Source organism: Chaetodon auriga, chromosome 20 (assembly GCF_051107435.1).
Source record: "Chaetodon auriga isolate fChaAug3 chromosome 20, fChaAug3.hap1, whole genome shotgun sequence".
Classification (NCBI taxonomy): Eukaryota; Metazoa; Chordata; class Actinopteri; order Chaetodontiformes; family Chaetodontidae; genus Chaetodon; species Chaetodon auriga.
The window spans coordinates 7152524-7213471 of NC_135093.1; the positions used below are offsets into that span (position 1 = coordinate 7152524).

Here is a 60948-nt window from a genome sequence, read left to right on the forward strand (position 1 = left end):
ATCTAGTGACATATAACTATAAAGCAGGCAGCTTCTATCACACTGAAAGGCTTTTGAGCTCAAGCATTGTTCGTTCTCCGTGTAAACCAGCTTGATATAGCGTCTTGTTTTCTGTGCCCTTGATTGACTGGAACCAGAAGGAGATATGAATTCTTGCTTCAGAGCAATTACGGAGGAAGATTTAGATCTCTGCCTATTTCCAAGCTTAATGAGCTGAGAGGCAATAGTAAATACTGATGATCCTCAAGCAGATGGAAACCTCATCCTGGCTCATTGTTCATCTCTTCTCTACTTGGGCATTTCCTGTAATTGAATAGACAGAAACTAAATACAGGAATGCCTCGACAGCAAAGTAAAGCAGCAACTGATGCATTCGGCTGCAGAATAATAACAACATTAATAATCCTATTATCAGTGAACATGCTGATCAGATTAAGATGATATTTCTGAGGGAAATCATATCCTTGTTGCTCCCCACTGTGGTTCACGTCCCAGCTAATGAAGTTTTGGTTGTAACTGTACACTCCCCTGGCTGGTGGAGTCATCCATGTGGGAGATAATGCCCCTTCAGTAATTTAGTCTCTGCTACAAGCTTCCCGCTCACCCACTCACCCACCTTTTGTGCCAAATGCCAAACTGCACTGTTGGTCTTTCAAAATGCCAAAAGGTGCAGAGAAGAACTACCGCCGTGGGTGTTAAAATTTACAATAAACTCCCAGTGGTATCAGGGTTTAATGACATTCTGCAGGTACTCGATGTGTGTTTGTTTAAGGGTTTTGTGGACTAAAGCATGGAAACAAATCCCACCATCTTTTTTTCATTCTCCTGTGCATGTTCTAACTGAATGCATTTATATCGAAAGGCTTCTTTAATATTTACTGCACGCTCTGTCCTTCACACAAGGTGATTTTGTAATTTTATTAGATTTTTAGGGGGCCTTTAAACATCTAGACAGGGACAATCGATGACTATTAGCATTCTAGGCTACATTTGACTCATTTACAGCTGAAGGCACTGTCCATGAGAGGCACACTAAATAAATGAATGCATGAGCTACAATCAACTGACATTCACTCTGCAGAGAAATCCTGTTCTTTATTCACCATCTGGTTGATCCCTTTTGCCTCAGTAGATCTTCAGTGGTAACAGGGAAAAGGAGATCCCGGTCAGGAACATCTTCCCCGCGCCTGTGGTCGCCCGATACATTCGAGTCAACCCTCGCTCTTGGTTCAACAGCGGCAATATCTGCATGAGAGTGGAGATCCTTGGCTGTCCTATGCCAGGTGACGGGTTTGTATGGACAGAGCCGACACATGAATGATTCCTGCCACTGGAGGGTAGAAATATTAGAGTGATACGCGTCCTTGTTCAGACTGACATTAGCCTTGCGTGAAGAAATGCATCACCTATTTGTCCGAATGAGGCCATCACACTGACACAGTGGATCAACATTTTTAGAAGTGCAGTTTATTCTGCAACACAAAAAGGCCTTTGTGACAGTTATCTCATGATTCTTGTGACAAAAATTAAAAATATTAGGGTTAGAGGATTGTTGTGTCCACCATGAGCCTTTGTTGCTCCATAACAGCATCAAAGTATTTCCTCATTTGATCCAGATGGGCAAGACTTTACTGAGCCTCAAAACTCACAGATCTGTGATTCAAACTGCAATGTCAGGATTTCAATGTCTCACCTTTTTGACACAACAGGGTTGTTTTCAGTCTCAACACCCACTGAGTCGTGTGACCAATTTAAAAATCATATATTTTTATATTGACTTGATCTCAATGTGCAGAGTGTTGATTATAGGAAAAGTCCACTAAGTCCAAACCTGGCCTACTTACCTCAGCTGGTATCCAGCCATGCAGATTGTGGTTTTATGTGCTGAGGATCATTTCCTACACAAAAAAATGTCCCAATGGAAACTTTGCACAGCGATATTATCCACAGTAACTGGATCATTGTTTCTGGAAAAACAGGTTGCTGTTGAGTAATTAATGTGTAACTGCTGAGTGCCGGGAGCACAACAAATTGAATTAAATTTCTCTTCCTTCGTTTTGGGGTGGCAGAAACCTCAGAGGCAGATATCTTAAAATCTTGGCACCAAATACCCAAACTTGCTGCATGGTGTGATACCAGAGAAAGTCTTTGTAACTTGGCTGAACTTCACCCAAACTGGAGGAAAGAGGGCAGGTGCTCTGCATTTTTTTGTCTTGAAACACACGGCAGGACTGATCATTCCTTTCCTTTGGTATCATTGTGAATAAAAGTAGCTAAACCACCTCCTTCTCTGAATGTCAATGACTATATGCTTTTTCAATTCCCAACAGATCCAAATAATTATTATCACAGGCGGAATGAGGTCATAACAACAGACAAGCTGGACTTCAGACACCACAGCTACAAAGAAATGAGGCAGGTGAGTCACAGCGAAAGCAACACATATCAGTCGATTTACAGGGCCGCAGCTCTAATTTCTTATTCAGCAAAGACACCAGAGTATGGAGCAATAAAACATCTTGTGTGACTGTGAGCCAATACAGGACAAGTTGTGTCCTTCGCAAGAACAAAGTGTGCAACAGTAACAAATGAAGCGAGTGCTGCCAGCCACATGAAAATGCATAAAGCATCTCCTGGGCTGTGTCATTACTTATTCATATAGTTGTCATGAACAGTAGCCTGTTTGTACTGAGAAGGACGACAGCTGTATTTGTCACCGCTTACATGCTGACAGAGTGGTTGTGAAGGTACAAGTGCCGTGAATCGTAATCGTCCCTAATGTAGCAGCTCCCCTGTGCCAAACAGGCGACTCCAGGTGTCCTAAACTGCTGTTATGACCCACAATGACATGAAGTACAATTAATGCTCTGAACGTATGGCTCATTGCAAAACAGCAGCTTTTTTCTGGCGGGACAGCCTGAAATGCTACTCCAACAACATCAAAATGAATTAAATGGACTGTTTTCTCCTCTCTCTTTCTTTACCTTTGAGGCTAATGTGTGTCACGCAGGGTGTCCAGCCTCAATACGCCTTCACAAAGGAAGGAAAGACTATTTTTGAAACTCAGCGTCTAAAGCCTTTTCACTCTTGACATTTCTTTTCTCTGTGCAGGTACCTGGTACCGTATCTCCTTATCCGTATCACAGCGGTTTAAATAGTGTAGTGCCAGAACCTCAAAGAGGAAATAGCCCATTGGGGCTTCTGAAATAACGTACATGCCCCATGAGAGTGAAAAAGATATCTGTAGCATTGCTGAAGGACTTTCCTTCTCTTAGATCACAACTGATTGTAACGTAGCAGCTCAGGGAATACTGACTTTATGAAAGGGTGGCCAACTGAAAGACATAGCTGAATTTGAATTTTCTGAATTTGATGCCATTTCAAACAAGTTGGGATAGGAGCAACTAAAGACTGGGAAAGATGTGGAACACTCCAAAAACACCTGTTTGGAACATTCCACAGGTAAATGGGTTCATTGGTAACAGGTGATAATATCATGATTGGGTATGAAAGGGGCATCCTGGAAAGGTTCAGTGGGCCATAAACGAGGATGGAGCGAGGTTCACCACTTTGTGAGACACATGATATGACATCATAGGTGGAAAGAACATTTTACACATCCTTCAAAGAGGGAGACGACACATTACCTTGACATTACATGCCGGCCAAGAAACTTGCCTTTAATGATATCATTAACCTAAGAGGACAGTTACTGAAAGTAGATCAAAACACAGTCTGTCCTGTTCAGTTTTATTATGTTTCTATGAGAAGAAATAAACACACCTGAGTGGCAGTGTATTAAAAGACTGGATTTATGACAGCACGGTCCACACTGATCAGGTGTATTTATCGAGGGAATGCTGTGCTTTATTACACTGCGAGGAGGATTTTGACTTGTAATCATTTGTTTTAGGAACAAAAGCAGATTTTTGTTTAATGACTTATTGGTTGAAAAAGTCAAGATGCAACCCAGACTTAATTAAAACCCCATCACTCCTGACTGGTTAATGACCTCTGCAGCAGCTGGTACAGCACAGATTTCTGACATTACTGCTTTACTTCACAGCTTGTTAGTCCTTTTCTGGCTGCGCTTCCTCTTTGTGTCTCCACTTATGTCCATATGGGTAAATGATAATTGTTTCTATTTTAATCAGCTCCTCTACAAGCCTGTCTTCATAATTACTGTGACTGGTTTTCACACAGAAACCCTCCTCGCTCACTGACTCGAGTGTTATTAAATAAAAGTCTCCACCACAGAACTGGTTATATTGTTTTTGAAATTTCCAATAACTTGGAGATTATTTTGTACTCTTTTGAGGTATTTATCTCTAAAATCTAATATTCCTGACTTATGAGCCACAATCAAACTTAAAAAAAAAAACATCTTTGTGTTTAAAGCCAAAAACATTTTCCCAAGAGGCTCATTGAGACAATACGTTTTCATGTCCTTTGAGTAAAAGACATTCATAATTGTACATGAGGGAAAGTGCCTGTTTGAATGCACTGGCAGCAAAATGTTCTCAAATCTGTCAAAGCATTTCTCTGTAACATTAAATATTTCTCACTAAATGTATAACAGTTAAAGTTAAAGTGCAAATAATTGTAATTCTTGTGAACATGATTTAGCCTCTGGGCGCCTTCTTAGGATTTGAGTAAATCTATATTTTGTTCTTCTCTACTTCTCTACTAACCATGTGAATGCTGCAGTAGGTTGATTTCAGACATTTTTTGAGTCGTGCTTTATTATTTACCTTCCACAGCTTATGAAGGTGGTGAATGAAATGTGTCCCAACGTCACCCGGATCTATAACATAGGAAAGAGCCACAATGGCCTCAAGCTGTATGCCATAGAGATTTCTGACAACCCAGGAGAGCATGAGGTCGGTGAGTATATTCAAGGCAACAGTGTGCTCTAATGCGCCAGGACGTGATTGCTCAGTTTAATGCACAATAATAACAACATCAGCGACGTCACGCTGTGTTCTTCGCAGTGTTTTTCTCGGTGTGGCTGTACATGTAGTAGCAGCGACTGCATATTTAATCACCGTCGATCTTTCGGCCCCATCTCTCCCTTCATGTGAACCTGTTGACCAGGTGAGCCGGAGTTTCGTTACACAGCGGGTTCCCATGGTAATGAGGTGCTGGGACGGGAGCTGCTCCTCCTGCTGATGCAGTTCATGTGTCAGGAGTATCTGTCCGGCAACCAGCGGATACGTCACCTGGTGGAAGAGACCAGGATCCATCTAGTGCCATCTGTCAACCCCGATGGGTACGAGAAAGCCTTTGAAGTGGTAGGTCTGCACGACGGCCATTAGTGACCTCATATCACTCGCTGGCCTCTGGTGAAAACAGCACCATATCTGCAGGTACATGCCGGAAAATTGGTTAGAAAGATCCGGAGGAATATATATAAAATGAACAATGTATGTGCAGTATGAGTGAAAATGAGTGGACATGAGCTCCCTGTTCAGCTGTGAAATAACAGTGAAACACATGTTGTTGGGCATGCTCTGAAATCAGCTGCAGCTCTGCTAGATTAAAGGCACAATATTAATGAAACACAAACCGACGAAAACAAGTAAGGGAGGTCAAAAGGAAGTCTGAAAGCGTTTGGCTGCGGTACATCAATGACATCATGTCATTTGGTGGCCTGATGTGTGAGTGCAGTGAACATACTGCAACACTCTGTTTCTCATAAGCTAATAATGTGCCTAACAACTAATTTCCTGAACTGAAATTTGCATGTGCATGCACAGTGAAAAGTGATGAACCTATTCAACCCATCGAGTCCTGTAAGAGAGCAGCAGACAGGCCAGTTTTATCATGGCTGAAGCTTCATCAATCTATAATGTAAAAGGGTCAGTAGTAATGCTGCACCCAGATCTGCATCTCTACATACTTTAGCAGCTTTTAGCCTGTCTTGGATCATTGTTTTGCTTTTCTGGCTGCACATGGACTTTAAGGTTATGCCAGTAAAACCATGGCCAGTTATTTCCAGCAAACGATCTCAAAGAAGAGTAGGTGCTACCTGTGTGTTTGTTTTGGAGTTTTTCTCCCCCTACTGATCCAAAAGTACTTAATGCAGCTTAAAGTGCTTTTTGGTTGCCAGTGTTGACCTTCCTTCACTCTACAGCATGTTCATGGTTGACCAGCTGTGTGGACGGCTGAGCTTTGTGATCATTGGGAGGTCAGCAGTGTTAGGATTTGTTCAGATGTTGCTGTTGTGAGTTGTGATGACAGGAGGCCAAAGTTGCTGATGGAGCTGCTGTACCCTTGGCACCTGTCTTTGACCTGATACCACTGTTATCCTCTTTAAGGATGAAGACAACTCCACACTTCCCGCCACGTCATCTGAACCATGTTACAGCTCCATCTGCGACCGTAAAACCAGTGATAACTCCCATTGTCTCTGAATTTCCCTCATATTGCACCTGTTTCTTTTTCTTTTACCCAGGGTTCAGAGCTCAGCGGCTGGTCTCTGGGTCGATGGAGCAATGATGGAATAGACATTCACCACAACTTCCCTGATCTCAACTCCATACTGTGGGAAGCTGAAGTCAAGAAGTGGATCCCTCGCAAAATGTTCAACCACCATGTGCCCATCCCAGAGTGGTACCAGTCTAGAAACGCCTCAGTGAGTCTGACTGACTCTGTTAGATAGACTGTATCATACTCTAAACTCATTTAATGTGTCAGTTTCAGCATCCCTACATGAATGCATGCGATTTTCAAATTAGGGGTTTCCAGGCTGCAGTTTGTGAGAGATTTTTGTTTTAGAATTTTAGAAAAGGTGACAGCTTTTATTGTTTATAATCTGAAGAAAAAAAAAAGCCAGCATCACAGTTAATTTTCCATTGACTTCACCTACAGGTGACAAATTCTGACCGTTTGCACGTGTCCTGCGCCTCCTCCTGTTTAACAAAAACATCCCACAGTGAAAACAATCCTTCGCTTGGAAAGGGTAAAACAGCCACGTGGGCATGTCAGCGCCGTCTATTCTGGGAGAAGCGGATGCGTTTGCTATTTGTGACGAAGAGGCTGTGAGCTAAAATATACCCAGCGATCTATTTAAAGCTCATCCTCACGAGTGTTTTGACGTTACTGAGAACCACGAGTGAGTCACACAGCGCCTCCAGAATAGCTGCTGCAGCTGCAGAGCTGGGATCCCCATCTGTGCTCAGGAAGCTGTGAAAACTGTCCCCGCTCGCCTCACTGACCGGCCCAACCGGTGCTTAGAGATAGCGGGGCTGGTTTAATTAGATGAGCCCAAACAGCAGGGGCAATTTTATCAATATCCTGATTGGAACATGCAAATACAAGCCACTGGGTGCTAGACGCCCTGCTGCCTCTTGATGAGAATTTGTTCACTTTTCAGAATAAATATTAGTGGAAGTAGTTTACAGCATGGGAGTGTGTGAAGAGCCGTTTCCATAGTGTCATCACTCCCTCTTGAGAGCACATTGCAGTGAAATTGTTTTCAGCATGAGGGAGTTAATTTAGCAAACACAGTACTGAGATGATTGCACAAATTACATTATCCTCGCCTCTCCTGTGTCCCCGCTGTAGGTTGCTGTGGAGACACGAGCTCTGATAGCGTGGATGGAGAAGATGCCCTTTGTGCTGGGCGGTAACCTCCAGGGAGGGGAGCTGGTGGTGACCTTCCCCTATGACAAAACCCGCTCCCAAGGGGTGACCAGGGAGCAGACGCCTACCCCGGATGACCACGTCTTCCGCTGGCTGGCCTTCTCCTACGCGTCCACCCACCGCCTGATGACTGACGCCAACCAAAGGGTCTGCCACACGGAGGCTTTTGCCAAGGAGGACGGCACCATCAACGGAGCGTCCTGGCACACCGCGGCAGGCAGTTAGTGTCCATTGCTGTTTTCTCACTGATCCTGACACTGTGTTATGCAGGATTTCTCTGCTCGGCTCTGAGCCTTTGAGCTGTAGCTTTGTTTAGCACCATGTGCACATCTGCATATTCAGCACCGAAGCCCTTTGGCTGTTTCAAAGCTTCTCGAAGCTTAAGCTTGTTTAAGCTTGAAGCATCGTGTAACAATTCAAAGGCAGACAAACAAAGAAAGAGTGAGACTGATTCAGATCCATTTCACTCTTAATTATTGCCACGAACTCTGGCCAATAACGGGACAACATGCCGACCTAAGTTGATGCTGGCCTTCAGATATGTTTCTCTTTTCTTGGCAGGTATGAATGATTTCAGCTATTTGCACACCAACTGCTTTGAGTTGTCGATGTACGTGGGTTGTGACAAATTCCCACATGAGAGCGAACTGCCTGAAGAGTGGGAGAACAATCGCGAGTCTCTTCTTGTCTTCATGGAGCAGGTGCAGAGGCAAAGCAGCCTCCTCAACTCACACATACACAAAAGAAAACCAGAGTGCATGCAAAGGAGCCACATAAACACATGCTTTTTAGTATTTTGGAGTTATTTTAGGAATATGGTAGTCTGTATTTCACTACTGATTTATTTCTGTTCCTCTCACTTTAGCACTCATTCAACAGGGCTGTATCAATACCTCATGAGCTGATCACATACAGTACTGAGTACTGAGCTGGAAACTGATGCCCTTTCTGAAATCTAATCACTGTTCTCGTTACCAGGTCGTCAAATAACGATTTTTGTCTTGCCCTTTGGTGTCCCTTTAGCATTTGCATGACACATAACAGACTTTCCAACTCCAACGTAGACCCATTTGTGGCAATGTTAGACACTCAGAGCGAGGTGACGTAGTATAAAGAGCAAAAAAAGTCTGGGGGCTTGCTGGCGAAGGAGGGAGAATCGGTTGTGATCCTCTGAAGAACACAGCACACAAACATCAGTCTGTCCCAAAACCTAAAGGCCAGGCTGAACCTGAGCCTCATCCCGTACCTGAGACCTGAGCTAATGCTGCATTCAGGTACTTGTTTTCTTATAAACTCAAATATTTATCATCATAGTACACACAATTTGTGAATATCAGTGGTAAACTCGCAAGTTCCATGATACATAAGTTGTGATGTTAAATTTAACACACAATAGAAACTTGGCATAAAATGTACCAGTAACAGTAAATATTGATAAAAGTTTTCTGTAATCTGCGATAAACAACAAATCCTGGCCAATAAGATAAAGAAACATGGAATCATTCATCTAATTATTGTTGTTTTTGCTGGCCCACGTCAGTATGTGTGAGTGTATTTGTCTATAATTGTTGACGATGTGAAAGCAAAAAGAAATTCCAGGTTTTATTAGTGGACAAGTTTTACCTGAATGCACACAGTGAATTAAAGGATGTAGAGGGCTCCAAAGCTATTGTGCTCCAAATTCAGAAGAAATAAAGCTGCATTATCAGCTGCACTTTGATAAGACTTTGAAATATGACAAGCCTGTTATGTTATATTCTCTCTGGTGATGTGGACTTCAGAGGATCCGGCCCCATGTTGGGACACAGCTTGTATTTAAATATTGAAGCTGGATGAGGAAAGATGTGTAAACACGCTCAACTATTGAACTGAGGACGATAAATTATACATCATATCATCACATCATGCAATACACATTGTGCTAAATGATGAAGTAGATGTCGATGTGGTAAATTTAAAGCAGGGTTCACACACGCTTGCATGGGTCATGCTTTTCGTATGCAGGTGCATCGCGGGATCAAAGGCGTGGTGAGGGATGTGCAAGGTCGTGGAATAGCTAATGCAATCATCTCTGTGGAGGGGATCAGCCATGATATCCGCACAGGTAAAATAACGCATCTAACCTGATCCTTATGGATAATTTCACCTCTTAATGGTTCATGTGAGCAGTCAGCACAAAGCAAACATGCTCACTCCAAACATTTGTTCTTTGTTGTCTCTAGTCATTGTCTATTTTGCAGCATGTGGATTTTTTTTTTTGCTTTGTCTCTGAAATTGTATGTGAGTAAGCTTAGATTTTGCAATCAAAGCAGCAGAGACTAGCTGCTCACTGACTCAGGATTGAGTCACTCTTACAGTAAGTTAGCATTCGAGTGTATGATGGAGTAAACGTCATAAACGAAAGCAGGTGATGTATTTTAGCAGTGCTGCAGGTTGGACTCTGACTCAGTGTCGCTGAGGCCCTCTGCTCTGAATCTGACTATTGATTGTGTGCCCTCAAGTCAATCTCTGCTGATGCCTGAAAAATGCAGCCTGCAGAGCCAAAGTAGTTTTGTACTAAGAGCGTGAAATCAAATGTCCAAAAGGACATTAGCCGTTATTATTCCTGGAAGTAAAAGCCACCGCTTCCTCTCTGAATCCTTTGCTATTCTCAGTTGCAGTCAAGAAGGATTTTAGGGTATTTATTTTGAAAGCTGCACCTTTTCAGCTGCTTTGAATTTGCTTTGGAGCCGTCTTCAAAAACAGACATTCGCGCAGCGGTCGTTGTTCCATCAGGATGAATCAGCTGTGGGCGCTGAGAAGGCAGGGCAGACAGCCTAGACTGAGAATTCATTAGCTCATTAGCATTTTATATTGAAGCACATCAGGAAACAATTAGATCCCCTTCTGCCATCTGAGTGTGAGTCATGTGAGCACAGACGTCCATGTGCAACTGCTCGGATCGACCGCAGACCCGCAGCAGAGGCAGACCTGCCATCATATTTCATTTGTCTCTGTGGTCGTTCAGACGTGTCAGGTGTGCGGATGAGCGGAAGGAAGCAACGCTGTCCTTTCTGTAAGTGAGTGGAGGGCTTAAAGTGCACATGTGCACCCGTGTTCCCAGGTCACATGAAGGCAGCCTTCTGCAGGGAGAGACCCAGAAGATCCAACTCGACAAAGCAGAGCTATTTTTAAAAAACTCTAAATAGGGATATAGAACACCTCCCTTCTCAAAAGTAGAGCACAAAGAACTCTCCAACTTTTATTTCAGGCTTTTAGATGAAGGCTTTTGTGAGGCTTGCTTTTTGCCACTGCTTAGTGGGCTGTTTAAATTCAGCTTTCTAGGACAAGATTTGCATATTGCTGCAGTTGCACAAATAATATGTGACTGCTCACACTTGTTGTGGTCTTACTTACATGTAATGTTTACATGATCCCGTACAGGTAAAACCCTCAAGGATCTCCAGGAAAATGTTACACCTGAGAGAAAAGTGGGGTTTTCCAGAAGGAGTTAGATCCACGTCTCTACGAATTAGACTTAAAGGGTGACTCCACCTACGCGGCACATGAGGGTCTGCTTACTATTCACAGGGAGAGTCTCAGTTTGGGATTGGACACTTAAAATTAGTATTATATAAGAGGAGTTAGAATTTATTATGCGTTGGGGTCATTATTTTTTTTGTTTCTTTATAATATTATAATATGAATTTATCGCTGCACCAATTTGAATCAGGCTAACTTTATTACAACTGTCATGCTTAGTTATCATTGATTTTGGTAGTTAAATAGACAACTTTAGAAGTGAAATACCATAAATTAGCTGATATGAAGCTACATTTCGTTATTCTTTAGATTATGCCAGACCATAAATTAGTGATCTGACTCGTTCTTGATTGATATCGGTGGTGAACTGAAACTTTATTGATCTGACATAATGCAGTGTTTAGCTGTGACGGCTTTGATGCTTTTCTCAGGAGCTTATTTTTATGGCTGGTGAGCCTCCTTTTTACAGTTTGTCCCTCCTCTGTTTATCGATAACCTTATGTGCTGCTGAAGAGGAATGATAGGCTGAGGCCAGCAGACCTGCAACTGACATCTGCTCTAAACACAAATTTCAGAGAACTCTTTAGTGCTTTTGGAGGTCAGTGCGGCAACTGGAGAGGTTAGATTGAGCCTGCACACCCCAACCCAACACTCAATGAAACTACTGTAAATAAGCACAGAGAAAATGTTTGTGTGTGTGTGTTTTCAGCTGCTGATGGCGATTACTGGCGCTTGCTGAACCCTGGAGAGTACAAAGTAACAGCCAGGGCTGAGGGCTACAGCCTCACCAGTAAGAAGTGCGAGGTGGGCTACGAGATGGGCGCCACCAGGTGCGACTTCGTCATCGGCCGCACCAACCTGTCGCGAATCAAAGAAATAATGGAAAAGTTCAACAAGCAGCCCATCAGGCTGCCCATCAGGCAGCTCCAAGCTCGCAGGTCCAGAGAGAGACGTCTGGGAACATAATGATTGTACGAGGAAGAGGGGGGGAAGAATTAAAAACAAACATCTGCTCTGATCAGACATGGGAGGAACTCCAAGCCACGGTTTGGACCTCTGTCAGATTCCTCCAGAGTGCTGTCAGAGGAATTAGTGTTTGAAGATTGAAAATATGGAATAATTTAAACGGGATGCTTTATTTGGTTTTCTTTCTGTTCGGTTGTGTTTCATCCCCAGGCATCAGATCTCTCTGTGCTCACTGTTGTCATCTGATCTTTTCTTAATTTCCAGCTTAAACCTTTAAGTATTTCATTGTGTCAGAGGCCATCTTTATGTTTATAACCCCCTTTTTTCAGTTTATAATCTACCATCATTCCTTGTGACATCAGCCATGCAGTAAATACTGATATTGCAGATAACAGAATATAATCACATTAGAACTTATTTTTTTAAATAAAAGAAAATGAATATATGGGTCATTATGTACATACTTATTAACTTATGTAACACAGTTATGTAAAACATTACAAAAGCTTTATTACCTGCACTTGTTCAATTTTCTGTCCTTAAGAAAGTGTGGACCCAGTGACCTTTTGTGTGTCATTGATTAGTTTTTTATACGCAAGTTATCAAATAAAGCCTATGTTTGCACAAATTGAAATTGTTTAATTGCTTTTGAGGAAACTTCAATAAAGCTTAATTTGTATAGCACCTTCATACAGGTTAACACATGATTTCATGATAGTGCTTTGTTTCATGGTTCTGTAATTTGTTAATTTCTTAAGTACTTTGGCACTAATTATAGAGAAAGCAATATACAGTTTGCACACTTTGCATTAATTAATTCCACTTAATTGGAGAACCTAGAAAACCTTTTAAACAGTGCAAAGCTGAACATGCAAAAATGTGAAATGCATAAATATTAGAAATAATGTTTGTCTACAGGAAAAGACACAGAAATATGTAATCAAGTTTTCAATGATGAATGAAAAAGTATTATTACTAACATTGTAATTATTGAGTTATTCAGAAATTCTGAAATTACACACATGTGAAATAAAAAGTTAAAAATATGACCTGTAAAATAATAATTTTAAAAAAAGCATGAAATTATCCAGAAATTACTGGATCACTGGAAAATTTAGCAGAACCAAAGTATCTCAAAGGCCAAACTAATGACACACTAATGATACAGTAGATATATATATTTCATATATATATATATATATCAAATGGATTGGGAATTGAAACAAGGCCGTGCAGAGATGAATGACAGTAAAGCATTTGCAGTACAGAGTGACGCTCTGAGCTGTTAATGGTTATTTGTATTAAAATGAACTCTGATTTTACATTCACCCCCGCTTGACTGAACGCCCCTAATGGGAAATCAACCCCATTTCATTCCTATAACTTAGTTGTAACCACTGTGGTTAATTTTAAGCGTCGTCTCATTTGATTTCTGCAGTAGTGAGATCGTATCTCGGGGAGTGCAGAGGAGGAAAGGCTCTAATTATCAGAGCGCTGCTGGGGCTTTTACAGATCACTGGCTTCTTCTGACAACAACACCAGCCTTCCTCCTCTCTGGCCAACATGCAATTAGAGGAAGACCTCAACCTCTTATCTCTTCCTCCAAAGGTTATTGAGCAGAGGCTCCACACCTGTCACCGTCTCAGAGCACTGGAGAGTATAAGACATATCAGAGCTTGTTAATATTACTGTGCTTTCTGTAGCTGCATAGTCAGTGACTTTGAATGTGAAACAGAGGGAATGTAAGTCATACAGACTGCGGGGTGTTAGATATTAAAGGATGTTGCAGGATTTTTGTAAATATGTATAACAGAGTATCTAAAGAAACCATGAAAGCCACTGGCTTTAAATCACCAGGGTTACTACAATTCATCCTGTGAGGAACATGATGGTACAAGATTTCGTGCCAGTCTGAGCCATATTTGCAGGACTTAGTGCTATCTGTTCCCAACATCCATCTTGAAACGGGTAAAAGGGCTTTAAGGAATGAGCTCCTGCAGCTCGGAATTTGTTGCCGAATGATTTGGTTGTTTTGGCACTTAAGACGTTTTCAAATCTCGATTGAAGAAGATGGAGGGAGGCAGGAAGGAAGTTGACGCTGAGCTCTTTGCCCCTGTGTGATCCAGCACATCTTATCTTATTGTCTGTAACTGTCATATGTTGTATGTCTGAAGCTCTCTTGGCCGGGACACTCCTGGAAAAGATATTTCTAATCTTGATGACGCTTTTTTCTTGGTTAAATACATTTTAAGTAAAAATAAATAAATAAACAAAAACAGCTGCGAAGCATTTCATGCAAAACCTCAAACAGTGACGCTGGTGAGGGAAAGTAATGGGATCACCAACGTCATTACGATTCACGTCTGGGCACCATGAATGTCTGGACAAAATGTCATGGCAATCCATCCTGAGAGCTGCTGCTAGCGTGGCAAAAAACATTAGCTTATATTGTTAGCACATAGCAATATAGGTTTCTTATCCAACAGATCTGATCTGCAGCTTACTTTTAAATGCAGCACTACTGTCGAGTTGAGTTTGGGGTGGCTGGGAGAATGGAGCACTCAAAACCTGCTTAGAAAGCCGTAGGGGTAAAAGAGCTCACTCTCAGACTTTGGGCACTTTCCACAGAAGCCATTTTAATATTCCTGGTGACATCTATCATTTTCATAGTGTCGAGAGGAGATGTCCACAGTTATGACCCCAACAGATGTTTGATGCTTCAAACTGTAATAGTGGTGATGCTTGTTAATTATAAGAACTTATAAGGCTAAATGAGGTCCAAACTTCTCCCATATTGACATGCAGACAATCCCCCTGAGTGAAGGTGGGTGGGTGTGGATCGTGGTGTGGTGGGGGGAGGGGGTTGTACGCTGTGCAGTGTAGCTGCTGTGGCCTGCAGCGGTGATACAGTACAGATGTGTGGGAAGACACAGGCACCAGTTGACCTTGCCAGCAGTTGAAAGGCCAGTGCTTCTTCAGAAGTCGGTCCAGGCTTTGAAGTGTCGGAGTGCCGGCCTGGATATCACAGGAGCGGGTCGCCATGCAGCACTGGTAAACCAGCTCTTAACCTCTGCTGCTCCGAAGCCTCGGAGACAGATTAGACTCTCTGCTGGCTCCGTGGACATTAAAGGCGACAAACAGATCAGCAGGGATGGAGGTGGAAAAGTCTTTTTGAAAAAGAATTCTGGAAACTTCTGCAAAGTTTAGACACATTATACAGTGTTCAGTTTTGCTCTTTTAAGAGCAAGAGGCAGAAATATAGTTAAACTCCAGCAAATTCCAGATCCTTGCCTACTTCCCCAATAACCATAATAACATTATAGTTATTTTAGGCTGGTGACACAGGCTGTACTTCTTCAATTTGTGAACCAAGTTAAGCAGACGATCATTCCAAGCAGAACATGTTTCTTTCAAACAATGTGATTACATTGTTAACAGGTGACGACCACATTTCCAAATCGAAGTCAATCAAGACACAAGTGCTTAACGTCTTAAAATCAATATTTGCTTGCTCTGTCAATCTGACTCTGGAAACAAATCCTCATTCATGATGAAAAACCTAATTATCCCCTGTTACTGCCTGCCTCAAACAACAAAATGAGAGACCACACACACAATGAGACTGAAAGTAATTTAAAAATCGCCAAACCCAAACTGTAAGGCGCGTGAATCGTGCACAGATCGGTAGCTCATGAACAGCGCAAGTGAGTAAAACTTGTTGTATGGGAAGCTGCCAGGACGTCAAAATGTGACTGCTTTCAGAGCCAGTCCTTTTAAACTGCAGCAGCCCCAGCACAGATGTTATAGGTTTAAGTAATGAGCGAACCAACCCCACCCACCAGCAGCCTGCAAAGGAGAAGCAGGGCAGAGCACAGGACACACACTGAGGGTGGAGTCACCACACGCAGCTGCTCCGTGCAGGAGCTCTGGGTTGTGTAACATGTGAAGGAGCTGCTGCAAGGGAGGTTTTGTAGATAATAATTAGACTTATCTACAAATGCAATGAGAAAGCATGCACTAAACCCTAACTCCAACCCACAGAGTACATCCTTTAATTTGTTATTTTCATAAATGTTTGATATGCATGTGAAACATCCAGGAGTATAAATGGTTTGTTCAACATTTTAGGTGAAGTGTACTCACAGCTGGTATTTGCACGAACCATCTATATTTTGAGGCAGCCAAATATTGAAAACCATAAAGGACAAAGAGAGTGAGATGCCACTAAAGTACAGTCTGTGCAATCGGTAGTTATTACAAATAAACGATGTTTGAGTATGATTGTGGTGAGGCAGCATAAACACTTGGGAAAGCTTGTGGTTACCTCTCTACATAAAGGTCGCACTCCTACCTGCACTGTCACAGAATGACAGCATCCGATGTGAGGTGCAGAAGTGTCCGCTATGGTCTTAATTCCAACAGATATGGGCTGCCTGGGAAGAGGCCTAATCAGGCAGCTAAATGAAGACATCTGGGGGGTTGTACCTGAGTGTGCAGGGCTGAAGAAGGTGAAATTAAAAGCGGTAAAAGGGCACGGTGGTCGGTACTGATCATGTTGAAGCAAAGTTGTCCAGAAGAAAATTAATTTTACTTCGACACCTCATGTTTGAGGAGTTTAGGAACCTTAATATTAAGTGATTAAAGGCCTTATGCACCAACACACAGGTGTTTTAATTCACTATCTTTAATTAGGCTTCTGTGAGTTCTGTTACCAAAGTTTCACAGACCCTTTTTTTACTGCATGGCTTGTTGAAATGAAAAGTAATGCACACCAAGGGTTGTAGAGAGGTGCTTGAGTGAGGACTTGAGAGTAGCAAAAATGTCTCGCACACTCTGCACGCTCCATATGCATTTCTCTTTAATTAGGATGACATTTTGGCCCTAAGGCCGTCTTCTGGATGATTATTGATCTTGAAGAAGGCCTGAGGGCCAAAACGTCATCCTAATAAAACAGAAATGCACATGGAGCCAGAGTGTGAGACAACTTTCTGCTACTCTCTTATCAAAAAAGCAAACAAAGAACAGTAATAACATGAATGATTAATTAAGTTTGAGTACCAGTACGACACATCACTGAGCCAGTATGCACAGTACTGTATCAGCACCCTGGTAGGGTTGGAATTTGGGATGCAACCAGTGACTGACTGCTGGCTAATGCTTGCAAAAATGCTAAGCTAATGTCAACCAAGCCAGTGAAAAAAGCAGAGTTAGAGTCACCGACAACTTACCTAACAAGCAAATTAATCACCTGAAGATGTCGATGAAGTTGCTGATCCCTCACTTAAAGTTTCATCGTCCATTTTCTATTTCTTCTGCGCTGGCGGCAGGTTTGCCTTTAGATATATTTTGTTTTTCGCCAGGTGTTTTTGTTGATGGAATAGTAACACCACAGGTGAGAGGAAACTTGATTTTGGGGTGAACTGTCCCTTTAATGGACACATAATGACACTGCTGGACCCTGATCTGCACCGAAAACTAACCTGTACAACTTTGCCCTAAGTTTCATTAAAATACGTTGTTTATTTAGATTTCCGAGCATAAAACAAACAAAAGCAAACACATGAATGTCCTCGGCGGAAGTGCAGTAACGATGCTTTGGAGCAGCGGCCTCGCATGTGTCACCGCTGCACAGCACCAATGTGAGTCACATGTTTTCTCGTACACACAGTCAAACAGACAAACAAGTGGAATAATAAGCACCGCATGCTTTTTGTTTGTTGATGTACGGAGCAGATGCTGGATTCACCTACACTTCATTCAGATGTGGAGGCAGAAGCCGAGGTGAAGTTTGTTGAGGTTTCTGGAGTTTGCAGCCTTCACTCGAGTCTTTTGTGCATTTTGATGTTTTCGTGGTTAGCATTTTTTTCCTTGCTATCACTGGCCCTTTCATACCTTCTGTGTTTTGTTTTTTGAGGTTTTCCAAGTACCTGTCAAAAGAGATGTTATTCTACCTTTTTCTTTTTTTTTAAACCAATGACAGGATGAATGTGTCATTTCACATTCACACATGAGAAAAATCTTCCCTGCGCTGAATCACTTTGCACAGATTTAAGATATGTTGCTCCAGCGACTGAGACAATATCACAGGCTTTAAAGTTAACCTTTTTTGCGTCCTGGTCAAAGGGTTATGAAGAGGAAAAACAACAAGCATCCCTTTGTTTTCCAGAGCGAGGTGTCCACTTTTCACTTTGAGTTGATTTCCCACTCAGGGGGTCAGTTGACCGAGTGGGCTGAGGCCAACCATGATTAAGCGGTGTGTTACGATCAGCGCGGCCCACCTGAAGATAATCACCGGCTCCTGGGGTGTGAATCAGCGTGCAGAATGCCAGTCATTAACGGCCGAGGCCATCTCAGTCAGCCGCTGATGTTGTTTCATTACCACCTGCGCTGTGGTGTGAACAGAGAAATCGCTTCCCTCTGGCTCAGACTGATTGCAGGTGGAAACAGTCGGAATTGCTGCGGATACAAAAGTCATTTCGCTCGTGTCAAAGCCTCCTGTTTTTCTCTCCTGCTGCCCCACACTGATTCATTCCTCAGGGTGGATTAATGATGTGATTACAGCTCTGATTTATTGTTTGACATTTTCTGAATGGTAAATGGTTAAACTAGCTTTGAAATCACTTTTCTATCATCACCAAATCTCCCGAACAGAACAAACAGTGACACTAAGAGTTGGAATCTAGCCTACCTTACCGCTCTGTGCCATAGAGCTCCACACATCAATGCATTTGGGTGATGTATTACTTCATTAAAATGAACATAATCTGTGTATTTTGAGAAAAACACTGCTTTGTTAGTTTGAGGAACAGCATTCAGCAACAAGTTTTTTAACCAAAGGCAAACTGCTAAAGCCTCATGGCAGATGAAATGATCATTTTATCTTAAGTTAACAGGTAGCAGGTACCAATTTTATATTTAGTTTTAATACAAATGAATGGACCATAGAGCTGTTTTGATTCATATATTTTTCTGTGTCTATGACAGGTGACAGAATGTGCATGATATAGTAATTTAACCAGCTCATAAACACTACATGCTAACCTGCAGGCATTCCCAGACTTAAACGCTAAGAGATAAAGTCTTTCTTTTATAATTGCGACGTCTTAACAATCACAGAGAAAGTTTGAGGTGACAGAAGTCTTTCTCAACTTCACTGCCACACAGCCTTGACCTTCAGTGGGCGATGTTTGTCATCGTTTTCCAAAAGTAGACTGAAACACAGAGCTGGCATTTTAAGATTTACATCCTCTGAAGTCACCTTTTTGAGGAGGAGGAAATAATATTTCAGTCTCTTTTAGGCCCTGCTTAGTGTGGACAAACTATTAATTTAGGAAAAAAAAAAACAGAGTGAGAGGGACCAGATCCAAAAGCGACCCCAGAAGAGACCCCTGTTTCAATACAACAGTCCCTGCACAGCTGCATAGCGAGCCACCTGACCCGACTCAGGTCCCAGATCACGTCTCGTGTACTAGGAAGCAAGACTCAGTTGCTTGGACCTGAGACGACCTCTAACCCATTTATCTTCCAGAAGGACAGAACACTTCTGGAACAAGACTGAGCTTTTGTTTAATAGATGAGAGCAGAGGCTAGGTTTGAGAGCATGCAAGTGTTTCTGTGAGGTTGTTCTGCAGTTTCCTATCCTATAAAAAAAAAAAAAGCTTAACGCAGCTTTAAAGACTGAGAGTCTAAGAGCAGTTTTCATGGAGGATTTGAACAACCCTTTTCTTGTCACAACAGTACCAGACCATTTCAATAAACTCTACAATTTACTTTAATCATCATGGTCAAAATCTGAAACAGTCACCATCTAAACCTCATATTCTCGTCTTCTTAGCAACAGATGGAAACAACAGTCATCACCATCACCTGTCATCACATCACCGCCGTCATCAACTGTCTGTCATCTTCACCGTCCTTAGCAGCAGCGGCGGCAGCATCGAGCCAATGGTTTAATAAATTAGGAGGTACATAACAAAACACTTCAGGCAGTCAAGTCAGTCACCATAACAAAATGAGGTATATTACACTCAATTCACTGTCAGCTATCAACAACAGTTCAGCCTTCATTTGCATTTGAAGCAGCACATTCTGTAACACTCAAACGGACACAGTGTCGTCATAAATTACACATACGCATATCAAAAAGACACAAAAATACTCTTAACGTTTCTCATTTGTCTAAATCTGCCGACATATATGGTTTCATGTTTAGCTTTTCACCAATAACCATAGTCATCATTTATGAGAAAAATAACTACATCAGTGCAAAACATCAGCAAGGATTTAACCAGGGAAAGCAGAGTTACAGGGTACGGAAATACAGAGGCAGATTCTAGATGATTATGTGTTAATTAACGGAAATGAATAAGGCAATGATCGATTCTATCTATGCTGTTCAAGATATCATATGCCATTGAATGGAAAAGCTCACCATATATTACAGAATTTAAGGCATCGGTTGTCTTGGAGTGTCATACAGTACTGCGTCATGTATAATATATCCAAGACAACCATTTCTCCTCTGTATAACCATTAACCCTCAAACTCGAGGACAGAAAAAGCAAATATGTACTTATTCATAATCAGAAATGTTTTCTCTGCAGCTGCTAATATTTGGCTCACTGGGCATCATGGATAGTTTTGGCACTAACTGTAGATACATACAGTATCTCATCTTGTCTACGTGGATCAAAAATCCCAATCGAGCGGTGCAAACTGAAAATCCATAATTAAGCTTTCGCGATACGTGTCGTTCTGCGTCCTCCTGTTTTCTGACATAAGGCGCTGAAGCACCTCTACATCTACAGGGAGCCAACTCTATAACAAGTGCAGCCCAGTCGAAAGCCCTCTGATACACAGCTGCCTGGCTTCTGATGCAGAAAAATTATATAATAGGTACAGCATGTAGTGGGTTGGACAGCACTTTGTCAGGCAAGAGGGCTCATGAGCTTAAGCCTGTCTTTAAGAAATGCCTGGACACTACTGCGGTGCACAAGCAGAGAGCCGAAATGAAAATGCAGATTATATATGTGTTCAGTGTGAGAGTTCATACGCAGCATCCTTGTGTAGCAACATTTCGTTAAGAAAACATACACTGGTTGCCAAGAATGTGTCTTAAAAGCACGGTCAATGTCATTTTGATTTCCACGGTTATATTTCGCTATGCAGATGGAGATTCAGTTACAGTAATGTTAATCCCCAAATTCAGTGGTTCCAGCTCCTCAAATGTCAAAATTTTGCAGTTTTCTTAGTTGTCTATGATAATAAACAGAGTTTTTTGGGGGTGTTTTAACCTATTAATCAGGAGGGAACTATAAATTATTGTAGCAAGAGAAAAAATAGCTAATTTCAGTAGTGAAGAGAGGTTATTTCATAGTAAATGTAGGTTTATTTCACACAAGCTGCACCCTCCAGCTGGACAGCACAAAATGACGGCTGTAGTCCGTAACCATTATTCCACCTCTAACACAATCACATGCTCAGTATGTACCCTGTGTTTTGGAATTGCTTATATAGCTATGATCATCACAGGATGATTTTCAACATGATCTATTGCTTTGTTTAGTTTGAGACTTGACCAATGGTGTTTATGGAAAATCATGAGTCACCTCTGGAGGTGTAAGCTATGGGAGAAGGTTAATATTAGGAAATCTAGTGTTTGCAGTAGGAACTTAAATATTGCAATCCAGCCATACTAAAATCTGCTTTAGCTAGTTAGCTTAGCTGACACTCGTATAGCCGTATGCTCATATAGGCGTGTCGTCCTGTTCTTGGGGCCCAAAACTAGAAGCATGGTGACTGCCACCGTTGAGTCTGACATTATAGACTAGCATGTTAGATAAATTGTGATGAGTGGTGCTTTCAAGGTACTGTCTGAAACTGTCCTTCAAAGAGTGTTAGCTGCTTAGAAACGGAAAGCAGAGACTATTTAGCTTTCCCACTGACTTAAGCAAAAATGAAATTTCTGCTTCCGGAGCTGCTTTGTTCTAAGAATTGTTTGCATCTTTGCATGGATGGCTGTCATTGCTTCAATATAGACATCAAAGTAAAGGCATCATATACATTTTCTTTTCTTGTCCATCTTGCTCAAATGTGTGAGAAAGCATGAAGCAGTCTCCGCGGGTTACTCCTCTATGTGAGTACAAATCTGGGTAAGTACAGTCAATCAGGCTGCACTCGACTAAACAACCCGAGGGGCGCGTCAGTCATGGGAGCAAAGGCAGCCGGTTTGAAGGCCCATTTTTCCCATTAAAGCTCTGCTTGGCCGGGTCAGTGAGTCCTTCAAAGTAGCTGCTGAGAGCACAAACAACAGCAACGTCTTTACACACATGAAACAAAATGGCAGCCCTCTGGCTTTGCTTCTCTCTCGCAGGTTTGTCTAATTGGTAGGCGAAGCCGTTTACTTCGGCTGACTGGGACCACCTGGACCCCTTGTTTGGTTCCTTTATCATTTCACAATTACACCCATAATTAGTTTAAGTGCATGCCATTGCCCCACGAGCCAGGCGTGATAAATTGGGGGCTCGTCCAAAGAAGTAAATGTGATTTGATTAAAATGCTTTAGTTCTTTGTTTTGGTTTTGTAATGCGCCCTGTCGGTGTTATTTGTTAGTAGGGTTTATCTGAAGTGAGGTCAAGGGAATTATCTTTGATTTAATTAGGGCATTTTTTTTTTCTTCATTTGTTCATTGATTCCCTCTGCAGTCCTCAAGCAGCCCTGACAATGAACCACCTGAGGACTGAGGTGAATGTCTAATCACTCCTCTTCATGCTCTTTTAAGTCGTACCTTGGGTCTTGTGTAAGGGTTGCAGATTTGAGAGGACGGACCTACGAGGACCGTCCAATGACATTACAGCGTGTACTGACAGGAAAGGCTCAGGAAGCCGCTGTTTGAAGTATTCAAAAGTCAAAGCTGCCATCCTAAAAAGATGCGAAATGGACACAGAAGTATATCAGCGATGCTTTACAAATGACAAAAAGATGACGCAGACGTGTCAGTTTGAGCTTGTGAGGGCGAAGCTGTTTTTCCTTCACTGGCCCGTGCACTTCAAGGCAATGTACTACAAAAATAAAAGTACCCTAAAATGACTTTAACTGGGAATCATCAAGCCTGAAAAAAACCTGAGCCGGACTGTGTACCGTCTGCTGAGTGTCTTCATCTGTAATACAATTAGGGGACTTCTTATCTTGTCTATCAAGTTTTGGTTAGGCTAGTTTTCAGTGCTACATACAGTATGAACTTGTCACGTTTCACAGACTAAAACAGAGACACAGCCACTCCCTATCCTTCTCTTAAACGATAATATGAATACTACTACAGCCATGTCAAAACCAAACAGACATTCTGCAAAATGGATATATCTTATAACAGACGGAAAGCTACCTTTGTTAAAATCATGAGGCTATGAATCGGCCGTTCTTCTTGGGCGAGCACGTCTGTCTCTCCAGGTGGATGTGAAATCTGTCGTTGCTTATTGTCCTCACAACAAATTCACTTCACTGATCTGCTGTTCTGGCCACTCAGTATGCAAGCACAGTGGTATTACTGTGCAGGGATTTGCCCTTGTCTGTGGTGACTTTCTTTTCTTTTCTTTTTTTTTGGGGACATGTCAGACCAAATTCAAGCCGACGTGGACAGGAACAACCAGCATTTGTCCTCTTCTTCGCTGACGATAAATAAGCTTCATATTTCCCTGACAATTGCCAGGTCAACCCTCAGACCGTATCCCATCAGTCGGCTCCCTGTCACTCCGCCGTGGGTATGCTGTTGCCGTGGTTCTCTTGCCTGGGCCCGGACGCGTTCAAGGAGCTACGCTTCAGCAGCCTGTTGATGATGTCAGTGCACGTCTTCTTGTACTGGTGTCGGAGCAGGGAGTACACGAAGGGGTCGCAGGCTGCCTTGCTGTAAGTTAAGCACTTGGAGACAATTCCCCAGTGGGGGTTGATAGGCACCGCTGGAAATAACTCCACGATCCTGCAGGCAAGCATAAAGAGATGGTGGTGAGAGAGAGCGGTGGAAACGCGAGTCAACATGCTGGAAAAGACATGCATGCCCTAAGCTTATTATGCACAAATAGAAATACATTTGCGAGAATATTGTTGCACATAACATCTTAGTTTGTGATCATTGGAAGCAGGGTGCTTCTTCACTGCTGTAATTATGTAAAGAACCAGGGGTTATCTCTATATATAGCCATCTCGGTAAGTATTCTGTCTAAAGTTATTATTTGCAATCAGGCACAAGATAAAATGGAGGCAGCTGTCAACTGAAACTATGTGAAGAATTCCCTTTTTTTTCCTCTTGTATGTGGATTAACAGCGCGGGGCGCCTTCTCATCTCATTTCTCATTTGCAGGCAGCAATATTTCACGTCCGAGAAGGCAGAGCCACCAGAAGCATAAAACAGACCTGTCTAAGCAGTAACGAGTGTCTGGAAACAAGCCAATTAACGTTGATTGTTATTTGATACAGTATAACACTGAGGGCTAAGCAGAGAATCTTAAAGGACAGAGGACAGCGAGTCCTTCCAGCAGCCTGTGGGCAAGAAATACTCGTCTGTCTGTGAATACTGTATATTTGATTTAAAGGGTCACCTAATGAGCTTTACAGTCGCCCCTGTTGTCTGCATCCCAGAGTAGCTGATCTCAGTCAAGCTCATAAAGACAGAAAATCGGTGCTTTCACGCTAATTTTTGTCAAGTGTAAAAATATTTCACTGTACAGGGTGTCATAAAAGGCATAAAAAAAAAATAAAAAAAAACGCTGATCCTCTGCTCTTGCACTCTATGTGATTACTCTGTCCACAATCAAGCTCTGTCAGCACATTAACACTGGCCTAACATGGGCCAGTAGCCATCACTGGCGTTTGCCCACACACTCCACAGCACCGGAGCGAACAGGAGGTTAAGTCAGCTGCCACACGGCACGGCAGGGCTTTCACGCCACACGTGATTACCCTGACAACAAATGAGCATCAGAGGAGGCCGCGGAGGAGCTTTTAGTGTAATATATTCAGATTGTAATTAGTAAACTGCCATTTGTAGAATGAGAGCCACTGCGGTCCTTCATTACTGACAGTTTACTGATAACACAACAAATTGTCTGAGTGCATGAAAAAGCTCAGTATCAAAGGCAAACTTCAACCAGTTTAATATTTTAATTAAACATGTTAATGGGAATATTTGCTGTAAAATTAATTTCATATCCCACCAGACACTCCTCCATTCTTCATCTTCATCACCCCAACATCTTATGAGCCAAGGCCAACTTTAAATAAGATACCGGGGAACTAATTTATGGAATCTTTTGGTTAAAAATTACACCTTCAAGGACCGCTTCACTCAAATTACAAAAACAAAACAAACACATGTTGGGTCCCAAATCTGCGTTTTTACCACACCAAATCAGACTGTCTGCAGACTAAACAGAGAGAGCAGTAGATGGACACTATTCTCACACAATTCAATGCATAAAGTAAACAGAGGAGCTGCTAACTGCAGGAAAATGATGAAAATATACTGCAGATGCTGATGAAACAGCTCCAGAAAGATGATGCAAAACAAGAAAAAGTAATTAATCTTAAGAAAGACATTTTCTTGTTTCATGGATGTCTGACATTGCACTATTGTATCGCCTCAATTTAGTATAAAGTAAATCAGGATGTTTTTTTTAAATACTAACTGCTGAAATGGTGGCAATTAGTGTGTAGTTCATACCATACAGTATGTGAAGTAATATGGATTTGGCTCCCTCTGACATGTAGTAGAGGTATAAAGCAGCATAAAATGGATATACTCAAGTAAAATACAAGTACCTCAAAACTGTACGTAAGTGCAGTACCTGAGTTACTTTCCACAACTGCACAGTTACTATTTTACTGTTAGTATAGACGATATTAATGTACTTTATCATATTATAGCAGCAGGAAATAACACAATAACTCTGAAATCACGTGTCAAGGCCACTGACAAACTTAAACTGAAGACAGATAAATGTTGTTTTTATTTATTTATTTTTTTTCCAGCTGTGAGCAGCTTCCACATTTCCTCTGTGGTGATAAACTGCAGAATAATAGCGTCCATCAACAGCACATATAAAAGCAAACTGGTTTCGACTGAGTGCCTCTTCAAGCAGTATGTAGCATGGCTTTGTTGCACAGATATATATTTCCTGACCTGTTCACTTGCTCTCTCATTGCCCAGCCATGAAAATAATTCTGCTTTTATGAGTCCAGGTTTGGAGAAAGGTCTGTCTCTGAGATTTATGCCTCCATCCAAATGCAATAGAGGTGAACACAATTTCTTTTGAGGTGCTCACAACATTGAAAAAAGGTCATTTAAAATGTTCAACAGCAACGTCTTCTTCCAGGAACAGGGTCCCTGTAATGCCCAGAACAAACAGGAACTATTTCTCAATGAAAACCGTGAAGGTGTAGAAAGGTAGAAGATAAAACACAATATTTTTATTGTGATTTGAGGTTAACGACCCTTGAAGTCTGATGTTTACCTGTAATTTTGTCATAAGCAACTCGGGTGTCTTTCCTCTCCCTGCAGACAATATTTCTTGATATTCTCATGTTTTGAACTTAACATACTTATTTGTCTCACTTCGGGCCTCATGTGACATCGTCTCTTTATCCAGTGATTGATGAGAGTGGATTCTACCTGACTAACTGATGCACCGAACGAACTCCAGCAGAAAAGTGCTAATGCAGCAGCGACAGCAGAGCAGAGGCATATTACTTATCACAAGGTCAGCCAATCTCATCTTCCAACTCCGGCCGGTGCAGAGAGGAGGCAGGGAGGAGGTGGTGGTGGGAGAGTTGACAGCAGAGGTGGGAGGTTTGGGGGATACCAGCAAAACAAAAAGGGCTGCGTACGCCGCAGTGTTCTGGTGTGCCCCCCCCCCCCCCCCGCATGGGTCTTTCTCCAACACTCACCTTGTGATCACATAGGGAGCAAAGCAGAGCATGAAGGTGCCGATGAAGGTGCTGATCTTCCTGGTTGCTCTCTGTCGTCGCCTCTTCTGCTCCTCCAGGCAACGCTGGCGAACACTGGAAACACAGACAGTTGAGCAGGTTTAGAAACAGTGGGACGCACTCAGGAAAGGCCACAAAGCACTGAAGGCTAAAGTAATAGACCTAACCCAAAGACTCTGCTGTAATACAAAGTGAGGATCCCCACTTCAGGAATCACAACTTCAACCTTTTCTCTGTGTGTGTGTGTGTGTGTGTGTGCGTGTGCGTGTGCACCACGGCTGTGATGTCATGATGATGCTTCAAGTAATATTTTATGAGATGGAGGTCATCTCCGGGAGTAAATCTAGGCAGGCGTCAGAAACACACACACACACGTAAACACACACACAGACTATTGGCTTTAGCTGTGCTGCATGGAGGCAGAGTAAAGCAATCACTCTGGATGACATTTCAATAGACTCAGATTTTGCATCCCCTCTGAATACCGAGGCCACAATTCAAATGTCAGTGATGGCAAAGATGGCAAAGCATCGTTAACTGTGCACAGATTCAGAGCAGTGTCCTTTCAGGCTTTAGCATCAACATGAATAGGAATGATGGCACCAACTACACTAACTGCTCCCAGTGAGGTTTTTTTTTTTTTTTTCTTCTCAACTTTGCTCAGAGGGTTGATTGGTACAGTCTGTTCTTTCTGACTGAACAGTCTTGAAATGCCCTCATTTACTTCCCAACTGTGAATCTACACTGCAGATTGCTGTGGAGCAGTAAGAGGTGTCTGATGTAGGAGTAACACAGGCAGGGGTGATCAATTAAAGGGGCTCACCTGGGGTGTATATCCACCAGAAGTACCAAAGTTTGCATTGTAATAACGTCGATCCTCTTACAGTGAAACCTTGCCACTTTAAGCACTTTGAGGTATGTGACACACAGCACTATAAAAGACAGGAGAAAGGTGAAGGAGTGGAAAAAGACGGTGAAGATAACAAACTGGGTCCGGCTGCTCGCCCTCGGGTTGGACAGGGTGCAGGACGCGTAAAGCCGGTGGTATCCCACCCAGGAGAGGCTGGTGGCCACCGTGGAGAAGGACATGGAGTGCGCCCACGTGTACCCGAGCACAAAAGCCGCGTCTTTATGGCGCATTTTGGAGTGGTACCTCAGGGGGAACACCACCGCGATCCACCTGTCGATGCTCAGAGCTGCCATGCTCAGCATCGAGTTGGTGGACAGGAAGGTCTCCAGGAAGCCCACGATCTGGCAGAAGCCGTCTCCTCCCGGCTGAGCCTTACTGACAAGTCCCACCAAAGTGAGCGGCATGTTGGACACGGTCAGCAACAAGTTGCAGAAGGTGAGGTTGAGGTTGAACAGACCTGGGACCTGCTTGCGGATCTCCGGGTTGTACAGAAAGCAGATCAGCACCAGGACGTTGGACAGCAACGACACTATGATAATCACAACCACCAGCACAGAGAGAATTACCTCCGCAGTGTCCATCCTGTGAACCCCGGAACTCACTTATCCTCACTTTTTGTGTGCATATCCAGTCTTGCTTTGCAGCTGCAAAATGGCACTAATCACCCATAACCGTGTCCATGCATCCCCGCATCTCTCCACCGGTGGAGATCCCCTCTTTCTCTCCACTACATTGTCTCTGACAGCGAGCCAGTAAAGATGATCAGGAGGATTCCGGCATGATAGGAAGTGTGTTTGTGGATTCGCGCGGACGGTCTCCCCCTTTTCCTATAAACTACAGGAAAGCAGCTGTCGTGCCAAAGCTGCTCTCTTCTGGCACTGCGTCTTGCAGTGGGTTTTTGTCGTCCTGTGATGCGCTCTCGAGGCATCACCCCTCCGCACACACTGCACAGTGTGTGGGCTACTTGATCTCTCCCCCGTCTCCTCTGAGAAACAGTAAACCATAAAGAGCACTGAGGAAAGTTAAGCGTTGATTCCTGCTCAAAAAAGAAAACTGCATTGTATTCCCAGGAGGGTTTACTTCCTGCCTTTCACATGAGCCAAACTTGTGCTTGCAGAAAAAAATGTCAAACAGATAAATAAAATAATTAATGACGCCCGTAATTTGTGTGAAATGCTACTGATTTTTTATTTTTCTTACTTGGAAAACTATTTTTTTTTTTTTTTTACAAGTCATTTAATACACTATTCATTCATTGATTCATTTTTTCCCTTTAAAGTCTCTTTTAGATTTGTCACAAAGAAGGTTGTCAGACATGGCATTTATAAGAAGTCCATCTTTGAATTTACAAAAACCACCAAAAAGCAAAAGCAGGGTGTTGCAAAAAGCATTATTTTATCCACTCTGGCACATTCAGTCAAATCTCATTTTGCAATTAAAACTGATTGTTAAAGACATGAATTCACATGAAGCTGGTCAAGTCTTGCTTTGAACATCATTGCACTCCTGCAGCATCTCATCCCCTCATGCTTTACTCAAATATCTTTACAAATCAAGTATGCTTCATCAGATTGATAAGGAGCAACATCTTCCGTTCCCCTGGAAGCCGGATGACGCCCCCACACTCTGCTGCCCCTCTGGACTTGACTGTGGAGAATTTTTCCTGTGAAGCGTGGGACTCATCGGAGTGTGCTGCTGCACGTGAGCCACTGAAGGCAGGCTGAGGTGGTGGCTGTGGTTGCAATAATGGGAAGGGGAGAGTCAGAGTGAGAGTGTGTGGGCGGAAACAATTATTGTTAGTGCAAAAAAAAAAAAAAAACATGCACATGGTATTTGATTGTGGAGATGTGATATAATGCAGGCCACCGTGTTCTCTTTGTTCTCTCCTTGGTGGCAAAAGCTGAACATGAAGAGGAGGAGGAGGAGGAGGAAGAGGAGATTCGCCTTCAAAATGCCTCCTTGTAATGCTGTCTGTGGAGTCTGAACATGCAAAGAGAATCCAGCTGCAGGGGGGAAGGACAGGCGACCCTGCCCGCTGCTGGGTGTTATTAAGCTGAAATGCAGCTCCATCTTGGCCTATAGTACTGTAGGGCTTTGGCTATGATGGATGCGTTTCCAGCATTATACTTTCACATGTGATGCAGCAATCAGCCTTTGGAGAAAGGCACTCTCCAGCGCTGTCATGCAAGTGCTTGTGCAGCTCTCTCCTGTCAGTTCGGAGGCCTTATCAGCGCCGAGCCCCCAGCTGATCTCAAGCGCAAGTGCAGCTCATTGTAGGCGCTGCTTTAATTATTCTTTTCATAATTAAATGCCAGCTCCTCAGACAATAATGTCTGTGGGAAAAGAAGCCATTCTAAAGATATAGCTTTGAGAGGACTGAGTGATATGGATGGAGGTTTAATGTGCCTGGGTGAGAGGGTTGTATATGTGATGGATTGTGTTGTTCTAGCTGGCAAATTTTCTTTAAAAAAGATTCGCGCTAAAGATGCATCAGATAGAACAAAGCTGCACAAACATCCCCATTAAGGGCCATGCCACATTGGAGAGAGATGCATGGAAATAGCTTTTGATGAATATGGATGCTGTTTGTCTTTCATTCCACCTGAAAGAGGCTTTATTTGAGGGGAGCATTATGTTAATGCAGACTCATGTAAATGAGGCCTGATTTGAGGTGGACACATGGGCTCTGACACCTCCTGGCCTCAGGTAGTATCACCTTGAATTAACACAGCACATCAGCTCCTTTATCTGATGTTGGGGAGTCCATCTCACCGATTAATCATGCCATATAGAGACACAATAATCACACAAAATATTAAGGATGCCTGCATAGTTTCATGAGGTAAACATTGAGTGGAGGTTAAAGCCATTATCCCTGACTGATTTCATCACCCATCCATCATAAAACACTATGAGTTACAGAGCGATTTCTAAGCTTTGAGACTATGCAGATCTTGCAAAAGAGTGGGAAGTTCATTATCTATGTCTATCTTTGTTTACTCTGTAAAACTTAGAAAGATAGTGAAAAATGACCATCACAATTTCCCATAATCAGACAAGATGTCTTCAAATTGTTTGTTTTGTTTGGCCAACATTCCCAAACCCAAAGATATTCAGTTAAGAAAGATATAAAGCAGGACAAAAACAGCAAATTGTTTCATTTGAGAAGCTGGAATCAATGAATTTCTTGCCTATTTGCTTAGTAAAGGACAATTAATTCATTGCCAAAACTACCGGCTGATGGACTTAATGTTTAAAGTATCCTAAAATTTTGTTGACCACTGGGCCCTCCCCTTCCAAACATGTAGGAGAATCTATGATAGATGCTAAAAAATGTCCAAAACGCAACATTTAGAGCCAGTGCTTGGTCCATTCTGGACTTCTGTAGAAATATGGTGGTGCAACATGGTGGACTCCATGGAAGAGGACCTGCTACCTGTGTAGATATAATGATCTCATTCTAAGGTAGCTAAAAACACAATTCTTCTTTTCCTAATTCTCGATATTATGTTCCATTTGTGCCAATAGATCCTCCTAAATCCTCCACACTGGACCTTCAAGCGCTGGCTGGTTTGCTTTTGGTTAATGATCTGTTTCTGAAGTTCCAGCAGTTTTGTTCTGTATTCAAAAAAAGTCACATTCCTTGTGTTCAGGATGTGTAGTGGTCACACCTCTGGCTGCATTTTAATCCAAGTGAAAGACGCTTTCCATTGTCAGTATTGATCATCTTCTTAACTGTGTACGTTTGTAAAGATGGATTGCGTCTCACAGAGAATCAGAGTTTTTGGTGGGAATCCTTCGTGTTTACTGCGTTTGAGACGAGTCAAGACATCTCAAGTCTGCAGATCTGCACTTTGAAGATAATTCCTCTTGTCAGAAGGTTTAACAAGTGCAGGACTTGACTGTGAGAGACGGTGGGATGAGAGAGAGAGCCTGCAGCACTCCTCCTTTTTGCTGTGACAGTGTGGATTTGAATTTGCTGCCAGCTCCAATTCCACACTTGACTTCTCTCGGATTGGCAGGCTGGCGTAAATTTTAAACCTAGATGTATGCTTTAGCTTCTGCGTTTTGCAGACTCACCTTTTGAATATAGACTTGTCACTTATATTTGGAACTTATATTTTCAGCTTGGGACGCAGGATTTCTTTGTGGAGTTGACAGGAACTCACTTTAGAAAAAAGTTTGGGAAATTTGGTGTAAATTTGGCAGTTGGAAAACTTGTAAAAATCCGAAAAGTATTGCGTAACTCGGGAGAGTGCATACATACTGTATGACTGGTAGTGCAGCAGTCTTATGGCTCATAAATGCCTCAGAGGTGAAGACAGGAGCGAGACTCTCTAGCTCTATACGAACAGAGTGAAATGCCAACCTGCCAGTGAACGCCAGGGAAAGTGTTGACACTGCTAATGATAATGCTGAGATGCCAGCTTCCTGTTACCCCTGGTTCAGTCATCACCACTGAAACCTATTTGATACTGATCAAAGTTTGGTCTGACGGCTTGCACATATGTTAAAAAACTATATAGAACAAGCACTTTTATTGGTATCTCATGGTTTGAATTCGGAGTTTATAGTTTGTACTCTTGCTGCATGTGTTTACATTAAAGGAAAAGTTCCGCATTTTGGGAAATATACCCATTTGCTGCCTTGTTGAAAGTTGCATGAAAAGTAAACTAAAACCACTGCCGGTTGGCTGGCTAACGTAGCTTAGCACAAAGACAGGAAACAGGGGGACTACTTCTCTACTTATGTACTGTACTCATGGCATTGTTCAAAATGTGCTTAGTCAACACTGATGGAAACACAGACTGAATAAAAGAAGTGGACGTAGCTACCATGATGTCGCCAACTCGTCTGTGGGCTACTGCTTTGAAACCTCAAGTGTAAGTGGGTATACACCGTATACCTGCGTATACCCAGCACTACACCACTGCCCTGCTGGGAGTAGAGTCGTCCCCTACAGAGTCATTTTTTGATGTCACTTTAAATTAAAATGTTACTACATTTACGTAACAGTCACTGGTTACATTCCAGATAAAGGCTTTGCATTCAATACATATCTCGCTGTATATATCATGATGCATTGTTGATGCACCAGAAGTACTTAAAATCAACTCGGCCTCGACCAGCTACAACATTAAAATGCTGCTTATGCAATGCATCAGACACAATAATCCAATAATGTAATAACATGACAGTCTGAGTGCTGTATATGAATGTTGGAAAAGCCTCTCTGATAAGAGGCTTTTTTCCACGTCCCCCATCTGTATGCCTGGCTGGGCAGCGCACCACCAAAACCCTCCTGAACAATCTGAGGCCTCTGTCTTTTCACATTAGCCGTGGTGATGTCGAGGAAACCCAGCACCGGGGCCGGAGCTCGCCATCAGCAATTTATAATCACGACGCTGTGAATACAGGCGCTGGACGATTGGGTACAAGCTTATTTTCATTAAGGATCACGGGAGGTTTTGGCATTGTGACAGCATGCTCAAATCTGCAAATAGGCAACTGTTACAGGTACAACACGAAAGGATCCTAGTATGACATGGTGTCACTGTCGGACAGTAGGTGCTGACAAATTGCTTTGAGCCTCCTTGTTTGTATTTAGACTGTAAAACATTGAGATGCAATTATTATCTGCAGCTGGACAGATTTTCTGCAAATATTTGCCGTTTGGCCTCCGGTGGATGGAATCAGATTTATAGTGTAATTATGTAAAACTGTTGAACCTTACAGGAGAGAGCTGAAACAAGCTGTATTTTGTGCTAATGTTGACAGAAGAGAAAGAGCCAATGAGGTTGATACCAGTGGGATTTCCGTCACATTACGAAATAAAAGACAGATGTTTCTGCACATTCACTCTTGATAGTGTCAGTCCAGGTTGTATGGCAGCTCAAATAGGAGACTATCTGTCTTTCATCTCTTTATTTCACAGATGAGTTCACAGTGTCATTATTGGCTGTTCTTTGAAGCCTGTGCTGCATCAGACAGTGAAAGCAAACAATTTGCAATGTATTGATCTTCTTATTAGCAATTCCACAGTAAAGTACCAAGTGTCAGACTTACTGTGAAGCTGCAGGCTTTGGATTCAGCAACATCCAGATAAACACACAGCAGAGGGTTTGTCTTGTTGTCTTGTGCTTCCAGTGCACAAGCTTTCAATGTATTGAAAGCACAAACTGCACCTTTTCAAATGTGGTCGCAGCTTGATTAGATTTCTCCTCTACGCTGTAGCGTGAATGAAAGTCTTTCTTCCTGACACCAGTTTAATCAGTTTTTCTTTTTATTCAAATGCATCATATTGCTGTAATTTAAAGGAGAAAGCAATCCTGTTTTCTAACAGACCTGTTGTGTCTGAGTGATTAGTGTCAGTCAATGCAAACCAAAGCCAGCGTAGAAGTAAAGCCAGGAGCAACAGACTGAAGATCTTTGAATTTTGACTTTTATTTGACCCCACTAAAAATGGACCCGCACATATATGCGCACCTATAAAATCTCAGTTTATATATATACAGCATATACATTTGTGTCCAACACAAAGTGAGTTGTTTAAGTGTAGATCAGCAGAAAATATGTAATAATTGGCGTTACCCCTGAAGGGAAAGTTATGTTTGTGACTCAGGAAATGTAATCAGTATTTGTCAATATTAACTGTTTGACCCCCTAAAGCTAGAAAGCAATAAACTCTTACCTGCTTCATAGACAGCAAATGCAGGCATCCAAAAAATCCATAAAATTCAGTATTGCTGTAAGAGGGGCAATGCCTTTCAGAAATACAGCAGCTTTACTTTGGGAGCGCCTCGGTGAGAGCGAACAGACCGCACAACAGGAGAAGATACTCAGTAATCACAAATGTATTAAACGTGTGTGTGCGCTCTGTGTGTGGACGGTGAACGCTACTTCATAATAATATACTGGCTGAACTAAAACAAAACAAAACAAAACCTGAAAATCTTGCAATGAACTCAATGAAATGTGTTCAGTCTTAGCAGAGTAACAATAGTTTTCACACCACAAACAGGAACGGTAACAACTTGGACGTCACTGCTCAGCCCTTCATGAGGAAGTTGTCAGCTGCAGTACATAAAATAACATTTTATGTTTCCTACTTGTGTATGGATGACACAGATGAGATACAGCATGATAATTAGTGACCTTTAGAGGTGCTGGAAAGACATATTTTTGAACTGTGAACAGAGCCAAGCTAGCTGTTCCCCCCTGCTTCCAGTCTTTATGCCATATCACCTCTTGGCTGTCATCCTGTACTAATAAAAGTGGTGCTGATCTTCTCATTTAAGCCTACAAGAGAGCAAATAAGTCCATTTTCCACTATGTCAAAATCTTCCTTTAGGATATGAACCATATCCATGTGCATATCAAGCTAAAATAGTGCAGTATCTTGCCTCCAAGCTTATTTACATCTTCATTATCTTCCTCTTCAAGTGGTAGCAGTTTTATGTTAAAAGGTAAGAACACTACTTTCCCAGACACTGAGGAAAATGTGACTGTTCTGGGATGCATCCTTTTGGGCATCACTACAAACACTAGATAGATTTTCAGAGTGCATCGTGGGAAAGCCTGGAAAATACAGTGTCGGGGGTGCAGCGGCATCGTGGTACAGCCCATCGCTGAGAGGATAAATCAGGGTGCAGGCACATTTAGGAATAAACAGCATGTGCACTGGGGAACCAAGGACACCTGTCGTGAATCTCTGAGATAAAAAGAAACAAATACGGTGAAATTGAGATTTGCTCATCTGGATTTTTTTATGGCTCCTCTGCTCCACCTACATGAAAATGTGGCCCATGCGGACAGCTTCGGTTAAATAAGAGCTTCTTCCATCCACTCTTGATAATCATCTGAGCTCAGCAGCCCGCAGTGGGTCTGTGTTTCATACCAGTCCCGCCTTCTCATCCCCTGCTTTGTGTTGAAAAGTCAATTTTCTCATTCACTGATCTAACTCACTGCAAGGATTAATTTGCTCCCCTAATTTGATTTCACAGTAATTTAATAAATCCTTAAAAAATTTCATCAGTGTTCCATTCACCTTTGAGAGAAACCTTAATTAGAAACGCTAATGCGTAATTATTCTTTTATTTCCGGCTTAACGTGGCCAGCATGAGTACAATGCAACAAGGGGATGACAGCAGATTTTGGGCTTTGGAAAATTAATTTCATATCAGTGTGATTACATGAATGTGAGGGTGTAATTTGTTTTTTTTTCCCCTGTTTGCATGGAGCCGTGCTATCTAGCTTGCAAGAGACTGCAATTAACCTCCAGTGTCCCTTTGCCAGCATGCAGCTCCCAAACAATGGTGTGCCCGTTAATGCGTCATTAAGGCAGCTGTTTCCTTCATATATGAGGCTCTGCAGATGAAGACTTGATCTCTTTAGAATAAGATCTGTTCAGGAATTTGATGGAGGTTGTAACGGTTACATGAACATTTGGGATTCACAAAAAGTGACTTGTAATCACCTTGTTATAGATCGTATTATATATCGAAATCTGCTTCACGGCTTAGCAGTCACCGTTGGCCAGATTGAAAAGCAAAGACTGTGACTGTTTGTTCAGGTGTTTGGCTTATTGAAGAGATTATCTTTGAAGCTCATTGTCATCATGACACGAGCTCGGTCATTAAATCACGCACTCCTGCCATCTAGTGAGACACTGCAGTACTACAAACAGACTCCAAGCTTCTGTTGCACTGATACTCCACGAGCCAGCGATGAACTATGACTGCAGCAACATTTAATCAGTGGTTCCTCCTTGTGGCTAAGCAAGGTCAGTGCTGTTTTTTTTTTTTTTTATCTACTTAGTCATTTTCCTGCTATTTATTGCCCAGGCCTTGTTGAGTGGCATTTGTAAATTGCATCCTCTGCATGTCACAGATATATGAATTATTTGACACCTTTGAAATTAAGCGAGACGTGACCTACAGGTTGGGCTTTTAGCCAAGACGCTGTTTAACAAGCTGAAATATTATTGCCAAGTTGTTGTTTTTTTAATTCTACAAGACATTACAAGGTGCTGTATCAGTTTCCGTCCATGAGCTTGCGGCTGCTCAAGCTGAAAAAGTGATTTAAAAGAATAGTATTCCTGATTTTATGGACAAAGTGCTGGAAGGTAAAGGTGAGCCCGCTGTTAGAAGCTACTTAAATGTCACAGGTCAGAGTAAAGGGCCCAAGACAAAAGTCAATTTAATCTCTGCAGTGTTTTGGGAGGCGTTGTCCTGCTTCTGCAGCTGGGATGAAGCCACTTCAGTCCTCGTTGAGATTAATAACAGGCACACACAGGGGCCATTAATGTTGAAAAGCCACTGCCCCACCTCTTCCCCAGTGCTACCCTGGGAGCCACAGCCTCCATAATGGCACTACTCTCTGAATTAATGGCGCTCGCCAGCCGTATGAAAAAACTGGATTTTAATTATAGGCCTTGGTGATACCAGAGAGGAAAAGTGAAAGAGGGCGGCAGGGAAACCTTTTGAGCCTTCAGAGGCAGCGCAGACGAGCTAATTCAAGCTTTCATTGGATCCCACTCCAGAAAACAAGAGTTTTGTTGGAAATTATTAAACACAGTTAATGTGTGGAAATTTGAGTTGCCTTGTTTTTATTATTATTATTTTATCATTTTATTAACCAAAAGTGAGATACGAATTGTCATCAAAATGTAAACTTGGCAGGAAATAATCAATTCTTTGTTTCTCCACATGAAGTTAAACCTTAGCTCCGGCAAAATCAGAGTTATTCCTCCATCATCGCTCTTTATGGGACAAAATCATTGATTAATGTTGCTGTTTCCTGCAGGCTGTGAAGCAGTGATGAGCAATTCATTGATCCAAGCTTTGTCCCTCTGTTGGCTCTTTCATCTCTTATGATTCACATGTTTTATTTCTTTCAAGCAGTAAAATAACAAAGCTACAAGTGTACCACTGAAAAAGGCCAGACTTTTCTGAACTTGGTTCTTCTAGCATTATTTTTACTCTACTTTTTAACACTTCCACTGCCTCGCAGCCATTTGTCAGACGGTAATGGCAGAGGACTGGTGCTGTAGGCCCCCTGCCAGGCTCAGGATGTCCCTCTGCCAGTTCTGTAACAGTACCGAAGTGGAGACGGACGGCAGAGTCAGCAACTACAGTAAATGTCCATAATCAACTGTCAGCAGCCAGCAGAGGGTTTCTTAGACGTCTAAGCAGCAGCCACAAGGTCCCAGCACAGCGATAAAAAGACCATCATTCAGGTAAAGCTTCAAAGGTTTTAGAAATGATTGGTAGCTGAATTCGTGTTTAACATGGTCGGAGTGACATGAGTTAACCTGAGGGCAACAAGAAGAAGAAAAAAAAACGAGGTTTGTAGTGATTAATTATTGTTTTTTGTCCAGATTCCCAGGATTTGAGCTGCTTCTTCTTCAGCATAAACAAGTTATATGCACATACTGCTGGTGCCTGCTGAGCCCTGCAGAGGGCAGGGGAGACAGCCGGTCCATTGAACATGCCTTTCACCTGAAACCCAAGAAGCACCTCTTAAAGAGAGTCACTTGCAATCAGAAAGCCTCCATTTAATTACAACACACAGGAAATTACCGAGTGAATGGGTCAGGCGCTGATAAGAGGCTGAGCCCCGGGGATGACAGCTCCTGAAACCCGAGGAGACCCAATCTCAAAGCCGACTTATCACAAAGGCCAAGCCTGGAAGCCTGACAATCTGATTGTACTGTCATCCAGATTCATAATTAATATATTTATCAAATTAATCGCTGAAAAGAGCCCTGGCCTCCTGAACAGTAGGCAGATTCATTTGCCGCTGGCTCGGCTTACGGCTAATAACGGTGTTGTCAGTGAAATAGGTCTGGAGTGGGCCGATGCCCCAGACCTCATGACAGACAAATTGCTCGTCTGTGTAGAGATGATATGGGGAATTTAGAGAGTGAAAGAAAGAAAAAATGTCATTGTTTGGTGACAACCACAATTGCACCCTTGTTTCAGATTGTGAGTACCAAGTTGGAGGAACATGAAAGGGGCATTTTCTGTTTGGGAAGAGCTGAAAATACCTGTTGTTATACCTCAGGTTTTACAAATCACTCATCAAAGGGGCTTTGTCTGTCGCTGCCACATGTTGTTCAAGCGAAGAAGTATGTTCATAGTATTTCATCACCTCACTGAAAATGAAGCACTGTTGTATAACTCTCAGCCCCAGAAGCAGTTGGTTAACTAGAAAGCACATTTATCTTTGCCATGGCTGCAAAAATCTACAAAACCAGCTTTTTAATAAGAAAGAAAATGTGTAGAAATGTGAATCTGTATGATAGATGGATGTGGGATACAAGTGGCCAGAGGTGGAGGAAGGCTTTAGAGTTTCTACTTAAATAAAAGTACCAGTAAAACCATATAGAAATACAACATTACAAGTAAAAGTCCTTTATCCAAAGTCCACATAAATAGAATAATCAACAAAAGTTCTTCAACCTCTGTACGTTTGTGTTTGACCTGAGTTCGCAGAAGTTTGGACTTGGCCTGACTGTTACTCTTTTATTTATTAGTATTCCTCACGCAGCTTCTTGATCTCCTCCCCTCGGTTGAAACGAAGAGAAAATTGTCTATGAGCAGCGTAAACAAACATATTTCTGGTTCTGTCCATATCTGTGCTGTTATTGCTGTTGGCCTTTAGTAGAAAACACCTTTTCTCTATGGAAGACATCATGTCACCTCATGTTCTATAGGAGCTAATTACAAATCAGACACATATGGTTCAATTTCGAGCGCTAATGAGAATCCTGAAAAGCTGCTGTGTGAGAGTGAAGGGGCCCCTTTTTGTCTCCTGGATTCCCATCTGGGCCCCTGAAAAGCATGAAATAGCCCATGATCAGCTGTAATTGCATGATAAATGTCTGCATTATATACCCCTCAAACTCCCACAAGATGAGGCTCGTGGACCAAGACACGCTTCTACTTCTTATCTACTCACTTCCCATTGAGTCTATTACATGTAACATATTGATTAAATGCAATTTAGTGTCCCACAGAATACCCAGAAGGCAAACAGTGTCTCGCTTTAGCAGCATTGTAATTTCTTTACCATTTGTGTTGCTTTATCACACTTGGTTCATCTACTGTGCTCAAGGGACCAGAGCGTAGGATTCATGGGGATCTAATGGCAGAAATGGAAAATAGCATTCATAAATATGTCTTCATTAGTGTGTAATTTAATGTTTTCATTACCTTAGAGTGAGTCTTTTATATCTGAGGGAGTGTGAATTTACAAATGCTGTGAAAGGACAACCCGCCGCACTCTGCCTCTAATTAGATTACCGTGATATTCTTACATAAGCCAATAATCATGTCTTTTGCCTAAACTTTACCAACCCAACCAACGAAGGCAACGGATACAGCAAAGTTGAGGACCGCCTGACAAAAGCTGAAGGTCATCACGTGAACTCAGATCTCCTTCTGTTACTCGGCACGAGCAAACAAAAGAGTCTTTACAGGCACTTCCTAACGATGAACGCTCAGTTTATCTTGTTTACTCTGTAATAATGTTGTCTTAACATGTTGTCCTCCTCAGTACTCACGTAGTTGGTGTTTATGCTGTCTGTCAGCAGCTAGTTGAGGTCCTTTTCCACAGTGAGAGCCCAGCTGGTTGAGCTCTGCGGGCTGAATGGAGCAACTCTTCACTGCCAACGACTGCACCAGGCAGGTAGTAAAGGCCTTTCAGCGGGGCCAGCCTGCATCAATCAACTTAGTTAGAGGGCTCTCTCTGTAATTGCCAACTATTAGAATATGTGGCACGAGGGGTTCAACACTATTTTCAAACCTGATGAAATGGCATCAAGGCCTCCTCTCACATCCAGTGATAATTGAACAATTAAACTTTAGCATACAAATTACCTCTTCATATGGCATAACTAATTACTGAGGCAGGCCAGTCACAAAGAGGCCTCTCCAGGGTCGATACCAGAACTGTTTTTCACACTTCCAGGCTTCGTTTTTTGAGCTCGGGTTTAACTGGGTTTATTATATCACTGGGATTGTTAGGTGTCTGTTTTGTTAGTCATATTGCATTCAACAATTTAGCAAGAAAATACCCTCTAAAAGGGTCATTTCACCTCATTTGTAAATCTTATTTTGGAACCTCTTTTCAGCGCCCAGGCCCTTTCAGCCGAAATGGTCCTAATTATACAGGTGATTGAGACCCCGGAACATTTTCAGACCATTTACTTCAGGTCATCCAGCTGCAACCCCTATTAAACATCTTGATTAGACAGGATTTAAATCACCTGGTTTGATTGGGGCAGTTAAGCTCTTTATACTCTTCACTGTAAAATGCTAATTCTCTCTGAAATGAATGGACAGGAATACTCAGAGAGCATATGGAGAATCTCTCATATTAATAATTCAAGGGAAATGAGCAAAAATTAGTGAGCAGATATTCATGCGGTCATTACTTCTGCAAATGAGATATTTGATTTGAAAGATTGAAAATGGAAATATCGAGAAAAATTTATCTTTTTTTGTACAGTACTAGAAACTGAGTATCATCTGCTTGTACATGGCAGTCCAGTTCTGACAAATACATGAAATCCATACCACTATCATTCTCCAGATTATGCTCATTTCTTTCTACTAAGGTCACATAGCCCTCTATACAATAATAGCTAAGCCCCCCGTAATGAACTCTGAGGCCTAACTGCACTTTAGAGGGGACCTGATAGCGCTCAGCAACTCCTCACACACACAGTAGAGCTCTTCAGGTGCATTAGGTGAAAATGACATTAACACTGACAAAGGTAGCAAGACTTCAGGAACCACTTGAGTCAGGCTGTGGACCTGAAGAGGGCCTGAATTTCACTCTGTGACAAAAGGCTGAAGACAACAACGCAGGTCTCAGCAGCAGCATGCATAATGACGGCAAAATAAGCAGTTAATTCCTCTGCAATACTTATTTTGAGTATTTGCTGAGCCTGATGCTTAAAAGGACATAAACTATAGTCGGGGTAAAGTTTGTGCACGACAAACGTGCGCTCGTGACAATGTTTGACACCACTAACTCCACCTCCTCGCTGGACAGTCGGAGATGAGACAGATTATGAATTTGATATTAACTCCGACCGAAAAGGCCAAACTAGGAGCATGAGGCGCATTTAATATATAAACGTGGCTGCTCACACACACGAGTCATTTGCAAGTTCCAATACAAGATGATTATATGTGTTGATACGTCAAGGCAAGAGATGGAAATGATTGGAAATGTATCATGAGGCGGTGATTGTAGACAATATTAAACTCCACAAAGAAGCTTTTGTTCTCGAATTCCTGCAGCAGTTCAGCCAGTATTGCCTCTGCTTTAATTTAATATCTATTTATTTTACTCCATTGTATGGGTTTTATTGAGGTTGCGCCTGCTTTATCGCCCCGATCTCAACCAGAAGTGAAGGTCAGGAGAGGCAGAGTGCCTCTGTTTATTGGCTTCCATTGAGCCCATATGAGCTGATTTGGCTATCTGTTCTTTATATTAAGTTCTTTCATAGTATTTGGTGCTATCCGGATATTGTTTATCACCACATTGAGATATTCACTGTGTATTTACTGCTGAATTAAATATTCTTCATCACTTTTGTAATATCCTCTCTGTAGGCTCATGCAGGATGTGAGAATCTTGCTGGATGTGCCAGCAAATTCTTCGTAGACTATCTACAATATATATTTCATCAGCGTCCTCCCATATGCTGTGAAATGTAAAATCTTGTTATTTTCAGCCAACTCTTGGATAAACCTCTCATATTATTGTAATAAGTCTGCTCTGTACTCTCAGGGGTCACCTGTAATTATGAATAATAATTTTATTCCTTAATTCACCTTCATCTTGTGCAAATATATATCATAAATGAATCATATATGATAGAATAAATTGGATTATACATACAGTATATCTATTACTCAATGCTAAACCAGCTAGTTCTGCATTTCTCTTCTAAGGCCAGACTGAAAAATATTATGCTATCACTTCTCCAATCCTAGGAGGAACATATTGACCAGATTTAGAAAGACTATAGTAGTCTAGCATTATACTGCCGTATTTTTAGGGGAGTCAAGATAATCAATCAAATAAATAACATAAAATGAGATGAGATATAATTATTTTCGAGTCCCATTCTCAAAAACACAAGAAAAATATGTGATTTTACCATAGCGAGGCATCAGGCTAACCATTGCACCATTGCAGCACACACTGGCTGCACAGCTTCACTGAATGGACTGGTTTGTAATTCCCCAATTTTTTGGATAATTTAAGTCTGAAACTGAACATCATGGCTATTTTTTGCTGATATTTGCTTGGATCACAGTGAATTCCTCTTGGTTGTTAGCACAGGTGATAACTAGCCGTCATTCTGCACAATTTTGTGACGTTGTTCTTTCAGTTTGTTGGGTATTATACATTAATATGGGAGAAATGAACATCAGAGAGTTCCATACGAATTTCCCGAAGACTGATGACAACTTTTTGCCAAAGTGCATCATGTAAACACTGCAGGACTGAGTGACGTATCCTGACGTCATGTCCCCATGGGCGAAATATGATGCTGCAGGTGGTGCACGTGGTCCGCTGTTTACTTCTTCCAGGAACGGTGGGAGCGCTGCTGGAAAGGAGGAGGAGGAGGGGGCGGCGAAATTGTGAAACAGCTTTCCTGGATAGAGTTACATTGCTCAGCGTTTGAAGAGACCCGTAGACCGACGTTATGTCGGTCGAAAATGTCGAGCTGAATTCCGTCATTTTTCCTCTTGAAAGGCTCTTTAAACGGCGCGAGACCTCATCAGTACGTACTGTTTTGTTTTCGAGCTCGTGCGCGTCGCGCGTGCAGCGCTGTCTTTGCTCTTTGTTCTCTCCGCAGGCTCCTGAAGTTCAGGTTCAAGTGGCGTCAACAACGCTGTAAAGCCTGAATGTAGCAGTTAGCTTTCAGGATGCTTTTACAGGACAGCAACAAGAGGAAAGGAGTGGAAAAAGTGTTTTCTGTTGGAGTTTGTTCGGCTACAACTTTGATTCAGATGAAGCTAAACTACCACACAGACATGTTGGATTTGGCTCGAGCAGCGTGTTTGATGTAGTCTGAACACCATGTTTGTGTCATTTTGACAGCAGTCCGTAAGCCAAACACAGTATTTAGACAAATGACTGCCTTCAGCTGCGGTGTATTTCCTGTATATTTGTCTCCTAAACAAACTGGCTGTGTGTTTCTGTGTTTTGTCACATAAAGACTAGAATGCCTCAGCTTGGAAGCCTGTTCACCCAGTTTCACTTCAGCTCCAGAGCTTCAGAAAGTGCCCAAGGCCAGAGCCCAGGGCAGACACCAGCACTGCCTGACTTCATACAGCATGTCAGGTAAGCGTTGTGAAAACTTAACGTCGCACCAACATTTTAGATTTTAGAATAAAACCACCCAACACGGCTGTTGTCCAGCTGCAGCAGGAATGTGTTTTCACTAAAAAAGCCCTAATAAACCTGCAGTGCACATCCTGCCCAGCAACAAACAGCAGACAGACAAGCTTAGCAACTATCTGGAGGACACAGTAGAGCATTCAGCAGCTCAGGAGCCAGATGTTTCCCTCAGGAGTTGGTGAAGACTAAAGCAGAGCGAGAATATTAGACAGAAGCTAAACTCCAATTAATTGCTGATGTTGCTTTGTGTCTGCTGGACTCGTACGTTGTTAACTGTTAGTCAACATGTTCACCATAACTTTATTAGAGAATAATCTGTCAAAGTTGTGTTTGCAGCTTATTCCGCTGCCCCCAAGTGGACAAAACAACATGAATTAATGCAGCTTTAACATTTATTTTTATGCATGAAGAGTCCTTTCATACAACATCTAAGCTAATATTTCCTATGCATTTTCACTGTAGGAAAGTCACCGGGCTGAGAAAGGAAGATCTTTACTGCAATCTGCGTGTCCCCGACCAGTTTCAGACCACCAAAGACGACATCAACATTGTTATCCTCACAGGTTGGTATCAAGGACAAAATGGCATGTCATGATAGAGCTGGGCAGTCAATCCATGTAATACTGACATCATGTTATTGGAGCCTCCACACTGGCCCTTTAAATGTTTGTTTTCAGGGTCTTTCAGGCTGTGTTACATGTAAAGTGAGCAGTGGCACATTCTAATAGGCCTGTAGTGTCTTGTCATAGTGGGAACAGGTGTTACCACTTAACAACATTTTATGCAGTGAGCCAGCAACCACAACACCAGGATGCTCCAAGTGAAGCAGCTAAATGGAATTCAGCCATCATCAATGTTGTTATTTTCACTTGTGGTTTTCCTACTGTGACGAAACGTTTTCATGTTCACATTGCTGATGTTTGAAAGTGATGCAAAAGCACATCAGATACTGTATTTCTTTGTGTGCTGAGGTACTGAAAATATCACTATATCTGAGCTGGTAAAGATTGTCCACTGCTAATTCCCATCCAGTTATTTGAGGCCTGGAGGCCCACAGGAAGTAGCTGCAGTATTTGTGGTATGACTTCAAACCTTAACTTTGAATCACGCTTTCTTTCTTTTTCCTAAGGCCAGGGGATCTTCTGCATAGATGTGAAACCCTGGAGAGGAACAGTGTCGGCTCGCAACCAAAACTGGCATGTGCAGGTGAAAGAAGAGGACCAAAACTTTACCAATACCTGCATCAAGCAGCTTGAAGATCCCCTCAAAGCTATCATGGTAAAAAAGAGACACATTTAGCTGAAATGTTGAAGTGCCATCATGGAAACCTAAATGTCAAACTGTCTGGCACACTTGTGTCCAAGGTCCAATCAATTGTCCAGCACATTGTTTTCATCCAAGCTCCAGTCGGGTTAAGAGATTCTGAGTCACCATAACAATTTAAATGGAAATTTCAAACACTACAGCCGGGCTTCCTAAACTTCCCAAGTGGTCGCTCTTCATTTGAAAGGCCATCATTGTGTTCACGGGTGGGGGGTGAAAGCAGGCAGGTGCCTAAACACAGCTGTCACCTTATGTGCCGGGGTCTGCAGGAGTCATTCATTTCCATCTCTATAGATGCTCAGCTTGGACCAGAGTCTGATGGCAAACACACACGGCATTGTTTAAATAGTTCTGCTTGAATCGGACATATTAACTTTATTAATCTACACAAAGCAGATAGAGCTCGACCGGCTGTGCCAATTTAGAATTGTATAATTTCTATAAATTGGTTCTTTTTAGAAACTGGATACTCAACCATCGTGTGTGAGTGTTTGTTACAAATCTATCCTTTTGTTTGATTGAACGAATGCTGAAATGATTTGTCAATTGATGAGTCTTCCAACAGAAAATGAATCAATTAATCATTTGCTGCTCCTCTTCTTTGTCATATTATTGTAAACTGAGTATCTGTTGGTTGGTTAGACAGAACAAGCTCATTTACACAACACTTTTTTTTTTGCTTTTAAAGAATACAGACATTTTTTTTTTCTACCAAACCGGTTTCAAATGAGCAAAAATCAAAACTTCTCAAATGTCACGCAGGCTAAAAAAATCGTTCGTCATCTGCAGAACAGTCAACAAATCTGACGAGACACTCAGCACTACTGTCTGCACTCATTTTGGTTAAGACTAAAAAAGCATAGTGAAGGCCGTTTTCATGTTTCCAGACATTTTACAGGCTTAACGATTAATCCAAAACTAATTGAGCGATGAATCAGTCATGAAAATAATCATTACTCGCGTCCCCACATTCTTCCCCTCTAGACCAAGACGGCTAACTTGTGTGGACACTTGAAGAGGAGTGGAGTGTCTGTGCGCCAAAGCCTCTTCTTCCCCAGGGTTATCTTCCTCTCTCCAGACTGCGAGCTGGATGAGGAGCTGAGGAAGAGGAGGGAGCTGGTCTCCCACAGCCAGATAAAGGACTTCCTCGGGTCTTTCAGGGAGGGCTACATGGCCTGGATATCAGATGCACTGACTCCCTCCTGGCTCTCTGGTGAGTGGGTCCTCAGAATATATGCATCAGTGCTGGAGGGATTCAGCTGATTCTCTGATATGGTGGAAAAATCTCCATGTTTGCATGTTTTTTTTTTGTCTATGAGTGACTCCTTAAACATGTGCTAGTGTCATGTGCTAATGTAGTTTCAGCTTGTCTCAAAAACAGACAGACTGCTGCACTAATAATATAGAGGAGTGACACTTGATTTGTGTAAATTCAGCCTGTTTCAGTGCTAATCCAGTTGTTTCCAAGTGTTGTGTTTCCTGATTCTAGCGCAGTGCAGTGTAGTTGTCTTGCGGATAACTTTTGGAAGCAAGACGGTGACCATGAACTGAAATGTCCTTGGTCTGAATTGTACAACAGACCTTTGTTGCACGTCATCCCTTCTCTGCCCCTCCTCATTTCCTGTCATCCCTGAGCATAAAATGCTCAAAGAAATCCTTAAAATAATCATAATCTCACTGTCCTTGAAGATTTTTTCACTTGTTTTAATGTAATAAGACTTTTTGGACTCGACAGCGTGGCCTTTTTCACTACACAACATTAATTTAAACAGGCTCGTGACAGGAATGCTACCAGTTAACTCGTTGTTTTGTCCTGCAGGTCATCTGTCGTACAGGCAGATGGAGTCAGTGCGGGAGGTCCTGAGGAGGGTGGGAACGTGGGATCTGGTGCGGCTGCACTGTGGCGAGCAGCTGAAAGGAGACTACCAGGGCTGCCAGTACATCGCTCTCGACCGACAGGAGACAGACACGCTGGAGTTCACCGGAGTCAAAACCCTGTCAGCTGATTCGCTGTGGGCCCTGCTGGGACACGTTCCTCAGGTCAGTCCGCTGCACCGGCTCTGAAGAGCCACCAGGACCGGAGGTGCTGTCAGGAAATGAGGGTGGAGTGAACCAGAAGACCAGCAGGTGGCAGTAGTGCGTCATGACTCAGTTTTCAATCAGTCTCCTCTTCTGGGAACTGGAAGAACACAGGTTTGATTTAGGCTGAAGAGTGCAGAGCATGACATGAATTTTAGAGTTATTTGAAAACAATTAGGGGCAATTTTAATTAAGAAACATCAGAATATTACTGTGTCCACATGAGATTAAGTGATTAGAATACCATTTTGGCGGTCATTTAGAGAAAATGTCAGGTTTTACACCACATCACAGAAAGATAATGTATAATTACCAAGCTAAGTCGAGCTAATTACAGGTTTTATTGATTTAGAAGTAAAGCAATTAGACTCATTTCCAAAAAAATCTCTATTTCCCAGTCGAGAAAAAAGCTGAACAAGGCTTTTTTTTTAAACCTGTTTGCCTTCCATCACTCCAATGAGCTCTCTAAGATCATTTCCATGAACACTCCTCGTGTTAATTACTGCCTTAACTCTTCAGTTTTTTATTGAGGTCAGGCATTCTGTCTGCCTGCAAGGCACTCATTAGCTCACTTTACTGAATCAAGGCACTGCACAGTCTGAAAAGCCTCATTTGAGCTTATTATTCTCACATCGGTCGATGTTTTGGATTATCATTGTTTATTTTATTCCAAGGTAATGAATGGATTCGGCTAATTGGTATCGTGTTGTCACTCCAGGTGGCATGAAAGGAAATCTTAACTGTCACTGTGGCAGTGAAAATAAAGGTTGCAGTAGTCAGAGTGATATTTACACAAAGTGATGTTTTCGGTGCTGTTTTTACCTTGAATTAAGTAAATGTTAGACAGACAAATATCAGAGCTCTCAAGGTCCAGCGAGTGCCACCCCTGGTCAGCATCCATTATGGATTTCACACCCGTACGCAGCACCCAAACACTGCTGGCTTTCCTTACAGACTCCACTCAGGCTTTAGTTCGCCCACCCCCCCAAACAACCAGACTGTATGTACTCTCCCCTCTTGCCTCCAGCTGCTGTGTATTTGATACATGACCCAACAATCATTAGACAGTCTCCAGTGGGCCCTTTTCTAGCCCAAGGGGACACACACGGCGACAACAAAATATATTATTTTCAAAGAAATATTTGTAAATGGAGGCCCATAATTCACAAAGAAAAGCGAAATGGAGACTGTGTGCTAAATACTCTGCTGAGGTTCAAAAACAATAGACGGGCTTATGTGTTTGTTTCCATTATCAGATTCCAGGTATTCAGCTGCACGAACCACCAGGAAAAAGATATTTTGCAATTGGATTTGTGGAGTAAACTTAAGTAAGATTTAGACTTGACTTGACTGTGTCACCCACTCTGTCTTTTTTTTTTTTTTTTTTTTCCCCCCAAAAAAAGATCTTTGCTCGCGTGCAGCAGCTGCGAGGGGAAGCTCGGGGGGCGGCAAAGAAACATGATAGCTCCCCCAGGCGTATTTTCAGAGCCCAGAAATAATGCATGCTTTTGATTTGTTACTTGTAAACACACAGGGTAGAAGATCTGCGATATGACCCGCAGTTTCACTCAGGCATCTGTTAGGTTTGTAAGAAGTGGCACCAGATGCATCCACAAAGCCACCGTGGAGGCACTAGGTGTGTTTTCTGTGGGCTCGGTCAATTACTCTGCGGAGAATGGGATGTCTGCATGTCCCCAAAGTGGAGAATGATTGAGTAGAGTGGCTGTAATTTATTAATTATGGTCTATATTCTTAGACCACGGTTCTGGCTTCATTCAATTTGTATGGATTGAGGGGTAATTACGGTGTGGGTGTGTGTGTGTGCATGCGCGTGTGTGTTAGGGAGACTGAGAAAGAGCTAAAGATCTATTCATGTCATTATTTCAAGTGCAGGTTACTTATGTTGTTCATCTTCATGTCATCTCCCGTTCTGAAACTTGACTGTTTCATGAGGTTTTCCTACCAGTTTATTTAATGAGGTTTATTCAGCAGGAGCAGAAATGGAGCCGCTGTGTTTAAAAAAACTCTCCTCACTCACGTTCAGCATATAGAGTGTCTACTAATTGCATAGCTGAGAAACAACAATCGAGTTCTTTCGACCGTAACTTGACTACAGCAGCCTGTCAGCTGATTAATAGAAGCAAAGCCACCGGGCGAACGCTGCAAATCCACTGACAACATCTTGGCTAACAAATAATCAGACCTCGGTTACCGGAGATACATCTTGTCTCTCTGACTGGCTGTAGATTCCACACAGATGCAGCTTGTTAATTTAACTCCACGCTGACATTCCTCTCTGTTTGGCCATCTCCCAGGCTGCACGCGTCACAGGCCTGTAATGGACAGGCTGGTGCGCCTGGTGCTCAGCACAGAAAAGACGGAGAGGGGAGACATCAACCGCTTTGTGGTGATAATGAATGGAGGCACACAAAAGGCCAGGAGCTGGCCATTTACAAAGCCTGCAAATTCTGCTGCCTAAATAGATGATATTGGCAGCCGCAGTGGCTTTTTGGTCTCTTTTTATGTAGAGAAAAACAGCATTCAGCCATGTAAAGAAAATATATGCAGCACTATGCATTAGAAATCATTTACAATGAATATGGAAGGATCTTATTTGTGCTGTATAAAATTCAGTTTTCTTAAAAATTTATATGAGCATGGCAGTAATTTTTCTGAAAGCCTGTGTACTTGAAAAGGTTGTCTGTCGACCACATAAACAAACACAGGCGTGTATTTTCGGTTATCGGACGTGAAGCGAGAGTTCACCGTTCATCAGGTTCATCAAGAACTCAACTAAACTTGTGGGTTGGTTCTGGAGAAAAGTTTCAAAGAGAAGTTTTCTGAGGAATTTCCCACAAAGAAAGATCTATTAGTTGCACAGCATTTTTCAACAAAAATGAAAATTGTGGGGAAATTACCAGGATGTTCAGATTTCTGTAATTGCAGCGGCGCTCTCGAAAGGAAACTGGAATTGGAAATAATTTGCACCAGAGTGTGTGTAGGAAGCTGCAGAGGAAAGCTAACCATGCAATTACACATGAGAAGAGTGCTGCAGAATCACAAGTGTCTGTAATGAACTAGTGAAGACACCAGCACTTACACGGTGGAAGGCAATGATAAAAGCCGCCTTGTAATAGCGTGTGATTAAACTTGGTAAAATCTATTTTTTCACTCGAGCACTAAGCCACTGTGAAGAGTCCCGTGGAGAGATTCTGCATCTGTCAATTTGAAGATGACTCAATGTGTTTCCTCCAAATTCATCACCCAGCATGCAATACCAGTCATTTTAAAGGGCTCTTCAAGCGCTCTTTTGTTAATTTAGTTAAACATCAACCGGTACAGTTCATGTTTTACACATTCCTACTTAACACAGATGGAGATTGAGTTTCAGTAAATTTGAATACATGTTTAAAATAAAGCTCCAAGCCATTAATATTCATTACAAAATAATTTCTTTGAATGTGGAATGAGCTGTGGTTTGTGCGAGATGCACAGTATATAATACTCTCTGTGATGGCCAGAAATATCGTATGTTTACACTCTTTGGCGTTTGGTAGCACTTTATATCCAGGTACACGTTTCCAGCATTAATTTGTTTCTTATTAGCATACATATTAGCCTCATATTGGCTCTTTATTAGTCATTATAAAGCACTTATTAATGCTTTCTTCTGCATGACCACATTCTACAACTGCTACACTTGGATATGCGTTAATTCATTAAGCGTTTTTACTCAATGACCTCCTAATTACTGCTTATAGATAGTAAGAAAGGTGTTATACATGAATTATGATGTTAATAACCGAACCATGATCTGTAATAACTCTAACCCCCAGAGTAAGGCATTAATAAGTGCTTTATAATGACTGACAAAGAGCCAGTATGCTTCTAATACGCATGCTAATAAGCAGCTAGTTAAGGTGAATATGTGTATATCAAGATATCACAGCTGAATTGTGGTCAGTTGTGATACTTTACATTAGATAAAACTGATCAAATGTGGAAAAAAACCCTTCCATTTTTGATTTTGTTAGGGTTTTTTTTTTTAGGTTTTGTGTGGTATAATTGATTTTGATAACAAATTTTTGTTAAACATTAACATCATATGTGGAGCTGAAACAATCCGGTGATTGCTTGATCGACAGAAAGTGAATCTGCAGCTATTTTCATATGTGATTTATCACCTTTTCCATCTTTTTAAAGCAAAAATGCCGACTGTCCTCATGTTCGGCTTGTCAAACATGAGGATTAGATGCTTTTCTTTGTGTGTAACCGCATTATTTATGAGTTTTCTACAGTTAGTTTCAATTTCACAACATCACTTTGGGCTCTGGGAAACAGTGATCAGCCCTTTTCACTGTTTTCTGACATTTTTATAGAGAAACTGATTAATAAAGAAAACAATGGGCAGATTAATCAGTAGTGAAAATAACTGTTAGTTGCAGCTGTAATGATATGATCATATAGCAGTACGGCTCCACTGAAACTCAATAAATGATCATTTTGAATTATTGCCCAGACTTTTGAAAGGACATTTTTAATAAGACCATAAAGGTTCACACAAGACTTTTCCTACCAATGATCCTCTGACGTCATCCAATTTGGCATCGAATGCTGGATTTAGTATCTACCAGTAACTTTTCTCCGGTCGCCGGCCGAGATGTTAATTTTATCTCATTGAGCTCAGCTATTTGTTGTTGGGCTTCAGGATATTACGGTGATCCCAGTATAGGTAGTGAGATATGATCAATAGGGATTCATGAATAATGAAGAGGCCGAGTGGAGCAGAGACACTTAATTACAGTTTCAAAAGCCATTCTCGTTAATTGAGGAGAATAAAGGTGCTGAAGTGGACTGAATGGCAACAGTAGAATTTTTTAAATGCGGCTTTCTTCTTTTTTTTTTCAGCGAAACCCTCAATGACTGCTGAAAAACACCAGCTGGTAATTGGCAAGTTCTCACTGTAATATCATAGTTTATTTTGTGTGCTCTCAGTCCATTTCCTCTGACCACCTGTGAGCAGACTATCGCTCTTTTAATGTGAGGGATAATATGCTGCATGTCCAGACAGTGTGCGGCCACTGTGTGCAGCAGATACAGTATATAATTGACAGCCCTGCCATCTGTTACAGTTATGTGAAATTATGGATAAACTAGTTAACAGACACTTTGGCCCATTGTCTGTTGTTTTGATAATCACCCTTAATAACGGACGGCATCAATATGGTCTTTAAACCTGATTTGGGAGTTAATGGAGTCAGATGGGGGCAGTCAGTGTATGCTCTGGGGGTAATGCTGTTAGAGATGTTTGTAAAGAGCAAATTAAATCAGTCATAGATTGTGCCCTCTCAAGTCAGCCAGACGACCAGACCCATTGAGGAGAAAAAGGAGGGGGATTCATATTTGAACCTCTCGCAGAAAATGCACTTATGTGGATGGAAATAAAGTCAGAGCTGGGTGAATGGATGTAAATGGTTATTGCCATGAGTCTAATGGCTTCCTGTTAGCTGAGGCAGGTTGGTTGGAAGCAGAGACGTAGCTATTCAGAATTTAACCAGCCATGTTTTGCGTTCAAGGCTGTAGATAAATGTAGTTATTGACGTAGACGGTAATGTCACCGATCCAGAGTTTAGGCATCTTAATGGATGTTCCACATCTGGAGCACACAACAGTTCAATTATGATGTTTTCTTATGATGCTGTTGGACTGATACCATTCAGGGGACTCTGCTCGTGTGCTGAAAATTATTCAACAATAATAAAAAAAATAATTTAAAAGTCTTTTATCCAGGAAAAGCAGCAAACATTCACCGGTGCCATTGTCAAACATGAGGACTTCCTCCTTTTTTTGGTCTAATTTCACTGTAAATTTGATTAATACCTATTAGTTCTGAACTCCTGGTTGGTCAAAACAAGCTTTTTGAACATGTCACCTTGTTTTACTCACTAAACAATCAGTAAATTAAAAAAGAATGTGCAGATTATTTATTTCAGCAGGTAGTTGTGCAAAGACTTGTTCTTTGCATTGATGCATTGATGCTAATGTCAATACTAGAACGACTACTGCTGCTACTTTGACAGCAGTCATTAAGGCTAAGATGAGCAAACATTTGAAACGACAACACAGTACCAGTACAACAAAGTACCCTCTGCGCTGTTGTACCTGGATTATTGTAACGACACTTTGTTCCACACTGTCCAAAAAGACTAGAATGTAATTCGTTGATGCATACTTTACATGTTCACAGTTATGTAACTTTTCATGGTATATGCAGGCTGTTTAAATACTGCATAGTGCTCGTGCCCACGCTTTGGCACAGTGGGTGGTAAAAGGCTGATTTAGCTTTATATTCTCTATAACAGATATTGAATTTTATGATCTGTTAAAAGGCAGCTTTTCAGTTTGACAACCCTGTTTTGAAATGTTTTCAGTGTTCGGTTTCATATCCTAATATTTAGTGGAAAAAAACTGATACCTGACTTTTTGCATCTTATTCTAGAATGTGAAAAGCATAATTCTGCTGACTATTATCTGTCTTGAATTGCATCCCCAGTCTGAAGAATTTAACTTCATCAAAGTGCTGATAATCCAGGGATCTACACCTCTGCTCAGCAGGTCGTTAATTTATTCACCCAGTGAGCCAAACCGCACATGTTTACCTAATTGCCTTGTTAAATCCAGCCGAAATGACAGCGGACCACTTTTGGTCCGATTCCATCGCATTTGGCTCCTCGACAAAGATGTTTGGTGCGTCGGAGGCGTGTTGCTCGCTGTTCCTCCCCTTCTGTGTCTGGTGAGACACGGCGTGGAACAAAGAGCCCGTCGTCTGAAGCTGGTGTGGCGTTACGCTCACTCAGAGTTCACCTGAAACACTGCACCCATGGCTCCAGGTAACAGCCCCCGCTGACTGATACCCCGCTGGGATTCTTTGACTTTATCAGGGGAAGAATCTGAACTTTGTGAATGGCAATACATGCAGGTGGTGACACGTCCCTACCCAATTACACAGATCCTCACATTATTCACCTGTCACAGCTTAAATCCCAAATCACATCTGTATTTAAAAAATAGACGATCTACAGTGTGTAGTCACAATGCAAATTGCATGATGCAGGTTCTTTAGTTTTTTAAGTAATTTTGGATTTCTGAATGATCGTTACAGCAGACTGGCTGAGAATCTGTGCCGTAAACATCCCTGCAGGTAGAGGATAAGGAAGCCCGTGCGATCGCTCTGGGCTGTTTGTAAGGAGATGATGAGCTGTCGTCTTGAGTTTAAGAGTGTAAAAGGTGAACGGTGAACCAGAGGCAGGATTTATGACTTTTAGCAGACGGTAAATAAGAAGACGGAGGTTGTCTCGTTGAAATGTGAGGAGTGATGTCATTCACACGACTGCCCCGGCACAGAAAGTGAGAGGCGGATCAGGGGGAGACACCGTTAGTTGAGCTCTCAGCCCTTTGTGTGACACCCAACCTTCGCCCCGAGGGTCCTGTCCTCGCTGTGAAGTGTTGCACACCCACATTCAGGCCTCTCTGTGCATGAAAAAGTAATGACTCTCGCACAGTTGTGGACAATACAAGCACAAGTGAGACTTTATTTATAGCAACTATTGATCTGGTCATCCTGTCACTTGTGCTGCACTTCATCTTAAGTGCATGATGCAGATTGCACTTTGAACGACATTGTTTTTTTTATGTCAGCACCTCCTTTACTCTTTGTTCTTCTGCTGTAATTTAGATGCAGCATCGTCTTTAGCTTCAGACACTTGCCTCAAGTGGCTGAGAGGGTAACATGTGGTGACAGTTCCTGTACCTGACACACCACCTGTGCTGAACAACCCCTGGCAGGCAGGTTGTCTAGACCTCACAGAGCTCCCCGCTTTGAGTTTGTGCCAAAGATGGCAGCGCACTTCCTTCCTGTGGGGCAAAACGTGGTCAGCGTAGCAGTTCATCAAGCTTGTTGTGGTGCTTTTGATCTGCTTGGTAAATGCTGCTTTTATTATGCCTCCATGCCTTTGATAGCTGTAGCCAGAGGCATTATGTTCTCAGGTATATCTCAGGAACGCCTTGAGGGAATTTCTTCAAAGTTCAAGCATGAACTGATTAGACTTGGACTTAGACTTAGACTTGACTTTATGGATCCCAATTTGGGAAATTCTTAGAGTTTGGTAATTATGACCAAATTTCACACAAATGTCTCAGAAGATAAAATGATGAAGTGTTGACCTTTTATGTCCAAAAGGTCAAAGGTCAGCTTCACTGTGACATCGTAATGTTCTGCAACAACACATTATTGAACACCATAACTCAGGAGCAGATGGGCCGATTGTGACCATATCTGAACTGGTGACACTTATCTTGGCTGTCCACCTTCAAACTGTGCTGATTGTTTAGATCATACATAGGCTTTGTGTGTGTGAGTGTGTGTGTGTGTGTGTGTGTGTGTGTGTGTGTGTGTGTAGCGTCTCGTGCTCCTCATGCTATATAAAATCAAGTTTTTCTTCTCCTGGCCACCAGTATTGTGTCTGCTCCTCACAAAGATTGAACTACTCAACTTTAGTTGCATTGAATTAGTTAATTGCTGATTACTGACTATTACATTTGTCTATGATTTGTTAGAATAATTCCTCTGTGATGTCTTTGTGTTGGTTTATATGCCTCTCTGCCACCAGCTGTCATGAAGCTACTTTTTCATGCATCCCAAATTAATAGACACTCACTCGTTCTGAAGTGTCTGATGCTATTGTAACACAAGCCATGTGGCATTCGGCCAAGGCTGCAATATAAGACACAATTGTTCCATTTTTTTCCTCTCTCTCTGCCTGTTTTAATGCACAGTAATAAGTAAGTAAATGGTGGAAAGATGTGTGTCTGAAAGCACGGCGGCCTTTGTTGCAGATAATTAGGTTAGCAGCAAGAGTGTGCAGGTGTTGAGGGTGTGCTGTGCGCCCGTGTTGCGTTATCGACTTGCTCATATTCGTAGGCTGTCAGGGGTGTCGCACTTCCCATCAGCCCCAAAGCTCACCAACCTCTTCACTATTAAAATGATCACTTTCAATAGCAGACAAAGGAAAGAGGGAACATATCTAGTGCAGGGTATTTTCCCCACCTCTAATGCTTATCTGCCTTTTGATGTCGGCGTAATAAAAGGCCTATTGGGCTTCCACAATGACCTGCAAAATGGACAAGGGCCGATATACTGGGCTCTGACTGTCGCTACCATTAACTAAAAGGCCCAGACATTATGGAGAGCCGGGGATGAAAGAACATGGAAAAAAAATAATAATTGAAAAATTGCCTAATGCTAAAGTGAAAGAAAATGGAACTGTGAAAAGGCACTGTAATATTCTGTTATCCCCTGTAAATGCAGCCAAACAAGAGATGCAGCGAGGCATTCTTTTTGAAATGGATGTGGTTCAATTACCTGCATGTCTAAATCTAGTTAAGGCTTCCATTGTCAGGCTCAAACATAACAGGCAGTTTTGATGTAGTGTTAAAGCGTATTATGCCCTACAACCTACATAAAATCAAGAGAGGTATGACTCCATTCAAGATGTGGAGGGGAATTAACAAAGCTCACCGTGAAAACAAGGTTAATTTAATATTTATTCTGTTTCAGGCTGCCGTTTGGATCACCGCTCCAAAACAGTTGCACAACATTTTTGCGGGGGTTAAGGAAAATTGTATTTATTTTTTAGCCTTTGAAGGCTATTTCAGTGGATGACTAATTGGCCCCTCAGGCGGACTAAATTTCAGTGTGAAGCACCAGCTGCAAATTTAAGTATAGTCATTTAAATGCTGTTAAACAAACCAAATTTAGCCGTTATTTACTCATCAAAACTACACTTCCTGGGTCAACCAGGACCCCAAGTTTGACAGTAAACTTTATATCACCCTTTATTAAACCCAGTTTCTCTTCCGACAGGGCAGAATCAATAGGTTCATGCTGCCTCTTCAGCCCACAGACTAAGCAGCAGCTTGTGCACATGGAGGTCAAAAGTGAAAGTCATGAGTGCGTGTTCTTGTCTTTGGTCGGAGGTCAGGAGGTCCCAGTCAGGGTCATGACCCCAGCAACATCCAAGAACAGCACCTTGGGTTTTTTTAGCCAATTGAAGACGCTCTCACTTCATAGCCATAATAATCTGTGTTCTGTTTGCTCTTCTCTGCAGCTCACCGTTAAAATGTACAAGCGTGGATCTCTGGGCTGGCTGGGTAAATCCCTCAACGCCACCACCACCATCCCCTCCAACACCTTTGTGATCTTCAGGATCAGCGGGGAGGAGGCGGATACCAAAATCCCAGCCAACACCATTCACAGCATCACACTCAGCATGTGATAGTGCGTGTGTATATCTCAATGAAGAGGATAGCCATCACAGCGTGGCGCCGCAGGGAGGGGAAGCCTTCTTAATTACAAGTGTGCAGATGCAAAAAATCCTCTTAGTTTAGCTAATCATATTTTTACTGAGTGTCTTTTTCTATGCAGTGTTTGTATTTCATATTGTACTAACAAAAGTATTGAATGTCTTTGAGTGAGCGTTAATTGTACGACCCTGATTCCAAAAAAGCTGAGATGCTGTTTAAACATCAACAAAGCACCCATGTAGAAATATCCTTCATCCAATCATGTGTTCACAAACCTCGCTCCATCCTCGCTTGTGAGCGACTGACCCTTCCCAGGATGCCCCTGTCATACCCAATCATGATGCTATCACCTGTTACCAATGAGCCTGTTTACCTGTGGATCGGAACAGGTGTTTTTGGAGCATTCCACTCTTGTCCCAACTTGTTTGAAACATGCATCAAATTCAGAATAAGCATATATTTACAAAAATCAATGATGTCGATGAGGTAAAACATCACATATATCGCCCCACCTTTTTTGGAATCTGTGTTGTAAAGAAAGAAAGAAAAAAATGGAAAGATCCATTCGCCATTGTTCCTGATTCTCTAATCCTCAGTGGTGATATTATGTAAATGAAGATGGTTTCAGACAATTAGCCTGATTAACTTTCTCTTGTTTTGAATTTCTAGGGCTGGCCCACACTTTACACTAGCCATTAATTAATCATTATGTTAGCTGATTGTGTCGCGTCAGTTCAGGAATGAAGTGTTTAATGTGTTAATTGTGGCGGTTAAAAACTGGTGGCCTCCAGCGCAACGAGGGCCACGCGTGTTACCGCCTGTAGGGGTTTAATGGGCGGTGATTTACGGTCTGTTTAGATGGTGTAACTGTAAGGTGCTTTATTAATATGCTCCACCGCACAGAGGAGATGATAACATATTCAAGAGAGCACAGGCGCAGCCACCAGCACCATTCATAACTGTGTCTGAGTCACTTTCCATCAGTTACCAGGCTTGCACAGCTGCGCTAACAGCTAGCAATTGTATTTACTGTGCCTGGTAGTGGCCAAAATGAAGTTATTTCCATTAAGATATCAGTGCCTTTAGCTAATGCAATAGAAGGAGCTCTCTGTGTTGATGGTATCTCTTTGCATGGCATCTCTCTACCTGAAACATCATTACACTGTACTCAAGCCCCTCACGTTTTTCAAATGTCTGTTTGACTGTTTCACCTGAGGGTCACATCATTGGTGCTTGGACAAACAGCACTGCGCTGTTTGCATTTGTAGATGCACATTTTTTAGACTCTGGTTGTTTTCAGATCTTGGTCAACGCTGCTTGAATTTCGAAGTGTTTTGATGAATTGATCGTCTTTGCATATTTAAACTGAAAGAGTGTCTTCAGGGACTGTTTTCTCCACAACACTTGACAAACTGACAGTATCAGATGATCTGGGATTAGAAGGACATTCAGGAAATGACTCTTATGTCTGATAAGTGGTGGGTGCATGCAGGTTTTACTGTGGCTTCGTTGTACCTTAATATGACTATTGGTCACTGTTTTGCTCATATTTTGTTTGTTCTTAAACACTTCAAGCACTTTCAGCATCAAGCCAACTTAAGAAGCGTGATTGTTAACCATACTGTTCAGTTGGTTGATTTAAGCATGGTTATTTTATTCATTGGTGTTTTTTTTTTTCTTTTCAGTCATAGTAAAACCCTCAAAAAAAACTTTGGACGCTGTGTGAAACATAAATAAAAGCAGAAAATCATTGGCAAACAAACTGTTTTTACAGACAACAGTCCATGTAGTAATATCCTTTATCCAGTCATTTGTTCACGAAGTGGTGAACCTCTCTTCATCCTTGCTTGCTTGTCATACCCAATCATGATACTCCCACCTGTTACCAATTAACCTGTTTACCTGTGGATCGCTCCAAACAGGTGTTTTTGGAGCGTTCCACAGCTTTCCCAGCTTGTTTTAAACATGCTGCGTCAAATTCAGAATAAGTATATATTTACAAAAATCAATGAAGTTGATGATTATTTATGTTTTACACAGCGTCCCAACTGATTTTGTGGAATTGTGGTTGTATCTTGAGTGTTTTAATGTTTACATGTATTTGTACTATCTGCTCTCTTAATAAAAGGATTTTATGATTTAATGCTTCTCATGGTGATTTATACACAAACAAGGTGGTTCTAAAGGAGTTGCTTTCACCTGATCGCCTCCTCTAGACCTGCATGTTGCAAATGATCTGTAGTTTTCAGTTATCTGCCAGTGTTAGGCCACCAAGTATCTCCAGACTTTGGTTTGAGAGATGGAGGGCATCCATCAACAGCTCACTCTGGCCTCTGAAAGCATGTAGCACGTCTCCAGCACGGTAAAAGACTGGATATTAGGAATGGATGACTGGCCACAGGGACAATGCAAGCTCTGTTGGGCAGCGTGGTGGCGAGAGGGAGGGGAAACTGAGCGGAAATGGACATGGAGATCAGACTAGAACATAGTGTGACAAGGTAACAAGGTAAACTGATGCCGGCTGCAATTCCTCTGGAAACTGAATCAATGAGGGTTCTGTTCATATGGAAATCCTCCCGGATATCGAGTTATGGTGAATCTATAGCACAATAGAATCAGCTGTAAATATGCTGTTTTTCCTTTGCAGTAAACTTAGACGTACATCATACAACATACAGATATTCTGAGTAAGTTCCATGTTTTGACCTATAAAAAGACTTGGTGAGCCAGTATGTCCA

General features: G+C 42.1%; 3 protein-coding genes across 4 annotated transcripts in view; 2 read left to right on the forward strand and 1 right to left on the reverse strand.

Annotated features, from left to right (window-relative positions):
- The window catches only part of cpxm2 (carboxypeptidase X (M14 family), member 2), a 25058-nt gene extending 12336 nt beyond the window's left edge, over nucleotides 1-12722 (forward strand). Inside the window, exons 6-14 of the mRNA XM_076760686.1 lie at nucleotides 1133-1283; nucleotides 2331-2419; nucleotides 4761-4884; nucleotides 5095-5291; nucleotides 6455-6634; nucleotides 7567-7864; nucleotides 8206-8345; nucleotides 9649-9748; nucleotides 11876-12722. Of these exons, the coding sequence (XP_076616801.1) occupies nucleotides 1133-1283; nucleotides 2331-2419; nucleotides 4761-4884; nucleotides 5095-5291; nucleotides 6455-6634; nucleotides 7567-7864; nucleotides 8206-8345; nucleotides 9649-9748; nucleotides 11876-12132 (1536 nt within the window). The 3' untranslated portion in view covers nucleotides 12133-12722. The remainder of the gene's footprint in view (nucleotides 1-1132; nucleotides 1284-2330; nucleotides 2420-4760; nucleotides 4885-5094; nucleotides 5292-6454; nucleotides 6635-7566; nucleotides 7865-8205; nucleotides 8346-9648; nucleotides 9749-11875) is intronic.
- A 10542-nt stretch (nucleotides 12723-23264) lies between these two features.
- LOC143339454 (G-protein coupled receptor 26-like) lies at nucleotides 23265-28994 on the reverse strand. Its single transcript, XM_076760689.1, has 3 exons — nucleotides 27932-28994; nucleotides 27070-27183; nucleotides 23265-24106 (listed from the first exon to the last, which is right to left on the reverse strand). The coding sequence occupies exons 1-3, from the start codon at nucleotides 28597-28599 to the stop codon at nucleotides 23878-23880; spliced, it is 1011 nt and encodes a 336-aa protein (XP_076616804.1). The 5' UTR covers nucleotides 28600-28994; the 3' UTR covers nucleotides 23265-23877.
- Nucleotides 28995-43648: 14654 nt separating this feature from the next.
- LOC143339453 (uncharacterized) lies at nucleotides 43649-60349 on the forward strand. 2 transcript variants are annotated; one of them, XM_076760687.1, is made up of 7 exons: nucleotides 43649-43826; nucleotides 44265-44389; nucleotides 44909-45009; nucleotides 45576-45724; nucleotides 46754-46982; nucleotides 47589-47809; nucleotides 58015-60349. In XM_076760687.1, exons 1-7 carry the CDS (start codon nucleotides 43749-43751, stop codon nucleotides 58180-58182), a joined length of 1071 nt encoding a protein of 356 aa, XP_076616802.1. In that variant the 5' UTR covers nucleotides 43649-43748; the 3' UTR covers nucleotides 58183-60349. The 2 variants fall into 2 exon arrangements, with proteins under 2 accessions (XP_076616802.1, XP_076616803.1); XM_076760688.1 differs by lacking the exon at nucleotides 43649-43826 and adding an exon at nucleotides 44102-44152 and having other exon boundaries at nucleotides 58015-60323.
- Nucleotides 60350-60948: the final 599 nt, after the last annotated feature.

Coding starts and splice junctions, on each gene's coding strand:
- LOC143339454 (XM_076760689.1), bottom strand. CDS start 28,599: ATGGACACTGCGGAGGTAATTCTCTCTGTGCTGGTGGTTGTGATTATC. Junction 27,184..27,931: donor CTGGTGGATATACACCCCAG/GTGAGCCCCTTT, acceptor CTGTGTTTCCAG/TGTTCGCCAGCGTTGCCTGG. Junction 24,107..27,069: donor GCTCCCTATGTGATCACAAG/GTGAGTGTTGGA, acceptor GCTTGCCTGCAG/GATCGTGGAGTTATTTCCAG.
- LOC143339453 (XM_076760687.1), top strand. CDS start 43,749: ATGTCGGTCGAAAATGTCGAGCTGAATTCCGTCATTTTTCCTCTTGAA. Junction 45,010..45,575: donor CAACATTGTTATCCTCACAG/GTTGGTATCAAG, acceptor CTTTTTCCTAAG/GCCAGGGGATCTTCTGCATA. Junction 46,983..47,588: donor GACTCCCTCCTGGCTCTCTG/GTGAGTGGGTCC, acceptor TTTGTCCTGCAG/GTCATCTGTCGTACAGGCAG.